This window comes from Prionailurus bengalensis, chromosome B3 (genome assembly GCF_016509475.1).
Source record: "Prionailurus bengalensis isolate Pbe53 chromosome B3, Fcat_Pben_1.1_paternal_pri, whole genome shotgun sequence".
NCBI lineage: Eukaryota > Metazoa > Chordata > Mammalia > Carnivora > Felidae > Prionailurus > Prionailurus bengalensis.
Window position 1 is genome coordinate 32204710 of NC_057355.1, and position 68268 is coordinate 32272977.

General features: G+C 50.3%; 2 protein-coding genes across 11 annotated transcripts; one reads left to right on the top strand and one right to left on the bottom strand.

The window, feature by feature from the left end:
* Positions 1 to 363: 363 nt before the first annotated feature.
* On the bottom strand, positions 364 to 39572 carry PML (PML nuclear body scaffold). 8 transcript variants are annotated; one of them, XM_043555035.1, is made up of 9 exons: positions 39294 to 39572; positions 36713 to 37179; positions 21712 to 22292; positions 20412 to 20482; positions 14122 to 14259; positions 13469 to 13727; positions 12356 to 12408; positions 3992 to 4142; positions 364 to 2935 (listed from the first exon to the last, which is right to left on the bottom strand). In XM_043555035.1, the coding sequence occupies exons 1-9, from the start codon at positions 39426 to 39428 to the stop codon at positions 2160 to 2162; spliced, it is 2631 nt and encodes an 876-aa protein (XP_043410970.1). In that variant the 5' UTR covers positions 39429 to 39572; the 3' UTR covers positions 364 to 2159. The 8 variants fall into 8 exon arrangements, with proteins under 8 accessions (XP_043410970.1, XP_043410977.1, XP_043410972.1 ...); XM_043555037.1 differs by having other exon boundaries at positions 2813 to 2930; positions 39294 to 39570; XM_043555041.1 differs by lacking the exon at positions 3992 to 4142 and adding an exon at positions 12812 to 12882 and having other exon boundaries at positions 2832 to 2935; positions 39294 to 39570.
* A 35-nt stretch (positions 39573 to 39607) lies between these two features.
* On the top strand, positions 39608 to 51718 carry STOML1 (stomatin like 1). Of its 3 annotated transcripts, none has more exons than XM_043555045.1 (7): positions 39608 to 39723; positions 43480 to 43586; positions 44757 to 44906; positions 45215 to 45442; positions 49440 to 49635; positions 50106 to 50318; positions 50792 to 51718. In XM_043555045.1, the coding sequence occupies exons 3-7, from the start codon at positions 44778 to 44780 to the stop codon at positions 50983 to 50985; spliced, it is 960 nt and encodes a 319-aa protein (XP_043410980.1). In that variant the 5' UTR covers positions 39608 to 39723; positions 43480 to 43586; positions 44757 to 44777; the 3' UTR covers positions 50986 to 51718. The 3 variants fall into 3 exon arrangements, with proteins under 3 accessions (XP_043410980.1, XP_043410979.1, XP_043410978.1); XM_043555044.1 differs by lacking the exon at positions 39608 to 39723 and adding an exon at positions 41758 to 41987 and having other exon boundaries at positions 45215 to 45418; XM_043555043.1 differs by lacking the exon at positions 39608 to 39723 and adding an exon at positions 41769 to 41987.
* Positions 51719 to 68268: the final 16550 nt, after the last annotated feature.

Below are 68268 nucleotides of genomic sequence, written 5' to 3' on the forward strand. Positions count from 1 at the left end.
TACCCGGCAGGGGGCAGAGGTGACGTTCTTACAGACGCTGGTCTCTGGCTCCTGACTCCCTCTAGAGGGTAATTCTTGAAACTGGCGCCTCTTTTCCTCCATGTGCCTCTCCTTTTGGGAGAGGATCCCTGACGGGCCCACCCTGGGTCTTCTCTTTCGGAATGGGGGCAGGGAGGGGCTCACAGATGTGAGCAACAAGCAGCTCTGGGCTCTGCTAAGCCCTGACAGGACTTCACAAAGTGCAACTCCCCCATGTTCGGGAACCTCCCCCCCCCCAACCCCCGCTCCCCGCCCTGCTTTAACACAGACAAGAAGCTGCTCAGTGGCTCCCGGGTGGGCTGAGCAGAGTTTGGTGCCTCAGACTTTGAGCATTCACATCTTTATTAAAGGCTGCATAAATGGAGAGAGGGCAGAAGAGCCCTTTGTTATAAAACCTGTGGTCAACTACATCTGCAGATGGCAAGCACGGGAGGGGTGTAAACCAGCGGGCACTGCCTCGTTCGGGGGGAGGCTGAGGGAAGAAAATACGAGTGGTGGCCCAAGGGCTGCCTTGCAATTGCCAGGATGGTCAGCACAGCCAGGCTGGGGCCCAGCCTCCTCTTCCCCTCACCCATCAGCCTGTTCCCACAGCTTTTGAGCCGGGACTCGCCTTACACTCGAATGCTATTTTAAACACGTCAAAGCTCACGGTTAGAGTTGACACTCCCACTGTGGTAGCTGGTTCCCATGTAATCCCTTCGTGGATCTATCTCCAGGGCACCCAGCGGACGGGGGCTGAGGTGTGGGCATACAGACTTCACTCCTGTGAAAGCCCAGGCAATAGGGGCAGGAGGCCCTGGGCTATGGCCCAGCGGCGGGAGCCAAGGGAGGGGGAAGGGAGAGGAGATGGGGAGAGACAGTGGTTCTGCTAGTCAGAGGGAAGGCCCTGACCTTGCTGTGTTCTGCTGCTGCCCTCTGGTGTGACCACAGATTGAGGACCTTAGCTTAGGTTAGGGCTGAGAGCTAGGGTTTAGGTTGAAAACCATCTTGTCCACTGGCTCGGTGGCTGCCGTCCATGCCTAAAGTCCCAGAATGGAGGAACTGGAATGGGAGCTCTGAGCCCATCTGGGCCAATTGGCCCATTTTACAGTGGAGACACCAGGGGTCATTTCCTAGGTCACAGTCAACGTGCCCAGTCGGGGCCAGGACTTTCTCTGCTGCTCTTTCGGGAAGCAGTCTATCAGAGCACTGGTTCTTAGCGGGCATCAGAACCAGTTGGAGAACGTGCTAAAACAGCTTGCTGGGCCCGCCTAAGAGATGTTGATCCCAGAGGTCTGGCGTAGCGACTCTCAGGGGATGCCAACGCTGAGGGCTCCTGGTGTGTGTGGCAGGCAGCCCTGGGCTAGAGGACATTCCTAATGGGGCTGAGGGGGGCGGTACAGAGAGAGCAAAAGTCACACTGAGAGGGGCTGATGGCCTGAGGACCAAAGAGAAAAGCCCGACTAAAGGAGAGGCGTCTGGGTGGCCAGAAGGCAAGAAGCAAGCTTGGAAGGGCCAGACTCCGGAAGGTGGGACAGACATGGGGCAGCAGATTCTGTCTCTGCAGACACAAGGCCCCGTGGGGATGAAAATGCATTTTTATCCCCAAAGGAGAAGTGACCAGGGAGCCGGCCTTCAGACAGGCAGGTGGTGGGAAAACCCAAACTCACGATGGCGGTTTGGTTGAGAGGCACTTTGGGTGCCTGTGGGGTGTCGCCGGCAGGCAGTGTCCACGGGGGCTGTTGGCAGGTCCCCCAGGGCAGTGGCCGGGGTCAGGGAGGAACTGCAGGGACACTCGTGGAGGTGGCGAGTTGGGTGGCCGGGGGCCTTCTTCACGTAAAACCTCCTTGGTTTTGGCTCCTGGAGGAGAGGGGCCAGGTGTCTGGTGAACCAACCCACTGGTGCTCCCAAAGCCGGAATGGGGATTTGGTGGCCCCTGGGGGATTAGGACTTGGACTTAGAACCTTCCCTGTGGGGCTTTTCGAGAAGGGGAATTTGGTCCGAGAGAACTGATTCTGGACCAAATGACAACTGCGTACTGGGGCCCGGGGCCTGGAAATGCGGTCATGGGTGGGGCCTGCTCAGGCAGGCCTCATCCCTCTCGGCCCCCCCTGAGATTCCAAGCCAGTCATCGCCTCCCCTCAGCTCTGCTGGGGCGCCTTTTCTGCCAAGCTGTGGCCAGCGATGCCTTCTGCCCGTGCCACGGCGGCCTCCTCCGACAGGCCTTTGAAGTAGCTGCTCAGAGCCTGCAGGTTGACAGCGCGCTGCATGGGGGGTGACGAGGTGGTCTGCAGGCTCAGGTAGCGGCTGTACTTCTTCAAGCCCCGCTCTGGGTCACGGCGGTGTGCGGTCAGCAGCTCGGTGAAGCTCACGTTGTGGAGGGCCAAGAGGCGGGCCTCGGCCCGGAGCAGGGCGGCCGCCTGCACCAGGGGCTGCAGGGACGCAAAGCACTGCAGGCTGCTGAAGGAGTAGACGTGCTGGGCCAGCTGGGGGCCCGGGGAGACCTCGAGGAGGCGGCACAGGTCTCGCATGGCCAGCACGGCGGCCAGGGCGCTGCGTTCGCTCATGTTTCTCGCCAGGTAGGTCTTGGCCAGACTCTTGAGTTTGAAGCTGCTGGCCCTGGGCACGCGCTCCCGGATGAGGGGCAGAGCGGCCAGGAAGCCAGAGATGACCTCCTGAAACTCCCACAGCCTGTTCATGTCCTCCAGGGCCCGGAAGAAGTTGGGGAGGCCGGGCCCCCACAGCTTGTAGCAGGCCAAGATGGGGCGGCGCATGGAGCCCAGGAAGCCAAGGAAGTGCTGCAGCCCTACCTCCAGGGAGACGGCCTTGGAGTAGATGCTGAAGAAGGCCTCGGGCTGGATGAGCACGCGGAACTCACTCTCCCGGTTCACGGCTGCCAGCTGGCTAATCTTCTGGGCTGGGCAGGAGAGAAGGGCAAGGTGAGGCCCCAGGGGCGGGGTGGGGGGGCCCAGGGAGGGAGCAGTGGAAGCTCTAGGACCCCACCTCGGGGCCTGCTGGCAGGACCCAAGCGTCAGCCTCCAAATGCAGCTCTATGCTGGCTCCAAAGGGGACAGGGGTCAGAAGGGGAGGGCGGGCTGCTTTCCAAACACCCCCTACTCACCTGGTGGGAGTCCAGCTCCCCCCTGCCCCCCTGCCCCTGTCCCCAGCCCCGGAGTTTGCCAAACAGTTTAGATCCAGGTCCCTCCTGTCCGGCTTCTGTTAGCCTTACCCGCCTACACTCGGGACCCTTTGTTGTTTCCAGCGCATCCTCTCCCCCCTGCCCCAGCCTCCAATCCCATCGTCACTGAGCCAAGATTCCCAGCCCAGGCAGACAGCACACCTGCCCAAACTACTCCACTCAGAACATGGCTCACAGCTGCCCTGTGAGGTCTGGGAAGGACTCCCCTGTCCTAGGGAAACCCACTACTTCTGTCTGGCTGGGCTGGCCCCATGCTGGGTCTGTGCCACAGGGTAGGCCGGAGCCTTCTGGTTCGGGGAAGGGCATTGCGAGGCCAGGGTCAGCACCGTGGAGAGTTGAGGGGCTTCTGGGAGAAGGGGTCATCTTTCTCCGTGACCTGGGCTTTGTCGGCCTCCCTGTGGAATGAGCTCTGTACTCAGAATTCTGCAGCTGAAGGCCTTGCTCGGATCGCTGGCCTCCCAGCAGTGACTTCCCACATCGTGTTCTGTTTACAAGTGTGTTGCCAAAGGTCTCTAGAGAAGCGCTGGTCAGGGGTGAGCTCACGGATGCACCTGCCTCATGCTTTCAGGCCCTGGAAGTCCTTATTCGGACAACCAAGTGGTACACCTGGAGTCCCAGGGGAGGCTGGGACTCAGGGACTGCCTGCTCTCTGGCTGCAGTCATTGGCCAGAGCTCTGGGCTCTCCCGGGCCCAGAACATAGCTCTGCCTGCACCTACTTCGGGGGCTCAGAGACTAAGCTAGAAAGGGGTGGGGGTGGCCACTGGAGAACCCACTTTCACTGTCAATCTTGAGGTCAAAGAAAACCAGGGGCCTGTCTTCTGCTTGGGGGTCGGCGAGGCTCTCATCCAGGACCCTCAAAGAGCTGGGACCCTCCAGTTGGAGGTCACTGGACTCGCTGCTGCTGTCGTCCAGCTCCCGGGAGGACTGCAACACAGAGAAACCAACAGGTCAGGGGCCCGGAGGGCGAGAGGGGGGCGTGTTGGCAAGGTGAGCATGTGCCCACGGGCCGGTGTGCGTGTGTGATGTGAACGTGGGAACAGGAGCAAGCTGGTATGGTGGGGGGGGGGGGCATCCGCACGCACATGCGGGAGAGAGGGGAAGGGGAAGGTGTATATCCGTCTAAGCGAGTGCGTGTGCACGAGGATGTGTGCGTATGAATGGATGTCAGTGTGCATGTGCACGTGTGAGGGCCGTGTGGGAACCACACGTTTGTGAAAGGCTGAGATCACGCAGACGAGTGAATGCAAATGCCAAATGTGTGTGTGCACATCGGGTGTGAATTTATGAACCTGTGTTGACAGGTGTGTGGGAATGTGAGCATGTGTGAGTGTGCACATGGGCGCATAGCGCCGGGTCTGGAAGCTCAGGGAAGGGGCCAGTGCTCTGGTGGGCAGGGCCGGAGGGGTCTGCTGCTCCCTTCTCTCTGAACAGACTCAGAAGAAACACTTCTTGGGACGGGAGGAAGGAGCCTCATCTCAAACCTGAGGTTTCTCTGGAAGGGGCCAGGAGCTTGGCTCTTCTTGTCCCCATAGCCAGCCAAGGCTCCAGTGTCTTAGGGGGACCGCTCGCCTCAGGAATGCCACATCTGGGTGGACACACGAAGCCTGGAGGCCCTCTGTCATTTAGCATCCAGGAGCCGGCTGCTTAGGGAAGCCTCAGGCCCGGGGCTCCTCTAGCCTGGGCACCCAAGGCCCTGTTCTCACCAGCACCAAGGCAAAAAATCTGAAAGGCCTCAGGGTGGGGGAAGGGCTCTGTCTCCGTGAGCCCCAAGGGGCTGTGGCTACAGAGGGCGGTAGAGGCTCATCATCTGCAAAGCTGCCAAAGCCAGCCGATGTCTCGGGAGGCCTGCTCAGAACTTCCTGTGAATGCCACCTGTGGATGTGAGCCAGAGACCAGGGGGAAAGGACATGGCCAACATCACACGGCCAGCTGGGGGTACTGCTGAGACAGAGTCCAGAGCAGCCCTCGGGTCTTTCCTACTTACAGACTGCCTCAGCCGGGGCTATCTGAAGCCTCCAAGGATGAACGCTGGCCTCTGGCTAATGTCCTTGGCTCGGCAGGTAATAAGCATGGGCCTTGGCCCTTTTATTCACCAGGTGAAACATTTTAACAAAACTTCAGCCAAGAGCAAAGTCCTTACTAGCCACAGGTAAAATGTGCTGGTTTTCCCCAGGAGTGGCCGATTTTCACTTCATTGGCTTTTCATAGCCCTACCCCAGGCTCACCAACTTCCTCCCGGTCACTGATAGAGAAAGACATTCACTATGAATCCGTCTAGAGCTGGTCTTGCTTAGAGAAGCCTGGAGTTCGGGGATTCTATACATAAGGTCCCAATAAAAGTCTTCGTCAAACGCCTCGCATATCTGGATCCTCGATTGGCCACGCGTCAAAGGTTTATTTTGCAAGGGTTGCTCTGCATCTTCTGTCTCACTGTGGCAGTTCCCTTTCCTCCCTGTGAGGAACCTTCTCCAGGAATCTTCCTCGAAGTTGCTAGACCAGATACTCCACCTTCTTTCCTTGAGGGAAAACCCAGCTGGTTTTTATCTTCAACCTTCCAGACATTGCCCTGGTACCTGGGGTGGTGGAAAGAGCTGGGCTCTCCTTGCTGTGTCCTCCCCCGGACTGAAGAGCTGTCCCTTTGGCTGAGGCCTCTCTGTCCCCACCGACACGGCACCCGGAGCTGTCTCATCTTCCTTCCTCTTTTGGCTCCCAGCATGTCTGCAAGAGCCCGTGCAGTGGCCCTGAGTTCTTCCGCCTGCCTCCTTCCTTCTGGAATGTCTTCTCAGGCCTTAGAGCCTTGGTCACCTCTTTGGATATCTTCTTTCAAGACTTGAGCTCCCGGGACAGCAACACAGCTGCATCTTTGGGCTAGCTCCATTTCCATACCAGGTTGTTTATTTTTTTAAAGTTTATTTACTTCTTTTGAGAGAGACAGAGAGTGTGAGCGGGGAAGGGGCAGAGAGAGGGAGAGAGAGAATCCCAAGAAGGCTCGACACTCATTTCAATGTGGAGCCCTATGTGGGGCTCGATCCTGCAACTGTGAGATCACGACCTGAGCCAAAATCAAGAGTCAGTTGTTCAACCAACTGAGCCACCCAGGAGCCCCAACCAGGGTCATTTATGATGGTCATCAGAATCTCATTTTTACGCCCTCCCACTGCCCTAGGGTCATTTTCTCTTATAGTGGCAGAATGTCTTTTGTCCTGAACTTACTGAAGAACTTGGTGGCTCCCTTAATAAAAGGACACCCCCTTTCTGCTGGGCTTGTCAATGGAGAGAAGGCTGGAACTTCCAGCTCTGACTCCTCTTCCTTTCTGATCCTTCCTCACCCTTGGGGCTACTGCACGGAGATGATCTTGCCAGCACGCCTTCCACTCAACTCCAGCCAGCTGTAAACCCCACTCCCTCTCCCTGCCTTACGTCCCAGCAACGTGGCCAGGAAGTGCCCGCATGCTTAAAAAGGGCTTTTCTCAAGGCCCAGGTTTAGCAAAAGGGCAATCAGCATGAGAGGCTCTGGGGCAGGAAGGCTTTCTGCCCCCTGCTCACTACCCGAAGCCCTATGTTCCAATGCCCATAGCGCTGCCCGCTGGGCGAGTGTGTGGGCGGAGAGTGTAGACGGAGAGGCACAGAGACCTGGGCCCAAGCCAGGCAAGAGCCTTTTACTGGAAAAGGCTTGAGATGTCCTGGGAAGGGAAAAGGAATGGTGGCAGAAGGCAATGGAGTGTGGAAGACTGGAGCCCGCGTGCTCGGCCTGGAAAGTGAAAAGTGGGGAAAGCTCCAAGGAAGTAGGGAGCGGACACAATGGGAGGTGAAAAAAAGAGGAAGAGGAATTGAAGATGTTCTGCTAAGAGCTGGAGGAGCAGAACTCACTTTAATATTCTTTAAAAGATGCAAGTAAATAATAGGATTCATTTCTCTCTTTTTTTTAAATGTTTATTTTTGAGAGAGAGAGAGAGAGAGAGAGAGAGAGAGAGAGACAGAGCATGAGCGGGGGTGGGGCAGAGAGGGAGACATGGAATCTGAAGCAGGCTCCAGGCTCTGAGCTGTCAACACAGAGCCCGAGGAGGGGCTTGAACTCACAAACTGTGAGATTGTGACCTGAGCCAAAGTCGTCCGCTTAACCAACCGACTGAGCCCCAGGATTCATTTCTTTATTATACTTGGTTAATGGACTTCTTTGACTGCAAAATTGTGCTCAGACCGAGCCACGGGGGACCTGGGAGTTTCTCAGGACCCACATGTAACTAGGATACACGTGCAATCTGGCTTGTGAGCTTTAGTTCACTTGGATTCAACACAGATCAACTTAGCAGGGCAAGGGCATTCCACCTCCACACTCCACGTGGCAGGCTGCATGGCCGTACCAAGCACACCCATACGGCTGGCTTGACATTTTAATCACCTTCCCCAAGTCTAGGTCTCTCTGGGAAGATCCAGCAGCCCCTCGCCCCCGCTGGATCATATCCCAGTATGTACAGGGCACCCCCATTCAAGGCTGATACACACAGATGACAGATATACAACTGAGTCCCCCCATCCGGTGGTTCTCTCTTTTTTGGCTGGGCATTAGCAGCCTCAAAAAATCCAGATGCCCAGGTTGCACCCCAGACCAGTTCAATTACAATCTCTGGGGCAGGGGGAGTGACACCCAGGAATCTGTCGTTGGTAACCACCCCCCCACCCCCGCAAGATTCCAGTGCGCAGCCAGGGTAGAGAACTACGGTCCTACTGATTAACTCCATGTTTGGGCATCGGCCGCTCAGGAGCTGAACTCTGATATTTGGCATCCAGTCGCCTGAAGTTGTCTCTGCAGTGCCCGACATCAATTCTTATCAAGAGTCCCCAAGTTCCCGAGGGACTTCCTAAGCACCCACTCTTAAACGACAGCTGGGGTCAGTTTGGCAACACACACAGATTGCCCTTTTTTGCAGACACAAAATCCCAGCTCTTGCAACTTCCGGAAGCCCCGCGGTACCTCATGCGTGTCCGTGAGCCGGACCATCCTGTTAGCTAGCCTATGGCCTCTGCTGCCCCCTGCGCCAGGCCCTCGGGGGACAGGGCTCCCATCTTCTGTTACACACACTCACCAGCATCCCAGCCCCTCCCCTGGATCGGTCGTTTCTCACGCGCCCCTCTTCCTACTGCTGGTCACCACTGCCACTGCAGTCAGGGACTGTCCCCTCCTGCTTCCTCTTGGTCTTGCTACTGCCGGATAGTGGGGCGAGTCCTCTGTCACAAGAGTAGCTGAGAGCATCTATCTTTTCCTGCCTTGGACCCTAACCCAGGGCCCAGGGCAGAGGCACTGCTGACCCACCCTCATTTCCTAGGATAGTCCTCACCCCAGGCCTCCACCGTCAGGCCTGGGTCTTGCCCCACCACCCAACAGTGGCACCCCCACCGCTTCCGGCAGCGGCAGGAGCTCTTACAGACCACTCTTCCCGCACCAGCCGTCTCTCCTGGAGCCTTGCCCACCTTGCCAGGTCTGCACCAGAGCCTCCAGGCGTGTCTAGCTGCAGTCTGGGACACTTGGAAAATGTGCTCTTTTCGTAGGCCAACTTCCACACACGGGAGGTGGGATGAAGGCCACGGACAGGAGAGGACATGGGTATGTGGGAGCCCGGAGCACCTTGCGGATGTCGCCCTGCTCCCCACCCAAGCCGCTGCGGGTACTCTGGGAGTGCCAGGGGTCTGGAGGGGAGCACAGAAGGTGGGTGAGAAACGCATGGAGGAGACCTAATTTGTTTTGTTTTTGCATAGATGTTTTTTAAAGCTTGGGACACATGATGGTTAATTTAAAAAATGTGTGTCTGGAGGCACTTGGGTGGCTCAGTTGGTTAAGCACCTGACTCTTGATCTTGGCTCAGGCCGTGATCTCATGGTTTGTGAGTTCCAGCCCCGCGTCGGGCTCTGCACTGATGGCCTGGAACCTGCTTGGGGTTCCGTCTGCCCTTCTCTGCCCCTCACCTGCTTGTGCTCTCTTTCTCTCTCCAAATAAGTACATAAACTTAAAAAAAAGAAAGTGTGTCTGAAGAACTGAAGAATACCAACACAAAAGCAGTGGTCCTCTGGCCCTCCCCACTCCGGACCTGGTCTCCACAGGTGAGCAGCTGTGCTTCTAATTGTTTTAACTCTTCACCACCTGAAACACACTCCCTCCTTCCTGGAATAATTCAGACACAACCTGGACCCCCTACTGACAGCTGAGGATCAGACTGACACCCCGCCCCCCAGCCCCAGCAGTGCTGGTTTCAGTTTCTGCGCCCAACTGTCGTGAAGTCTGGTGAGACTACTGGCATTCCGATCCTTTCTCGAGCTTTCCATCCCAGACTGCTACCTCCACCCAGGGTCAGTTTTGTTTGATGAGGTTTAGGGGATGGAAAGAAGTGCCCAGATTTCAGAGGAATTTAGAACATGGCTTAAAGGGAAGACTGAAATATTGACTGGCGGTGAAGAATAATCGAAAGAGGGGCATCCAGGGCGGCTCTGGGGGCCTTGGTTTCTGTAGCCGGGCAGACGGTGTGACTTAACGGAGAGGAGAGGAAGAGAGACGAGTGATCTACAGGACACCCGAGTGCAGACGTCGGAGGGCCACTGGCTATCCTGGTCTGGCAGCAGGAGTGAGCGCCGGGCACCAGCAGCCTGTGGGCGCTAACTGAGGCCATGGGCAAGGCTGAGACCATAAAGATGGGCTGCAGCCAGAAGAACAAGGTGGAAGGGAACAGAGACCTGAGAGGAGGGTGAGGAGGGGTGGCTGGGGCTACTACAGGAGGGCAGGGGTCCTCGAAGTACCGGTGAGCTCAAGGGGCAGGAAGCTGTGGCCAGAGTCCCTGCGGGCCAGCTTTCAGTATGGTGAGGTCCAGGGGGTGGCCGTGGGGCTGGCGGCTGCAGTGGGGTGGGGCAAAGACCCCAGAGAGGCCAGGGTGCTGGATGTTGAAGTCCCCAGAAAGAAGGCTGGACCTGGCTAAAGAGAGGCCACCTGGGAGGCGGGTGCTGGAGCCTCCCCTGTGTGGGGGGAGGCAAGAGGAGGTGTGAAATGATCTGGGGAAAGTGGGGTTCACCTCAAGAAAGGCGCAGAGAACCTGACTAGATGGTGGGACCGACACAGTCCAGGAGGCACAGAAGGCCTTGACCCGCCTCCCCACTCTGATGCTCACAGGGCGTTGGAAAGAGGGGACATAGTAACTCCACCAGAGAACCAAGTTTCAGTGCAGGGAGGACACAAAACCGCCTGCAGAGAAGAGCTAAGTCCAGCAGGGAATGTGATGGTCATGGAAGAAGGGGTTGCCAGGGCAATCTTTCAACAAATATTTATTGAGCAGCCGTATCTGCCAGGTCCTGGGATCGACACATTCCCTGCCCTCATGGGCTTAGGTCCTGGCAGAGGCCCAGCGGAAAGCCTCGGGGTGGTGGGATGGGGCAGTTGGAGGGGCAAAGGGAGAGAAAAGCTTCCTATTTTGGGGCAAAGAGGCCTGGGGATGTGAGGAGCGGGCAGCCTGTATCTCAATCATGCCCTTTCAGGTGAAGAGGGCTTACGTCTCCCTGACGGGTCTGTGCAGCTGCTCCTTCCTTGGTCCGCTCCTTGACCACGATGCACAGAATGCCTACTGTGTGCAGGGCCTTCAGCGAATGGGCCAGGCTGGGTGGTGGGGTGCAGGAGGGCCGGGGAGCAGGAGCCAAGTGAGCGAGTGGCCACGCGGTTCCAGGAGGACGGTGGCCACCAGCTACAGAAGAGGGAGGTGCTAGGGGTTCTCAGAGGCCTGTCTGAGGGGGGCCAGGCTGGTGGGGGGTAGGGGGAAGAACTCGAGGGCAGGGGGCTGGGAATGCAATTGGAGGCACCTCCAGAGGTCCTGGACGGGGTTCTCCACGGGGGCGGTGTCAGAATTCCCAGGGGGAGATCCTGCCTTAAGAGTCTGGGGTGCTCTGCCTCCCCCCACCCTTCCTGAGAGAGGTGTCAAGCTGGGAAGCCACAGAGAGAGGAACGGCAAAGAAGCTGTTGAGCCACTGGGCTATGTGGGGGGAGCCCCGGAAGGAGCGGCCGAGGGAGCGCACTGCTCCCCGTGCCCGGCCGCGTTGACTGATGGCCCTCTGGAGGTGGCAGGGACTCTCCTGGGGATCGGCAGGATGGCTGGGAGGCCCTGTGGCAGCAGGGGTGGTGGCCTGGACTGCGGGGGGAGGACATGTCCACATGGGGTTATAATACACTTTGAGGGGCAAGTGGAAGGCGCGGTGAAGACGGGGGGTACTCTGTGCTCTACGCGACAGGAAGCTAGTCCCGCGGCGGCTGCGGACGGCAGTGTCCTCCCGGTGACTGGTGGGCTGGCTGTGAGGATCGGCTTCAGGGACTGCAGGTTGTTCGGCGGGATGTTGGGGAGACCAAGCCGGGGGGCGGCATGCGCCATGGGGCAGGCGGGGGGGCCGGCAGGGGTGGTATGCTCCTGGTGCTCTTGGCAGGGGGTGGGCTGGCGAGGAGTGTTGTGCAGCGGTCTCCATGCGCTCCATGCACTTTCCAATACAGAACCTCAGACTGAGGGCCGGAAGGGACCTCAGAGGCACCCAGTCCAACCTTTCCCTCTGTTCAACCCCCCTTTCCCCACCTCCATTAACCAACCTCCAGGGACAGAAGGGTGCAATCCACAAAGGTACTCGTTCCATTGTGGGATGCCTTTAAAGTTCTTTCTTATCGAGTGAACGCTTGCCTGTTTGGGCCCTGTACGGTGCTGCCCGTGCCCTCACACCCCTGCACTGACCCTCACTGGCTGCGATTAACTGGGGAATGGGTTCTTGCCCCCGCTCCTCATTGAGGACTTAGAGGTCAGAGAAAATATAAGGAAGCTCCAGACAAAGGCATTGGCTAGTTCAGAAGAGAGACAGGGCTCTGGAAGGAAGCACTCTCAGCATTTCAGAAGAGTATATATGGTTACTGACGGCTCCTGCCCTGGTATAGAGGGAGGGCTGGGCTGGTTCAGGCCCGCAGCTGGCATTTGGAGACTGTCCTCAGGACAGCACAGAACTCACTGCCTCGCTGGAAAACTCCCCAGGCGCAGGGCAAGTCTAAGAGTCACCTGCTGCGGCTGGGTCTCCTGGGACCCGGAATGGGGGGAGGCAGGAGTCCAGGGCTGAACTTCTGGACCACTCACCGAGTTTTCGGCATCTGAGTCTTCCGAGCTGCTGATCACCACGACGCGTTCCTCTGAAACAGGGCAGAGGAGACAGAATTAGGCCCTGCCAAGATGCCCACTCAGTGGGGCCCAGGTGTTCTGTGAGAATCCCTGTGGGCCAGTGGATGGGGTGGGCGATGTGTGCCCTATAGAGGGGGATGTGAACATTCACCAAATGTGCTAGTATGGATCTGTTTATTCAAAGAGACTTTCCGTCACTGCCCACTGTGCCCTGTACGTGAATACTTAATTCAGTTATTGGTCCTAAATTCAGAATCTGTTCCCTACACAGGCAGCTTGGCAAAAAAGCACCTGGTTTGTTTTGCAATCCTAAAGAAGAAGCAGCACATTGGTTTTTTCCAATTCTGTCTCATGAGCTGAGATGTTTGAATTAAAAGCTACTTTATATTTGGTTAATCAAAACCTTTTGATTACCAATAGCATTGTGAGCAAGGAATGTCGGTCAGGGCTCAGTGTGCAAGCAGGATCAGGGCTCAGTCTGAGACCTAGAATGAAAACAAAGGGGGCCTCTGGGTGAAGCAGATCTAGGAAGAACTGTCTTGACCATTCCAGAATTCTATCAGTTGGCCTCAACTCATGCCCAAGAACTCCCAGTTTGGTGGTGTCCATAAAAGGTATCTAGGACAAATGACGTACTTTAGCCAGGTGGCCTTTGCAGACAAATTTGGGAAGTGATGGGTGTGGACTTGACCCAAGGTCTCTCTGGGAGCATGCCAGGCACTCACCAACAGACACTGCCTGGGGAGACCCACTTTGTGCAGAGGCACAGTGCTGGGCGCTGTATGGGTGCGTTCGGGGAAGGGGCTACAGACTGTGGGTTTTAGCCTCTTACGGTCCCCACACTGGAATCCCAGCAAATCACACGGTAAACTGTATCCAATCTTATCCCCCAGGAAAACCATGGGCTTTCCCTGCCCCATCTGGTGGCAGCTGAGAGCAGGACACACAGGGGATGCTGTTGGCTTTGGGCTCCCTGGGTGTGGTGAGGATTTGGGGGAAGGGTCCCACCCTACCCAGCCCCTGGAGGACAGCACGTAGGCCTCAGCCTCCGCTGCCCAACCACTTCCTTACCTGCCTCCCTAGGCTCGCCGGTCACGTGGTTGCTGTTGGGTGGGAAGACCTCGTTTCCGATGATGGGGCTTTCAGGGCTGCAGGGCCCATCCAGGTGGGGTGGCGAGACTGCCTTGGAGGTGCTGGGCCTGGGTTGCTCGGGGGAGCTCCGGGCCAGCCGTGTCTCCTTCTCCTCCTCAGACTCCATCTTGATAGCCTTCCTGGGGCACTCGGTCTGGCAGGACTTCCTCTTCTGGGGAGTGACTGGGCTGCAGACCTCCTATGTGGTGGGGAGTCACAAGGCCAGGTTAGCAGCCTTCAGGGGTGCTGGGGTGGTGGGCAGAGATGTGAACCTGGGTGGCAGGGACCTGTGGCCCGCCCCCTTTGCTCCTGCTGTCGCCTCTGCTCTCTGCCACGCAGATCGTGTCTCTCTCCACATAGGAAGACCCCTGGGCTGCCACGCACACTGGCCGTCTGCTGACCACTGACTCTGCTGGCCTCTGCCTGCCCTGGAGTGGCTCACGCTTACAGGGGAGCTTCCTGGCAGGGCAGCCAGGAGCAAGGGAGAGAACAGCGTAGGTGCTGACTAAGGCCTGGCTTCTCAGGTGGGAACCTGACTGCCTGGTGGGATCTGGGCCTCCAGGTGCAGAGTCAGGGGGCGTGGAGAACCTTACCTCTCTGCAGGAGGCGTCTTTGATGGAGTAGGCATGTATCGGCACCGGGTGTACCCCGGGCACTGACTGTACCAAAGCCATGACTGGGGTCTCAGCTGGCCCTGGGGCCTGTGCCCGGGCCCTCTGCATCTCCTCTGGCTGCGAAGTCCGGAAATAAGAGAGACAGAAATGAGCGGGTGGCAGGCCCAGGGCTGAGACCCCAGGCCTGGGGTCAGCCCAATCCCCAGGGCCTCAGCCAGCCACAGGTGCAGGCTGTCCAGAGCCCCCCCGGGGACCAGGAGTCCTCCTCACACCCTCCTTCTGACCCTGAGGTGCTGGCATCCAGGGGCACTTCAATTCCTGTGCATCCTAACAGAGCCAGAAGGTGACTGCTGAGATTACACGGGACCAACAGCGCCTAAAGGTTTCCTCGACAGCTAGCTCCGGGTTAACAAAGCGCTCGCTCCTGGTGGCAGCAACTCCTCTACAGCTGCAGAGCTGTAACAGTGAGGACACCCTTCCACTGAGCTGAAACCCTTCCAGGGAACCTCCCTGTGACCTTCACTCTGCCCCTGGGCCTTAACTCCCCCTGGGTCAGAACAATTACACACCTTGGCCAAATCCCTTAAAACCCCTCAGCCCTCAGTCCCCCTCTGTGAAATGGGAATAATATTAATATCTGTCTCACAGGATACCGTGGATGAAATGTGTTACCACAGGTAAAGTGCCTAGAAGAGCACCCAGCACTTAGGAAGTGCCACCGATGATATTGATGCTAAATACAGTTTTTGTTGCCACTCTGAGCCAGGCATAGTGCTAACTATACATAAACCCACCCCAAAACGGACTTGGGCTGGTTCTTCAAAAAGTTAAACACAGAATTCCCATATGATCCAACAAGTCTTCTCCTAGGCATGTACCCAAAGGACTGAAAACAGATGTTCAAACAGAAACCTGCACACAAATGTTCACACCAGCCCTATTCACGACAGCCAAAAGGTGCACACAACCCAAAGGTCTACCAGCCTCTGAGACATCAGCCCAATGTCTAAACAGCCCAAATGTCGGACAGTCATACAGTGGAATTTTATCCAGCCATAAAAAGGCATGAAGTCGGGGCACCTGGGTGGCTCTGTCGGTTAAGTGTCAGACTTTGCTCAGCTCAGGTCATGATCTCGCAGTTGTGAGTTTGAGCCCCGCGTCGGGCTCTGTGCTGACAGCTCGGAGCCTGGAGCCTGCTTTGGATTCTGTGTCTCCCCCTTTATCTGCCCCTCCCCGGCTCATGCTTTCTCACTATCTCAAAAATAAATAACGTTAAAAAAATTTTTTTTAAAGGCATGAAGTTCTGTATGTCAACATGGATGAACTTTGAACACATTACACTAAGTGAAAAGAAGCCAGCCACAAAAGAATACATGTTGTGCGGCTCCATTTATATGAAATATCCACAAGAGCTGACCGCATAGAGACAGAAAGCAGACTGGAAGCTGGAGTGGGGGTGGGGGCGGGGCAGACGTGGAGTGGCCGCGTCATGGGGACAAGGTTTCCTTTCGGGGCAATGGGAATATTTGGGAACCAGATGGGTGGGGTGGCTGTACAAGATTTGGAGGGTGCAATGTCACTGAACTGTATACTCGAAAAGAGTTAAAACGGAATTTTCCTAGATGAATTTTACCACAATAAAAACAATTATAGTTAAAATAACGAAATAGGGACCATCCTGTGATTATTGCCAATCTACAGAGAAGGGTAGGAGGCACAGAGGTGAAGTGACTGATTTCCCAAGGTCATATACCTAATGAGGGTCTGGACCAGGGTTTGAGTGTAGCGTCTTTGAACTGGTGGTTCTCTTTCCTGGTCACTGTCTCTCTTACATCCCCCCACACCGCTTTTCTCTCTACTGTGTGAAACGGAAGCATCCGCAGGGCAGTTCACTGAAAATAAGTGACGAGGGACCTGGGAAGTGTCCCTCCGAAAGGGGAGGCCCAGACTCTGCCACTCCTGCCTGCAATCCTGACCCCTTGCTGCCTCCAAGTCTGTGTGTGCCCAGGAGATGACCGTGAGCAGGCGCCTGCAGTGGTCCGTGTGGTGAGGGAAAGGAAACAACACCCAGCTGGAGGGGGCGCTTCCTCGAGCACAGCCACGCTGGACAAGTCAGAAGCTGGACTTTAAGATCAGGAAGCCAGGGACAGGCTTTCCTCACAGGGGAACCCCAGGAATTAGCTGGCCAAACCTGGGCTGGGGCAGGTGGGGGAAAGCCCCACGTGGCCCCATCGTGCTGGGACCGGAGCTCGACGTGGGGCGCTTCTTGGTATCGAGCACTTTGATGTGGGCTCCCAGATCAATTGCTATAACGGACTGACTTCCTTTTCCCCTCCCTCTCTGGGTTTCTTTCTCTTAACATCTTTACAGAAAGGGAGGAGAATTGTCTCTCTGGATCAGAGTGTATCTGGGGGAAGTGGAGAGAATGGAGAATCTCCTTAAACTTTTTTAAGTTTATTTATTTATTTGAGAGAGAGAGAGAGAGAGAGAGAGAGAGAGAGAGAGAGAGAGAAGCACAAGTGGAGGAGAGGCAGAGAGAGAGAGGGAGACTCCCAAGCAGGCTCCACAATGTCAACTCAGAGCCTGATGTGGGGCTTGAACCCAGGGACTGTGAGATCATGACCTGAGCAGAAGTCAGATGCTTATCTGACTGAGCCACCCAGGTGCCCCTACACCAGTGTTTTTCAGATTATAGTCTGTGACCCATTGGTGAATCATGAAAGCAATCCAGTGGGTCACGACCAGCATTTTTTAAATTATGCAGAATAGTATAGAACAGAAAACCCATGTAACAAGGGTAATTTATTTTGCAAAACTTCCATTTTAGCTACAGTTATGCACGTGTACATATATATACCATAGATATAAAATATATTTCTTTATAATGGGTAGTGGTCAGAAATTTAATTAGGATGTCACACCCATTAGGATGGCTATTAGTGAAAAAAGTGTGGATGAGAAGGTCACACCCATTAGGATGGCTATTAGTGAAAAAAGTGTGGATGAGAAGGTAAAGAAATTGGAAACCCATGAGGTGCCTGGGTGGCTCAGTGACCGACTTCAGCTTAGGTCATGATCTCATGGTTTGTGGGTTCGAACCCTGCATTGGGCTCTACGCTGAACACTTGCTCAGAGCCTGGAGACTGCTTCGGATTCTGGGTCTCCTTCTCTCTCTGCCCCTCCCCAGCTTGTGCTCTGTCTCTCTCTCTCTCTCAAATAAATGTAAAAAAAAAATTTTTTTAAAGAAACTGGAAACGCTGTGCACTGTTGGTGGGAACAAAGAAGGGCATGGCCAACTAAGGAAATTGCATAGTGACTCCTGAAAAATTAAAAATAGAATTACCAGATGATCCAGCAATTCCACCTCTATGTAAATTTTATGTTATGTATATTTTATCACCATTAAAAAATTTGTTTAAAAAGTTAAAAAGGTCCTTTCATGTCTGGATCTACAAATCACTGGTATGTGAAAGACCCTCTTTCCAGAAGGGCAACAAACTCCCTGAAAGTGGGCCTGGGATTCTCTGCCTCTGTCCCACCCACGATGCCCTCCTTCCTGTGTTAATGAAGCAGGGGACAGACAAGAAGGCTCACAAAAAAAAAAAAAAAAAATCATGATGCCCAATTTGTTGTTTGGTAGCTTTAAAATGTTTTATTTTTTCCATTCAAGTATTATAACGTCATGACGAAGAGTCTAGAGGAAATGGAAGAAAGATGGCCCCCAAGCTGGGGAGTTCTAGCTAAGGCTGTTGCTGTGTTTTCTCGTCACCTCTGTGCAGATACATGACTGAAATGAAAGTAAACCAACAGTTTCAAGAGGGATCCAGTGTTGGGGCGGAAAGCCCAGCTCCTGCCTCCTAAGGCAGGGACGTGGGCCCGAGAGTCGCCTTTCTCCTGGCATAGCTGAGCGACCGTACTTTCTCCAGGGACTGCCCGGCCACGCCTGCCTCCCTGGAGCTGCTACACCAGTCCTTTGCACTCACAGAGTGAGACGACATCCTTCCCCCGGCTCCCCTGGCCTGCCTGCCCCCTCCTCCAGCCTACTACCAAAGTGAAAGCAAGAGGCTTTGCAGAAAGAGCATTCTTCTGATGTTCCAAGTTCAAACTACTTAGTAGCGAATGGTGAGAGGTCACATAAAGACAAAGACCCGGAAGAATGCCTAGACCTCATACGAGATAGTACAGGGTCTCTTGCTGTTCATGAACCAGCAACTGGCACGTGGAAGACAGCCGAGCTCTGTGGACCTGGGGCACCTTCCCCAACTATTCGTAGGATTTCTTTGGGGGACATTATTCATCCTAGCATTGTGATACCAAAACAACCTAAATATGCATTGACAGGGAACTGGCTAAATAAAACATGCTACACCCATTCACTAGACTGCTATGCAGACACAAAAAGACATCAGGAAGCTACCTACCTACTGAAAATGTAAGAATTCCAGAATACTTTGTGGGGTGAAAAAGCCTGGGGCGTAATACTATGAACATAGGGTGGTATGCTACCTTTGTGCAAAAACAGAATGGAAAATGGAATTACCTGTAATCATATTTGCTTGTAATTACATAAAGAAATTCGGGAAGGATATGTAAGAAATAGAGACAGGTATATGGGCATAAGAAGTGGAAAGATAGGGACCAGAAGGGAGGGAGACATGATATGTTACTTTCTTTCTTTTTTAAGATCCAGATACTGTATGTGCAGGATTTGGGCAGTAAGGTGCCATATGTAGGGTGTTACGTGAAAATATTGGATATGCACAAACACAGTCTTAGTTTGCACAAGAAATCTCTGTGATGCTGAGTAATGGAGAGCTCAAATGAGAAACGGGGTGCAGAGAGATGTTGGGGTGTCCCCCCACCTCAAAGCATTGGTTCTCAACTTAGCTACAAATTATCATCACCTGGGGATCTGAAAAAAAAAATTTAGGTACAATTTATATACAGTGAAATGTACAAATGGTAAGCGTACAAATCAATGGATTTTAAGAATCGAAGTGTAGTTGACATATTTATCATTCTATGTTTTTACTTCTGACCGTGTGATTGTATTACTTCAAAAATATAATAAAAATGTCCTTTTTTACTTTTCAAGCTACATATGTGGGGATGCAGGACCCAAAGCAGTTAGGAGTCTGCCTCTAATCCTATCCCTAGCTTGCTGTGTCATGTGGCCTGGGGTTGTCACCCTCTCTCTGGGCCTCAACCTATGCAAAATAGAGGGTTAGACTCCATGCGCTCTCCTAGCTCTAAAACTCTCAGTTCCTAAATCCTGCATTCTCCAGGAAGTCTCTCCAGATTGCCTCTGCCTACAACAATCTCTCTCCCCCAACGGCCATGCATGACAAAGCTAGGCTCGCCACCTGACCGCTACCACCAGAAGACCTGATTTCTGTGGAAGTCTGATCAGTCCTGGGCCCACACCTTTGGCAGGCAGACACAGGCAGACCCAGATGACCAGGACGTGGAGGAGACCAGACGCCTAGTCCAAGGAAGGATCTCAGGAAGCTTATCCCAGAGGAGCCATGCATGTAAGCACTTGAGAGGGCAAGCCAAAGGGGTACCACTGCATTTTCTCCCAGGGAAGCAATCTAAGGGCAGTCCAGAGATGGGGGTGGCTGTCTCAAGCATGAGTGAGCTTCCTGTCCTTGGGAGGTGTGTGTGTGTATAGACAGCCATAGGTCAAGGCTGTAGAGGGAATGCTGACGTTAGAGGGGGTATGGACACCTCCCAACCCTGAGAAACTATGATTCTTGCATATATGCTGGTCCTGAAATCACACCAATGAAACCCAACCTGCTGGGACTGAGGTCTGCCTCCTGGCCCCATTCTCCTCTCCAAGAACCATGTTGGGGGCGGGGGAGAAGTGGGGCAGGCCTCCGTGTTGATTCCAGGAAAATGCTCACATATCTAGGATGGGAGACAGGGTAAGGGAGATGTCATCTACCACCATCTGTCAGGGCCACCCACCAGTGGCCGCTTTCTTCACCTCCTGTCCATCCCTGGTTCTCACCCCTCTCAAATCTATCAAGTGCGACTTTGGCATTTAAGATCTCAGAGCCAGCCAGTTCACCTGCCCTTCCTTTACTCCTTCCCACCGAAAGCTCCAGTCCGGCCACTTGCTGTCCCTCTCGGGCACTCTCCCCTCTCTAATGCCTGCAGACACAGGGGACAACAAGACTCAGGTTCCTTCCTGACACAGGGGAACTCTGAACCCGTTTGACCTGTGGGACCATACCAGCTCCCCTTGAGACCTCAACCCATCTTACCAGGTCAATGTCAGAAGAGTCCCTGGGAGTGCTGACAGCCTCTGGGCTGGCCCTCTTGTGTAGAGCTGCATCTGGAGAACACAGAAAAGGTCACAGGCAAGTCAGGGACATCCCCGGTGGGAGGCATCTTCGCCTGGGACAGTGACAGAGGAAATGTCTCTGCTGCTTTTCCTAGAGACTCATTCTTCAGGGCCTCTCACAACACTGGGGCAGCTCCATGGAGGGGCTGTCATTTGGAAGGAGAGCTCCCTGATTGCAGTGAGCATGAACCCAGCCAGAAGGGAGAGGGTGGCATTAGAGAGTGCAAACCCCAGGTGCATCTCTGTCCATCTCTTGGCTGCCACCGAGGCACAGTTTGGTGGTATGAGCCCACAGCCATCAGCTCCAAGGGCAGGCGTGAGTGACTGAGCCCCCATCACTGGCACTTGCCCGGATGCCTTCAGATTCTGTTGCCACCCACCTCTTTCCCAGTAAGGGCATCCTCACACCAGCTATTCAGAGCTCAGATGTGAGCCTAGAGATTTCCTCAAAGAGCTGTTAAAGGTTCCTCACCTTGGAGGCCCTTTGGGGCACCCCCCTCCCCTTGGCGTCCCTTGAAAGCCCCGATGACGTCACCAGCTCATACAGAGCTGCTCCAACTCCTGGATCTGGACTGCAGAGCCAAGCACTGCCTCATTCTCCAGCTACGTGATGTGCTCCCATCTTGCCCCAGTTGGACTGGACAACTGCTGAGGTCACAAATTGGTCTGCTCTCCACTTCCCAAGGGCCCACAAAGGTAGGCAGCTGGTCCAGACAGCAGGCCATGCTGGAGGCGAAGCATCTCCTCCACTGAGGTGCAGTATGGTTTCTGGTAAACACCCAACCACTCCAGGGGGTTTTCTCAGTCCCCTTCTGCTCTAACCTCACGTTCCAGTTGACTTCTCTATTGCTAGACAGGAGGCTTAAGAGAATTTCCTGAAGTGGTTATCCCTTTGGGGCTAAAATGATACTGTGTCTGGTTCTCAGCTTAGTAGTTTCTTAATTCTCCAAGGGTCACAAGATCACAGCTAATCCACAGGGCCCTGTAAATTAGTAAAACGTGACCCCTCTGGAGGGCTGCAGACGCACATCAGGGCCTCCTCTCCTCCTTGTCCTGTGCTCTGGAATGTACGATGTGAGCAAATCTGACTTTAAACAAAAACAAAACTAAAAACAAACCCACGGCTTCCTTTTCTGCCCTGTCTCCCCCAGGGAGCGACAGCAAGGCACAGGCCCTTAAATGGTAAACAGGTCGGCCACAAGGGTGGCTCGGGTGCTTACCCGTCGCCTGAGTGATGCAGGAGACGAGTCCCTGCAAGCGCACTTTGAATTCGTCGAAGCCATCGGTGCGCACGGCGGCTTGCAGGTTCTGGGGCTCCTCCTGGCGCAGGCGGCTGAGCGCCTCTCGCAGGAAGCCGTGCATGTCCAGCACCTCCTGGTCAGAGGCGTAGCGCTTCATCCTCTGCACCAGCGCGCCTCCCACGCGGATGCGCTGCAGCACCGCTTCCAGGTGGCCCAGCTGGCCCGCGATCTCATCATAGCTTCGCTGGTACCGCGCGCTCACTCCCTCCAGCAGCTCTTGCTCCTGGGCCAGCACGTGCGCTACCACCTGGCGCACGCGCGCGTGGATCAGCTCCTCGGTGTCCGCGCGCATGCGGCCCAACTGGCTGACAGCCGCGTGCATCTGCGCGTGCGCCGCGCCAAAGGCGCGGTCCTGCTCCTGCAGCGCCTGTGCCATGGCGTCCAGCTCGTCCTGCCGCTGCTGGATCTCCGCGCTGATGTCGCACTTGAGCTCGCTGTGGCCGGTATCCAGGAGCGCGCACGAGCAGCACAGCGGCTTGGAGCAGCCTCGGCAGTAGATGCTGCAGACACACAAGGCCGGCCTCAGTTAGGGCTCTCCTGCTTCTAACCCCTTTATATTTTTGTTATTAAACTCTTTTCAAAAATTACAAAACTTTGAATCATGGTAGGTCCCTAGGTTCGTGCTTTTCTCCATTCAGTTTGTGGTCTCCAAACTACCCATAGAGCATTAGAACGTAAAAAAGTTACTTAAGTAACAACAGCTAGCCTCCAGTCGTGAAACAAGGCACAGATACACAGATTGTCTCTCCACACCGTTTCTGAATTTCCTTTCCCCGGCCTCCGAGGCAACCAGGTGAGCACTGGGGTGCATCCTTCCACAACTGTCTGCTCAAACCACTTCACACAAATATCCAGACTGCTTGAAGGATTTTAAGGACTTGATACATTTCATCCCCTTTCTTTTTAAAGTTTACCGGGTAGGTGGTGCATGGTGCGTGGATGGCTCAGTAGGTTAAGCCTTGGACTTTTGACTCCGGCTCCGGTCATGATCTTGGGGTTGGTGAGTTCAAGCCAGCAATCAGGCTTTGCCCTGACAGCGCGGAGCCTGCTTGAGGATTCTCTGTCCCCTCTCTCTCTACCCCTCCCCAACTCGTGCACACACGCTTGCTCTCTCAAAAATATATAAACTTTAAAAAAAGGTATTAAAGTTTATTTATTTTGAGATAGACAGTTTGGGGGCGGGGGGCAGAGAGGGAGGAAGAGAGAATCCCAAGTAGGCTCCACACTATCAGTGCAGGGCCCAAGGAGGGGCCTGAACTCATGAACTGAGATCATGACTTGAGTCGAAATCCAGAGTCAGAGGCTTTAACCTACAGAGCCACCCAGGTGCTTTCACATTTCATCCCATATAATCCTCACTAGAGTTTCTGAGGGGAGAATTATTGCTGTTCTCATTTCACAGATGAAGAAAGGGAGACAATCAGTGGTTAAATAATTGGCTCAAGTATCTACAACAATTTTGGTGGGTTGATGTTCTTAAAAAGAAAAAAAAGATCATGCTATAAAAGATCATGAGTAATGTCTTTGTAGCTTCCTCCTCTAATTTAACTTTTGTTCAGGACATTCCTCTAGGTCTAATAAGTATAGATCTAATGTATTCTCTTTATAGCCCCCTTAAATTCCACATTGTACCACAACTGATCCAGTCATTCTCCTGTTAATGGACATTCTAGTGATTTCCTATTTGTACTTTGTCAATATGGATAAAGCTCTATGTGGTCTAACACATGGATGCTTTTGTTTCTATGAAATAGGTTACAAAAAATAGGAATGCTAAATCAAAGGGTGTGCATTATTTTCATTTACTTAATATATTTTAGCTAGCACTTGCACGGCATTTATTATGTATCAGACAATATTATGAGTATTTGAGAAATATCACTCTTTTAATCCTCCTAACAATCCTACAGAGTAGGAATTATTATATCCCCATTTTAAGGATGAGGAAACTGAACAAGAGGTACAATAACTCGTCCAGGATCACAGTTGGTAAGTGATAGAGTCCAGAGGGCAAACTGTAGGAGGCAGAATAATGTACTAATTCCAGAACTGGAGTATGTTAACTTCTATGACAAAAAGGACTTTGTATATGTGATTAAGTTAAGGATCTTGGGATGGGAAGATTATCCAGGTGGACCTAGTGTAATTATGAGGGTCCTTATAAGGAAAAGGGGAGGCAGGCAGGTGTGAGGAGGAAGACGTGATAATGGAAGCAGAGGTCTCGTGCTATCCTGCTGGCTTTAAAGATGGAAGGGGGTCATGAACCGAGGAATACAGGCAGCTTCTAGGAACTGGAAAAGGCAAGAAAATAGATTCTCCCCAAGAGCCTCCAGAAGGAACACGGCCCCGCCGACATCTTAATTTTCTCTCAGGGAGACCCATTTCAGACTTCTGACCCCCAGAGGTACATAGTAACAAATGTGTAGTGTTTTAAGCTCCTAAATTTGTGGTAATTTGTTACAGCAGCAATCGGAAACTAATATAAAAACCCAGCCAGCCAGGCGCAAGTCCATGCTCTGAAACGCTATAATGCTGCCTCTTCAAATACTACCAGGAAAATATTGTTAGTTACTTCCCCAGAAATATTGCTATCATCTGTTATCAACAGCAATGATAATAAGTCAGCCCACCTGAGGCCAGGAGAGAGGCTCTTAGCTGGAGCCACTTTGGCCTCAGTTAAAGATCCACTTGTCCTGGAACTGCCAGCAGAGACTGTGCTGGCCAACCTGACTCCAAAATTGTGGCACGAGGCACTGGTCCTCGGCTTTGTCGGCTCTCAACCTCCCCAGACCACCGAAGAGGGCAAGGCTCCAGAGCTCGAACCTCTTGATCAAATACAGGAGATTTATGCTAGGCTAACTGAGGTTTCCTGGAGAGCCCAGAGCGTGAGGGAAGCATGGGAGTTGCCACTGGGTCAAGAGCACTCAGCAACTCCAACATGGGGAAATCTGATCTAAGTAACAGAGACCCATCACCAAGAGGCAGGGCCAGTGACTGAGGTAAGGGTCAACTGAAGCAGAGGGCAACTGTGGATCTGACCTCAGCTCTGTGCCCTTAGCAAGTCACTTAACCTCTTTTTGCCTCTATCTTCTATCTGTAAAACAGGGATAACCCCCACCTCATATGGGAATTCTATAGAGGATCAAATGAGAGAAGTCCTACATATATGTTCTCAACAAAGACTGTGATCATTATAATTGACTGAGATATTAGCGCTCACCAATGATACCATTAACAAGAAATGCTGAGCAATTATGAAAAGAACTAATAACTCTACAGAGGGCAGTTTGGCAATATCCATCAAAATCACAAATGTATTTATCCTCTGACCCAACAATCCCCCTTCTGCGTATCTATTCTGTAGCTCTACCTCAACATGTACAAAATAACATCTGTACAATGCAACACAGTCCATAATGGCAAAGAATTGAAACACGCTAGGCAAACAGTTGCATAAATTATGATACAACCATACAATGGAATGCTATCCCAGCAATTCAAATGAAAAGAATTATGGAAAAAATTCCCAAGCTCTCATTCACAAACAACAATTTTCAAATGCTCAAAAAAAAAAAAAAAAAGTAGACATACTTCTAACAAAAAATATATACATGGGAAAAAAAGAATTCCACTGAGAAAGAATCTAAAAAACAGAAGAGTGTCTCAAGGCCCCAACTGGAAACACTAAATAAATATCACGATATCGATTCTCTTCAAGTTCAGATAAAGGTTTAAAGCAATTTTAATCAAATTACAGATGAGAGTTTGAAACTTCACCAATGGATTGTCAATTTCACAGGACAGAATAAACAGATCAAATAGTTAAGAAATTTTGGGGAAAGGGCACCTGGGTGGCTCAGTCGGTTAAAAGCTACCAACTCTTGGTTTCTGCTCAGGTCATGATCTCAAGGTTCATGAGTTCGAGCCCCATGTTGGGTTCTGTGCTGGCAGTGCGGAGCCTGCTTGGAATTCTCTCTCTCCCTCTCTCTCTGTCCCTTCCCTCCCCGACCCCGCTCGCGCTCGCTCTCTCTCTCTCTCTCTCTCTCTCCTAAATAAACTTAAAGGGAAAAAAAGGAATTTTGGGGAAATCAGTGTCAGAAAGGGGAATTTTCTCTGCCAGATAACATAGGATAGAACTACCATTATTTTATGAAGTGTGTGTGGCACTAGTCCAAGAGTAAAAAGGAAGGAAAATCAGCAGAACAGACCAGATATTACTTATCTAGGTCCTGGCATCTGTATAAGAATGTGATATTTTATAGAATAAAGAAAGCATCCCACGCTAATGGACATTAAACAATTCCACTCAACAATCAGAATCGAGAAAACCGGCTACTGCGGTGGGGAGAAGCAAATTAGGGCTTGTTTCACACGTGATGCCGCAATCCATTTCCGGTGGGTCACAGACTTAACTATGAACCATAACACCATAGAGGTGTGATAGTTGACTACTGATGATGGTAAAGACCTTATAACCACTGAAGAAATCATACACTCAACAGATGCGACTACCTAAAAATTCAAAACTATGTACTTTTCGGAAAGACATTCACAACTTCCTATCATGAGAAAAGCAAGTTACAGAACTATCTGCTTCTGTTCAGTTTGGCTTATGTGATTATAGGGACGGCAGGAAGGAGAGTAAACAGTCTATATTGATGGGAGTTACTTCTTTCTCTTTCTCCCTCCCTCCCCCTTTTCATCTATTTAGATTTTCCCAAAATTTCCATAATCAATTCTAAGTGAAGGAGTTTGGACTTTAAAGAGGAGGCAATGGAGAACCCTCAGAAAACATTCCATCTAGGAATAATAAAGCTTTTCCTCTTCTTCCCTGACATGTATTGTTTTGCTTGTCCCTTTATGACTGTTCAGTGAATTGACTATGTCGTTAATATTTTAGTTAGAAGCCTCAACATGTTTCCTGGGTTCTCAGTCTCCCTATCTGAAAGCTGCCTATGTCTTAAATTGCCATGCCAGAGGCCATGTGACAGCAGGAAGGATATGGGTCCTGGAGGTGGGCAGCCTTGGGCCTGAATCTGAACCCTTCTGATTCCTAGCTACAAGGCCTGGAGTAAAATACTTTCTCTCGAGTCTTAACTTCCCTGTCTATAAAATGGGGATAAATAAGAATGCCTCTCATAGTCTGTTGCAAGGACAAAGATGGGCTGGTGTATGGGAAGTCACCTGCACAGTGCCAGCGACACATTGGACATTCTGGAGCCATGCAAGAAGGGGAGGCATTAACTACACATGTTTGCACGGCAGGGACATTAGCCCTACTGTTGGTAAGTCAACCTCTCAACCTCAGACAGTACGGAAACATCATATTGAGTGTGGTCTCTGGGCTGTCCCCTTCCCACTAGGGTCAGGCCAGCCCAGTGTAGCCACACCTCCTGCTGAGACCAGAGCGGTATGCCACTTCTGCTGTTCTAAGAAACAGGGCTGGGAAATCCAGGAAGCAAAAATCCTATGAAAATGGGACCCGTGGAGGAGAGCTGGCCCCAGAGCAGGACTCCAGGGCAGGGCCCGGCTGGTCTGAATGGGAACTGAAAAACTCTCTACTCTACCATGCTCACTTCCAAGAGAGTGACAGGGAGCTTTCACTTTGAGGGAATAGCAAAAGGAACAGCCTCCTTTGGAAACTCAAATTATTGGCTAGAGGGCAATTAAAGGGATACATGTGTCATTTACATACAAATATGAATGCTTTCAATCAGACTGGTTTCCTGCTCTGCTGGGAAACAGAGTTGAGGAAAGATTTCTGAAGCCAGGAGAAGAGATGGGTAATTGCAGAGCCTGGGATACTTAGAGCGAAAGCATTATTCCTATTGACTTCCCCTCCTCCAACTCTTCATTGGTTGAGAAGGTGGTGACAGAGATCGGAGAACCTAAGGCTCCGAGAGGAAGACACCAGAAAGGCAGCAGCGAGAAAAGGTAAGAGGAGGAAGCTTTGTCTGTTTCTCACACCCATCTTATGCCAACCCCACAGCCAAGAATGAGGAAGAGAAAGTTTGTGCTTTTCCTTCCCCACTCTTTTCTTTTTTCTTCAGACTGTCATGTAAGTTCTAGTTAGTTAACATACCATGCAATATTGGTTTCAGGAGTAGAATTCAGTGGTTCAACACTCACATACAACACCCAGTGCCCATCAAGACAACTGCCCTCGTTTAATGCCCATCAAGCATCTACCTTCCCCACTCTTTTCTAGTCAGGTCCCTGCTCCCAAGACAGAGGGCTGGCATGTCCATTATGGCCCACTGAAAGGCCACTCAAGCCAGAGACCAAGGGGGAACGCCAGATACGCACCCCCCTCCAACCACTTCAACAAATCACTAACTCTTGCTGACTCTACCTTCATTTACCCTCCCCCCACAAATAGTAAATACCAACTATGCACAAGCATGGCACTAGGATGTAAAGACGACCGAGGTAGAATCCTGGCTCCTAAATCTGTCACATGAGTTCCCATTGCTACACACCTTTGTTCTTGCCTCGATCACAACTTATCTCCTTTGGCATATCCCCTAACAGGCTTCCCTGCCTCTGGTCTTTCCAATCAACTCTTCCCAGTGCCACCAACACGGTATTTCTAAAATGTGATGATCGTCATACGCTGGGACCATTGCAATGAGCCCCCTCAGAAGTATAGTCAAAACAGTATCAAGTGCAAGACATTTTTAAAGCATCACATAAGCTATATGTTAATAAAGGATATTTGATTTTTGGAACAGAGTTTTAGATAACTTGGAATTCACTGCATTTTATCATAATGGACTACAATTATACAATATTGAATGTTAGTGAACAGTGATGAAGTAGGGATTTACACGCCAGGAAATGTTGCAAGGCAGCAAGACAAGGTTTATCACATAGATGAGTACAGTGACTACAGACTATTTAAATCTGATCTAATTTCAGTACATGAGATGGCAAAAGAGATGGAAGTAGCTAAAACAATCGGTTAATTAAAGCCATGAATAAGAAAAACATGATTTGATTAAGTTAACAATAAACACTGTTTATCAGTCAAGTGACACATGGCATAAAAAGGCAGCTCTTCTACTTGGCTATACCAATCTTGAAATGCTTTTCTAACTCTAACAGCTTTGGCAGAATAAATCCAAATTGTAAGAGATACCAAAGCGGAATTTGTTACAAAATTCAAAGACTGAAGTTAATCATTAAATGTTAATGACTCTGGTAAAATAGAAAACAGGCAGTAAATCCTTACGTGCAACAATTTTGATAGTCTCAAATACTTTTACTACAATGTGTATAAAATGATTTATCATCATCTTCATTACTCATTCAAGAGTCATTAAACAAATCAGTTCCCCCCAAATCATAGTAATACTGTTAAGATTATGAATCAGAAAAACCCAAGAAATAATACTAATACATTATAATACTAATGGCAATAGAGCAAAAAAGAGTACAATGAGGAGGAAAAAAGAGAAGGAGTAAGAAAATTTCCCTGTAATAAGGAGAATTTCTAGATTGAAGAAGTCTGCCAGGTTTCAGAATTGGATACAAAATGCTCAACACCAAGACAGTTTGGTTAAATTAATAAACTTCAAGAATGAAAATACCTTTAGGTATCAAGACAGAAAAAGCAAATAAATTTGGCCTCAGACCTCTCCTCATGAACATTTGATGCTGGAAGACTATGCAGCAAAGTCTACAAAATTCTAAAGGCAACAGTGTAACCCAGGTATATTATACCCAGCCAAGATATCATTCAAACAGAAGAGCAACTGATAGACATTTTCAATACTAAGACATCCTAGGAATTTAGACTGCTTACTGACAACATCCATCCAATTAAGAGCTGAATTGAAACAAAGAATTTATAGGAACGAATGCTAAAGTACAAAGGCCAGGGCCATGCATGAGAGCCATTTTAACATAGAAGCAAGAGAGATAGATGGGAGTGGGCCATCCTGATCTTTTTCAGCAGAGACTCTAGCTACTATTGTCTAAAATGGAAATGTTTCATTAAAACCAAACTATAATAACTACAACCTCTTAATGTCTTAGTATTTTTTTTTTGCTTAGTCTTAGATATTTTAGGAAACATTTTACAATGAAGAAACATTTCTTTGAAGTTTAGTAAAGTCTAATTTTACTTCAGTAAAATTTTTCTTCAGTATCTTTTTCTTCTGCTAAAGTTAAGGAAAATTAAATTTATCATTTCTTAAATAGCACGCTTTCTTTTAATAATCCACTTCTGAGGGGAAAAAAACACTCGAGTTCTAAACAAGCAACTTGCAGAATCCTTTTTTGCAACTCAGCCCAGTTGTTAGTTGAGGACTGCCTGCCTGTAGTGGCCAGCAGTGCCAGGAAACACACACACACGGTTTGCAGTCAGGAAACCCTCTACCCCATTTGGGTCTTGGCTCAGACAAGTTCTCCCAGTTGGGTTAGCTCCCATTAATGCATTGGACTCTTGCCTCATTGATACAATGGGAACAGTTCTCTCTTCCTCAATAATCTTTCAAGAAGGCATGAGAATTAAGATAACAGCCCAGGAAAAACATCTCAAAAGACAGATAAGTATTAATAAAAGGGATACTCCAACCAGAAGAGCCCATTCTCTGCCCAGGTTGGAAAAGGGAAAACGCCTCCTGCTGGAAAGGGACTGCCCAGGTTCCCAGGAGTTGGGAAGCTTCATCTGAGGCTGGCTTCAAACCTGTCGCCTGCATGGATGGGTGTCTGATCCAATCAGAAGCATACTCAGACTAGGCTTAGAATCCGGGAAGGGATTCTTGCTCTCTCCCACTGGATTTGAGAATGAGGGTGTGTACAAGGGCCTCTGGAGCTGCAATCATCTGGCAAGCGACAGGAAGAAACCCTTCTGTGAGTGGGGCTGACTTGGAGCAAAGAAGGGTCACAAGAAATACAGAGAAAGCAGGTCCTGTTGACATAATATGAATATCTAATCAAGTAGGGTCAGAGGCTGGCCACAACCCTGTTCACTTCTTACATAAGCCATTCATTCATTTTTGCTTAAGAGACTGACTAAAAATTTGTTACTAATTTACACGTTTGTTTTCGTTGTATCTCATACAGACAAACCTCTTCAAGGTACACTTCACATGGCCCTCTTATCTACGCATTCAACCAAATCTACCTTGGGGCTCCATGCCCCCCACCCCCATGAAAGGAAAAGCAGTTGCTCTTGGCTTGGCTCAGAAAACAAGTCCCCTGGGTGAGTTCATAGAAAAACTTGGAAATGGATTCTTTGTGCCCTAACTCCTGGCAGCATCCTTCTGCTTGCTCATGTGGTGCTTCTGGGTCAGCTTTCAACCCCGGTAAGATCATCAATCCCCAAGAAGACGCAATTTACTGATAACTTCACAGAGGGTACCAGGAAGGCCCCAGACAGGGCTGGGCCAAGGAGGACAGCCGGACACCGAGGGTGCAAACGAATTTCAGGAGGCACTTGCTTGGTTCATGAGGGCAAGGGGGCTCCTCATAGTTTGCACCTGTGGCATCTGGCCTTCTTCCCCCACCCAGCCCTGAGGGGGAGCCCATGAGGTCCATGAGGATGTCTTTTCCATTTCCTTCTCAGCTAGCAGCCCTTGCCTTCCTTGTCCCCAGCTTTGCCACTGCGACCTGTCCGTCTCTGCCCTGAACCTTCCCCTGGGCTGTCCCGCCTGCTTCTCCCTGTCCTCTTGTGAAATCATTCCAACTTCTGGCCTTGGGAACTCTTTTCCCAGGTTATGGTCTCATCACACCTTTCAAACTGGATTAACAGATCTTTTGTTTTTTCCACTCAACTAATCCAAATGCTTTCTGGCTATAAGCTTTGATGCCTCTGGATTAATTCCCCCACCCCATCCGGCCAAGCTTTGGGATCTGACACCCAGCTATGGGAGTCAGTTCCAACTGCTGTCCTCGACTCAATATTACTATTGGGCAAAAGGCACTCCCCAGCAATCCCAAAAATGGAAAGGTTGGCGGTCACCTTTAACTCCAGGTGAGGCAGGCCCTGGTAGTGTGAGATTTGGGCCCCTTCCCCATTCCTCCATCTCCGCATTCTTGCAGACCTCACCCCCATCTGTACCACAGCCTCAGTCTCCTAATGGGGCTCCCTTTCCCCTGGTCCAGGTCCTTTGCTTCAGTTTCTGCTAGGTACGTATGCCCAACAGCACAGTGGTCAATCTCCTCAAATGCTTTATGGAATGGGGTGAAATATAAATAAGTATGCAGCCGAAGAAACAAATACTGGGTCTCCTGGCTCCCAAACTTACCCACTTCACAGAACCACAGTGCAGGGAGAGAATCTGACCCTCCCACCCTCTGCCTTAACACCCATCAGTGGGCTTCCAGCAGAGCCCCCCCATAGGGTCCCTCTCAAAGTGTGTTCTATAGACTGTTCACTGGTAAAACGAGAGTGAAATGCACGAAAAAAGAACAAGCTGAGAATAATCTATGTCCTAAAATTTTAGGATAAAGTTCTAAATCCTCTAAGCCTCCCATGTCTGACCCCAGTTCCCTCTTCCAGCCCCTGCCTTCAGGCATACCCTTTACTTGCAATTCCTGAAATGCAGCCGACTGACTAGTGCCTCTGCCTTTGTACAGGCTTCCTGGTCCACCCTGTCCTGCCCCCAATGCCGTTTCTCCTTTCTCAAGTGTCAGGCTAAATGTGACACCTTCTTGGAAGCTGCATACGCCAGTCAATGCCTTTTCGAAGATGACTCGCTTTTGGGCCTGCGCTCCTCCTGCTTTCTGTCCTTAACAAATGACTGAGCACACATCCCGATGTCAGCCCAGTGCGCATGGGGATACTGGCAAGGGAACGTGTAAGATAGCAAGGTAGAAGACAGTGTGAAAAGGGCAATTATCCAAGCTCAGGGTGAGCAGATTTCCTCCTGGCACTTTCTAGCCTTGATGGTTAGTTGCAGATCTGGTTCTTCCACCAGACGGCGACCTCGCAGAGGGCCAGGGCTGTATCTGTTCACATTTATACCCTAGCACCTAGCAGACTGCGTGCCACATAGAAGAAGCAGGAAATGTACTCCACGCAGGGCGCCTGGGTGGCTCAGTCGGTTGGGCGTCCCGACTTCGGCTCGAGTCATGATCTCACACTTTGTGGGTTCGAGCCCCGAGTCGGGCTCTGGGTCGACAGCTGGGAGCCTGGAGCCTGCTTCCGATTCTGTGTCTCCATCTCTCTGCCCCTCCCCTGCTTGGGCTCTATCTCTCTCTGTCTCTCAAAAATAAATAAACGTTAAAAAAAAAAAAAAAAAAAAAGGAGTCCACACCAGTGGTGGAAGTGGTGATCAGGATCAATGCCAGTGGCCCAGGACAGACATTCCCAAGCTGAGTTCTGAGTTTAAAGCCACCTGTGGTGCTGCTCCCCAACCAGAGTCCTAAATCAGCTTGGTGTCAAAGGATGGAGTGGCTTGTGACCGCATTGTGACCTGAAGAAAGCTCTGGGTTATTTATGGCACTGAAGTTTTGTGCAGAAAAAACAAGTTGAGTGTTCCCATTAACTGCTAGCAAATCGTGAAAACAGTGTGAATCGTGAGTGTCTGTGTATGATTTTTAAGCAATATGATCAGGTTTGTGAAACCATCCACCTTGCTCAAGGGATGGGAATCCTATGCTCTTGGCTGGACCAGCCCTGCCCATTGTACCTGGACCCACCCCAACCCCTACATCAGAGGTGGGACCACTTGTAAGCCACTAACATCTTATTTAGAAATAAGAAAGAGATGGGGCGCCTGGGTGGCGCAGTCGGTTAAGCGTCCGACTTCAGCCAGGTCACGATCTCGCGGTCTGGGAGTTCGAGCCCCGCGTTGGGCTCTGGCCTGATGGCTCAGAGCCTGGAGCCTGTTTCCGATTCTGTGTCTCCCTCTCTCTCTGCCCCTCCCCCGTTCATGCTCTGTCTCTCTCTGTCCCAAAAATAAATAAATGTTAAAAAAAAAAAAAAAAAAAAAAGAAATAAGAAAGAGGGGCATAGTTACAGGTATAAAAGAAATGTTTTAATTATGAAAGAACTTAGGATGAACTGGCAGATTTTCAGAAAATCTGACTCAAGATCCAAAACAGACCAATACCAAGGAAAAAACCTGACTCTTCAAAAAAAGTACCAGTCTCCGATAGTTTCTCAAGAAACTTCTACAAACCCCAAATTGCATATGTTCTTGAACTGTTCTAAAGCAGAACAGAGAAATTATAGGAACTGGATTTTAACGTTGACTGTGTGCTTAATATGTGCCAGGCACTGTGCTAAGCAATTTACGTGTGTGTGTATGTGTGTGTACACCATGTTCAAACAAGCTTACAAATTCTCTGAAGGAGATTAGTAGAAAATGGATCAAAAAACGTAAAAGAAATCACACATATTCATAAAATTTGATCACATTTATAAATATAGATAATAGCCTAAATAAGACAGTATTAAATGGAATCTAGCTATGAATTAAAATAATAGTATCAGGACCCAATAGGGTTGTTTCTCCTGGGAATTGAAAAAACGGCTCAACATAAAGAAACATACTTCTGTATAATTCATCACACTGAAAGGTAAAAGGACACCTTCACAGAATCAAAGACCACCCATTCCCGAGTTAAAAATAAAACAAAATGGCAGCCACAAAAAACTTCGTAGTAAGAGAGAAGTGGGAGGCAACTTTCTGAATGTGATTTTGTCAAGTTGCCCAAGGAAGCCAATAATAAACAGTGTACTAGAATGCATAAACTTTCTCATGAAAGCTAGGAATAAGATAAAGTTGCCTTTCCTGACCACTTCTTCACAGTATTCAATATTGTTCTGGCAGTCCTAGCTAATGAAACAAAGCTACAATGAGGAAATATGCATAAATACTGGAGAGAAAAAGGTTTTTATTATTTGCAGATGATATGATTGTTTACCTAGAAAATCCAAAAGAATCAATTAGAAAACCTTACAAAAAGGAAAGAGCTCAATCAGATGGCTAGTCGAATACCAATATACATGAATCAGGAGGCCTAGAGCATGTTAATGATGACCAGCTAGAAATTATAATGGAAAATATCTCATTCACAGGGTTATTAAATATTATAAATTAAACTATAATTTAAAAGTTCAAGAAGTATGTCCATAGCACTATAAAACTCAAAAGATATAAACAGAGATGAAGCCAACTCCCCCCAGATTTAATAAAATCCCAACGAATATGTAGGTTCTGAAATTACATAAACTGTAAGAACAAAAGAAAAGCAAAAATGAGGGAGAATGGGAATTTAATTTGCCTTATCAAACATGAAGCTAGCTACAGCATTCCCCACAGCAGTAAGGATTAGCGAAGGAATAGTCAGATCATTGGCCCAGAACAGATATTTACAAACATACTCATGACTACTTGGTTATTTGGTAGAGCATTAGAGGGCATTTCAGATCAAGGCAAGAGTGGATTATTCAATAAAAGTTGTTGAGAGAAACAGCTTTCCATTTGGAGAGAAAAGCAAAGTGAGAATCCTACTTTATACCATGCAGAAAAATAAATTCCATACAAATTAGAGATTTAATTATAAACACAAAGCCATGAGATTATTAAAATAGAATATAAGAAAGTATTTTTAACATTGGAAGGGGGAAAAAGTCTTTCCTAGTATGATTAAAGCCAGACACGGTAAAGGAAGAGACTGATGAATTGGATTCCATAAAACTAAAAACTTAAACACAATACCTCCTAGGAAATGAAATGACAAAAGTCAACCTGAGAAAAGAGCTTGCACAGCTACTGGTTCTTGCAATTAAAGAGACTTATTTCTGGAAGGAAAAACACCAAATTCGTAAAGGACCTAAATAGGCAATTCACAATTGAAGAAAAAACAATGGCCAATAAACATACAAAAAAGTCACTAAACCTGAATCTTAATAACAAAGAAATCCAAATTCAAGTTGATATTATCTGTCTGCTGAGGAACCTGCAGGAAATGCATTCTGGTAGTGCCGGTGGTAAAAGTCCAAGCAGGAAGCAAGCCACCGTGAGTTTTAGGAGGAATGCAGTTCTGAGTGTGTCCCCTATGGGCAAAGAATACCTCCACTTTGCGGATCCCAAGGGATCTACAGAATCTTACAGAAGCAATCTATTGGGAGTGGGGAGAGTTCACGTTCATATGCCACCTTGTTGGCTAAAAGAGGGAAAATAAGAATGTATAAGACTATATACCCCTATCTATCTGTGCATATACTCCCAAAGAAACCCTGGAAACATTCAAAACTGGTAACAATGGTTAACTGTGGATGGGGGAGGGAGGGAGAGAGAAATGGTAGGAATTAAGCAGACAGGGACAGAGTGGAAAGGAGACTTGCCCCCTCGCTTTATAAATTTTGTGACTTTTTGACATACAAATGTATTATCAAAAATACTGAATTAAAATCCTGTGCTGTTTAATAAAAATAATTTTAACTGGATTCGATAGGGTTTTTTCGAAATAGACATCCTGAGATAGTACGGTGTTATAGTTTTGCCTTTTTGGACAGAAACGAACCACCTGCATCTCATCTAGAATCCAACTCTATACCCTGACTCCATGGCTGTGATATGGAAAATTCCACTGTAAGACTTTCTAAAGGCAGTTTGGTAACAGGTATCAAAGTATAAAATTTTCACACCCCTTCACCCAGCAATGGCATTTCCAAAATTTATCCTGAAGAAATTATTGGATGAATTTGTAAAGCCGACTCTGCAGCTTTATTGATTACAGGGGGGAACTGGAAACGATGACTACCCATTTGTAGGAGATAACAAATTGCGGCCATGGCCACAGCACAAATGCTGCCGGTCTGAGGACCACACTTTGAGTTGCAGGACCCTAGAAGCTCCTCATCTCACGTTCCCAGCTATGTGCCTCTCTGGATCTCTGCTCCCTGCACCTTCTACCGGTATCTTGGATGTGCCACCCCACCCTGGGCCGGCCGGCTCACCTAGTCAGCATAGGGGTGCGGTGGTTGGGGTTGGAGCAGAAGATGTTGTTGGACTTCCGCGTGCCATCTAGGAACTCACGCACCGACTGGCTGCGGAGCTCTGCCAGGGGCCGGGCCTCGTGCTTGAGGAACCACTGGTGCGCCTCGAAGCACTTGGCACAGAGGAGCTGCTCACACTCGAAACACCAGAAGTCGGCAGTTTCTTTGCAACGGGTGCAGAGTGCCTGCGCGTCCACGATCTGCCGGTACACCGACAGGCGCCGCTGCAGACTCTCGAAGAAGACGTTATCCAGGGCCAGCGAGTCAGAGCCTGCGGGCCCGGGCGCCTGGCAGATGGGGCACTGGGTGCCCGGCGCCCCCAGGCATCCCGAGCACAGCGTGTGCAGACAAGGCAGCAGTTTGGGGCACTTGGCTTCTACCTGGCAGCCCTGGCAGCGCAGGAACTCGAACTCCTCCTCCACGGCTTTCTGGGGGACCAGAGAGGTGGGGGTGAGGCCTGAAATCCAGGAGTCCCCACCCACCGCACCCACTCCTGTGGCTGCAGAGTCCCATTCCAGGCAGGATGATACAAAACCGAGGCTTACCAGTACCCCCCTCTCCCACTCACTCACACCTTCCAGCTCTCCCTCCACAGTTTACTGAGCATCCCCTAGGCCCTGAGATACCCGGATGGATGGGATAAATCCCTGCCTTCAAGGAACTCAGTTTAGAAAGGAGATACATTAAAGCGTATCTCATATGACATCGTATAAAGTGCTTAATATGGTTTGGCGGCTCCTCAAAAAGGCAAACGTAGAACTACCATACAAACTCAGAAATATCATTCCTAGATGTATTTCCCCAAAGAACTGAAAACAAGTACCTGAACAGATACTTACGTGCACACCCATGTTCCCAGCATCATTAGGCACATTATGCACAATAGCCAAAAGGCAGAAATACCCCAAGTGTCCATTGATAGATGAATGGATAAACAAAAGTGTCTACATGTGCAATGGAATATTATTCAGCTTTAAAAAGGAAGGAAGGGGGTGCCTGGCTGGCTCAGTTGGTAGAGCATGTGACTCTTGATCCTAGGGTTGTGAGTTTGAGCCCCATGCTCGGTGTAGAAGTTGCTTAAATATAAAATCTTAAAAATTAAATAAAATAAAAAGGAAGAAAATTCTCACACATGCGATGAGAACCTTGAAGACATTACGCTCAGCAAAGTAAGCCAAACACAAAGGGACAAATATTGCATGGTTCCACTTTCTAAATTAGGCAAAGTCATAGCAACAGAAAGTAGATTGGTGGTTACCAGGAACTGGGAAAAGGGGGCAATAAGGAGCTATTGCTTAAAGAGTACAGTTTCTGTTGGGGGTGACGAAAGAATTCTGGAAATAGAGGGTGGTGATAGTAACACAACATTGTGAATATACTTAATACCACTGAAAGGTACACTTAAAAATGGTTAAATTTTTGGAGCAGCTGGCTGGCTCGGTTGCTGGAGCATGTAACTCTTGATCTCAGGGTTGTAAATTCAAGCCCCACGTCAGGTGTAGAGATTACTCACAAAAATAAAATCCTTAAGGGGCGCCTGGGTGGCTCAGTCGTTAAGCATCCGACTTCGGCTCAGGTCATGATCTCGCCGTTTGTGAGTTCAAGCCCTGCATCGGGCTCTGTGCTGACAGCTCAGAGCCTGGAGCCTGCTTTGGATTCCGTGTCTCCCTCTCTCTCTCTGCCCTTCCCCTGCTCTCTCTCTCTCTCAAAAATAAACATTTAAAAAATTTAAAAAAAAATAAATCCTTAAAAACATGGTAAGTTTTATGTTATGGATAGTTTACAGCAAAAAAAAAAAAAAAAATGCTTAAAACAGTACCTGGCACGTGAGGAGTGTTCATAATTAAGTAGTATTACTCCTAGTTTTAATAATGCAAATAATAAAAGTTACCGCAAGAAGGTGCTTTCATGAAAGGGAGCCAAAGGGCCTGGAAGAACATAGAGCAAGTGATGTAAGTAGCTCCTTTGGGGGAGGAGGGGAGCTGGGGCATTTGTCCGGGAGAAGACTGAGGCAAGCTTCCAGGAGGAGGACCTTGTGGACGGGGGCTGTGCTCGAGGGGTGTTCCAAGAAAAGGATCCTGGAGGTATCCTAGCGGAGAAACCACCACAGGAGCTGTGAGGCCTTAGCCAAGACACTTCTCTCATCCGGGCCAGTTTCCCACTTTCTGATCTGGGAACTTGGGTTTTGGTTTTCCCACACCTGGGACATGTTCCTGGCTCCAGAGGCCTGCGCAGTAGGGCTGCTCCTGCCATTCTCCCTAACCTGTGGACCTTCATCTGAGGCAGGAGCTTAGGAGGCAAAGCGCCAGCGTGGTCATTTTGCCCCCTGCTCCTGGAGAATCACAGCCTGGAGAGGCTCCCCTAACTCATCCAGGTCTCACTTACCCCTACCCCAGCCAAGAGGGTCAGGACCCAGTGCCTGCTTTTCTCTCTGTGTCACTCTTTGAGGTGCTTGGCCAAGTTGCCCTCTCCCTTCCCACCTCTCCCCGCAACTGATCAAATCAACAAAGCCTAAACCCCATCTCCCCAAACCCAGTAGTACCTCCGTGGGGCTGTGGCTGGGGCTGGGCTGGTGGTCTTCGGAGACGGACTCCGGGGGAGGCATGGTGGGTGTGGGGGGCAGTGCGGGGTCTTGCTGGGGACCCGGAGATTGGGCGAGTGCAGGCTCCCGCTGCATGGATCACAGCACAGTTTCGATTCTGGGTTTTGAGCTTGAGGGGCGGGAGGAGAAGCGGAACGAGAAGCAGGCGCCAGAGGGCCAAGTCTCCCGAACCCGTCCGAGTCTATCCGTAAGGGGCGGCGCCCGCTGAGAGCCCGCCTCCCGAGAGGAAGTGAGACAGAGCGGAGGGGCGGTTCTAGGGGCGGAGGGGCGGCTCTAGGGGCGGAGAGGCCGACTTGGGGGATTTGAAGGCACGCCCAGAGCCGGAGGACGGATGGAGGAGGAGAGGAGAAGACGGTTGGCTGACCTGGGGGTAAGGGAGCTGGAAAGGAGGCAGCGCCCTCCCTCGGCTTTGAGGGAGGGCCAAGGGGTGGGGACAGAGATGAGCCACAGGTGGCCCTGCTTCGGGAGAACCCCAGGTCTAGTGGAAGAGCAGTTACCCAAACAGAGGTTTTCATACACTAGTGGGACTGGCTGGAAAGGAGATCCTCGGCTGGCACTTGAAGGAACGGGGAAGGAGGGTGGGTGGTCGCCAGGACTTAGGGGCTGGGGGAACACTTGAACAGCACGTGCAAAGGCATGGAGGTTTGACACAGGAGAGCCTGTTTGAGTCATGTTAAGATTTAAGAGGGGACCCATGGGCAGCATCAGAGCCAAGGAGATGGACCAGTTCTGTGAGCAACAAGAGAGTGAGTTTAGAACCCAGGAACATGACCCAACCCGGATGCTGGGACGGGCACTCTGACAACCGGGACAGGTGGCCTGATCTAGGACAACGGCTGTGGGATGCAAAAGAGGGATCTGAGTTAGAGACACTGGGAGGACACTGAGTGGAGATGAGGGGGGACAGGATGATGCCTTGGGTGGCAGTTGGAAAGGCTGGTGAGTCTGAGGCAGTGGTGGCAGGCTGGCAAGGGGGAGAGCTGGTGAGCAGATATGAAGACAGCAAGGAGAGAGCAAATCAGCTCTTGGCCGAAGGAGAAGCATGCCAGCTCCCAGCTGGTGAGGGGAGAAAGCACAACTCCTCACTGGGTCAAGGGCCCTGGCTTTCAAACATCAAACCATCCTAACCACTGTGCCACCTGCTGTGTACAATTCTGTGCTCAGTTCCAGCTTGGAGCAGACTAGGGATGGTGATAGGATCTTGCTCTTGTAAAGCTTATCGTCTGGGGTGTGTGGGGGAAAGGGAATGGCGGGGAGACCCAACTTCCTAGGGACTATGTGAGAGGCCTCAGGGGCCTACCCTAACCTTCAGCCTGATCAGTACCCACCAGGGCTTTAGAATCAGGCCATCAAACTAGGACAAGCCAAAGATGGTGAAGCAGCATCTGCAGAAGGGACATGGCCTGGTCATGGCTATGGCTGGGGTGTGAAGGGCCTGAGGAGGCAGGACTGGCATGTGGCTGAGACAAAGAAAGTTGTATTAATTTTTTTGCTTACTGTTTTTTTTTAATGTTTATTTATTTTTGAGAGAGAGAGACAGAGACAGAGTGTGAGTGGGGGAGGGGCCCAGGGAGACACATGCATAGAATCTGAAGCAGGCTCCGGGCTCTGAGCTGTCAGTGCAGAGCCCAGTGTGGGGCCGGAACCCATGAACCTCAAGATCACGACCTGAGCTGAAGCCGGATGCTTACTCAACTGAGCCCCCTCTTTGCTCACTTTGAAAGACACCCCGCCCCAACACCAAGTTGAAAATCAGTGCTTCTCAGAGTAAATTCACCATTTGCATTTGGATTTTCTTGAGCCATGGAGTGGCAAGTTACCTCTGGATCAAGGGGTGTGCCATTTCTGGACCTCTGTGATGCTCTCTCTGGAGGGCCTGCCCCAGGATGGTTTATGCTCTCCCCTTCTTCCTCACTCTGCTGTACTCCCTGAGGTCTGCACATGAAATTTCTCTTTTTGTGCCAAAGTTCAGGCCCTCCTGCCACACCTGGACCACAACAAGCTGGTTACGGCTTCATTCAACAAGTCTGAGATCCATTCTGTGCCGAGCACTGCTTGCTGGGCTGTGGGGACACAAGGAGGAATAATTTGCTCACCAGACCCTTAAGAAACCCTGATTCTAGATAAGACACCCCCACACCCACACGCACCGCCACCTCAGTATGTGAGTTTGCAGCGGGAGTGCTGAGAAGGCTGGTAGCATTTCCTTGATTCTGGAGTTTTAAACTTTGGCTTCTGAAAACCCACTCACAGAGTTCACCTTGCCTTCCTGCTCCTTTTCCAAGGCCCCGCGAGAGCAGAGGCAGGGCTCCAGCGGGTTCGGTCCTCCCGGCGCAGGGGGCGCTGTGCGACGGCGGGAACGCGGCCGAGCTAGCCGCCTCCTCCTGCGTCGCGGCCCGTGAAACCGGAAGCGGCGGCCTGCCGGGGGCGGGCTTGGGGAGCGGCCGGCTGCGCTTGCCGGGCACCGCGCGGGGGCGCGGGGCGTGCCCCAGTCAGGAGCCATGCTCGGCAGGTCCGGGTATCGGGCGCTGCCCTTGGGGGACTTTGACCGTTTCCAGCAGTCGAGCTTCGGCTTCCTGGGCTCGCAGAAGGGCTGCTTGTCCCCGGAGCGGGGCGGCGTGGGGCCGGGGGCCGGTGAGTGGCCGCCCAGCACAGCGGACCCGGGGCGGGGACCGGCCGGCACCCTCTGGAGTCAGCCGGTCTGGTGCCCTCGCACCCTAAGAGGAGGCACAGAGTGGCCACGATGTGGAGAAGGGCCTGGACCGGGAGTTGGGATGCTAGCGCTCCTCCGCCCCCCACGTAGGGCTGCTGGGCTGTTGCCCCGGAGCCGTCTTATTTTCTAACAGGCCTCACCCCCTGATTTCTCCTCTCGGCTCTTATCAGCCCTTTAAGCCTGGGAAGGGATTTCATATCCCCATTTTGACCAGAAAGAACCCGGGGTCTAGGCATAGGAGGTCACCAGCTCACTAATGGCACTTGGTGGCAGAGAAATGGCAGAATCTTCATCCCAGTGACTACTTCTGGATGCCCTGAGCTTAAGCATCTACCTGTTTCCTGATGGATAGCGACAGGAGAAAAAGGCAGGCCTTCAGCTGCCTGTTGTGTCAGCTTTGGTCCTCTTTTGCTCCAGAGCCTTGAGTGTTTCCCTTAGCCCCCCCGGGGTCAGATCCCACATGCCGCAGTCTGAAAACCGAACCCTCCTGTAATGATAGCTGACCCTATCCCAGAGTTTCTTTCCTGCAGTAGCCACAGGGATCAGAGCCAGGCAGTATCCTGGGGCCTGGAGAGCCCAGAGGACATGGTGTTCCTGGGAGGTCTGAGCAGAGGCTCCTGTCTGCCTCTTGTCCAGCCTTGGCATGGGAAGGAGAGCAGAGGATAATCATCCTAGATTCTGGGGCTTTCTCAGCTCCACTTTTCATTCTGGGCTCTTGGTTCTCCAGGGGCCAGGGCCTCTGTCTCAGATGAGCCTATCTTCCTAGTTCCCACACCGCATCCGAAGCTGCTTCCAGTGAAGCATTCAGTAGTCCTTAGGGCATTAAAGGGGGTGCATGGTGAGCCTGAGAAGAGAGAAGAACATCTTCCCTGTCATCCATGGCTCCTGTTGAGCCATTAATGCTTTATCCCTTTAGGCTAAGGTATTATCTGCAAAAGGAGGCCCTGAAAGCACGCTTCTGGGGCTGATGGTAGAGGAGGAATGTTTTATACCACCAGCATTCAGTTCAACCCAGCACAGTGTGTACAGATGCCCAGGTGCCCCTGGCTCTGTGCTACACATGGATGGCAGGCTATATCAGACAAGGGAATTGGTCCAGATACCCAGAGAGGAGAGCGTCACATGGATAGCTTCTCACATCTAATGGCTGTTGCCTAGCAGAGACTAGGCCTTGTGGGAGCGGGACTCAGACAGATTAGTTTTGATGTGTGGGAGGAGGGAACATCCTTCACTAGCATCTGGTTAAAGACACTGGAGTATTAGGCAATGGAGAGCCCTGAGAAGGAAAGAGCTGGTGAAGGGGGGGTGGTTGGAGGTGGGCAAAAGTTGCCCTTGACCAAGTTCATTCAGCCTGCCGCTATCCTGCCAGAACCAGTTGGCGTTCCTTGACCGCCTCTGCTCTCTTGTCCCCAGATGCGCCCCAGAGCTGGCCTTCCTACCTCTGCCATGGCCTCATCAGTTTCCTGGGGTTCTTGCTGCTGCTGATTACCTTCCCTGTTTCCGGCTGGTTTGCCTTGAAGGTAAGGCTGGCCGGGTTACCCTCAGGGTGGTTGGGCTGCACTGAAACCTTTGGCGTTGTTAGATGAATTCCCCATCCTCTGTCCACTTCCTCTAAATATTACATTATCACACCCCGATGAAATGGGCTAGTCAAGGATGGTTCATTTGCATCTTTCAGATGAGGAAAGTGAGGCTCAGACTTGCCCAAAGTCATACTGGGCGCCAGTAAATGGTCAACAAGCCTTCCCAATTTCCCAAGTCCTGGAGTCTGGACACTGGCTTTATGGTACACACAGATATCTTTGCCATACGTTCCTTTCTTTGGGTCAGGCTAAAATCTGAAATGAAAAACACTCAACTTGGCCCAGCAGGTAATGAATAGTAGGAATTCAGGCCTGGTTCTCAACAGGGCTGGTGTAGAGGGGAAAAAGATGAACTATAGTTAAGGATCACATCTGAGAGCTGCAGTGAAGGTGGAAGCCCAGGAAGGCCTTGCTCTTTGTGTGACCCTAGGCAATAATAGTCAACTTTTCTGGAAAGCCTTTGGGTTTGGTGCGGTCTGGAAGGAAGCCTTAGAAGGTCCTAAATCCTGGTCCTAAAACTGCCACTGAAACAACTACTGTGTGACCTTGGGCATGTCACTTTGCCTCTCTGGGCCTTCATTTCTCAGTTTGGACATATTTACTTCTGAAATTGGGAAAGCCCTTTGCTTGGGGTTGGCGTCATTCAGAACTACATCCAAATCCTGCCTGTTTCACTCGGGGGCTCTGAGATTTTTTTTTTTTTTTTTTAATTTTTTTTTTTTTTCAACATTTATTTATTTTTGGGACAGAGAGAGACAGAGCATGAACGGGGGAGGGGCAGAGAGAGAGGGAGACACAGAATCGGAAACAGGCTCCAGGCTCTGAGCCATCAGCCCAGAGCCTGACGCGGGGCTCGAACTCACGGACTGCGAGATCGTGACCTGGCTGAAGTCGGACGCTTAACCGACTGCGCCACCCAGGCGCCCCTGAGATTTTTGAGTAAGGCATTTAACCTCTCAGAGCCTTGGTTTTCTCTTCTAAAAAGATCTAAGGATGACTGACACCAGCCAAAGCAAGGGAAGAGAGAGGCGAGGGAGGGACCCTGCCGGACGTTGTTGCCTGCCTACACTCAGCATTTTCACCCCTTTCCCTCGTTCTCGTGAACAGATTGTGCCCACCTATGAGCGGATGATAGTGTTTCGACTGGGCAGGATCCGCACCCCTCAAGGGCCTGGCATGGTTCTGCTCCTGCCCTTCATTGACTCCTTTCAGCGGGTGGACTTGAGGACACGAGCTTTCAATGTCCCTCCCTGCAAGGTGAGGGGCTTCTCAGCTCCCCTGGACAGAGGGAGTGGGGGCTTGTGCAGAATGTATTGTGGGAGCGGCACCTTGGTGTATGAGTAGCCATCAGGGGTGGGGTCGGGGGAGTGACCAGAAAGTCGAGGATGGAGGTTGGAAGGATCTCCTTGCTTCGTGTACCTAACACCATGCACTTGGGGACATGATTTTCCCCTTCAGGAGCTAGGTCCCATGCGGGTGGGTCAAGCTGGGTGGTCTCAGTGGGCCTGACCTGCCTGCAGCCCCAGCCCTTTGAGTGTCCCCTGTCTCACGTCCTCCCCCAATAGTTGGCCTCTAAGGATGGGGCTGTGCTGTCTGTGGGGGCCGACGTCCAGTTCCGCATCTGGGACCCGGTACTATCTGTGATGACTGTGAAGGACCTGAACGCAGCCACGCGCATGACAGCCCAGAATGCCATGACCAAGGCCCTGCTCAAGAGGCCTCTGCGGGAGATCCAGATGGAGAAGCTCAAGATCAGCGACCAGCTCCTGGTAGGCAGCTCTCACAGGGTAGAGGTCAGTGGTGGGCACATGGGCCTGGCTCTGCCTGCCAGGGCACTTTGAGCAAAGCACCGGATCGCTCTGGGCCTCAGTTTACCATATGTCCTAACTTTTGAAGAGCCAGTGGTCTGGGTGGGACTGTGAGTTGAGGAACAGAAGACGGGTGCAGACCAGAGTGGTCTTGGGCGAGCCCATCTTAAAGAGGCAAAGGGGCCCTGGAGGGGAGTGGCCTGCCAGAGATTCCTGGGTCCTGCCTCACTGCTGGGGTTTTACCGTGCCGTGCCCTGCAGGCACTGCCATGACCACACCGCGCCTCACAGGCAGGCGGGAAGGTGAAAGGAGCAGGCCTCCTGCCAGTCACCTTCTGGGGACTTCTGTGCTCGTGTGCAGCATGTGCATTTTGGGGGCCTTGTGTTCCTTGTTCAGGACAGAACAAAGGGACGTCGGGACCTGGGGACCTTTTTCCTGCCTCTTCTCCATGTGTGAGTAATTATCTATACCAGAATTCCCCTCATGTCCCTTCTATGGCAAGATGGGGTGGAAGTGAATACACATGTGGCAGCACGTCCCCTGCTCCCCATGCTTACCTTGTGCTTTGTCCTGTGTCCCAGTGGACCGTGGATGAGGTTTCCCCTTGTTCCCCTTGGCTCTGTTTTACCCCGGGGACTTGGGGTGAGAGGACAGGAGGGGTGGGATAATGCCAGTCCCTTCAGGAAGTGAATCAACCACGTGAGTGAAACTCCTCGGGAAATCCTACTGTGATGGTGACTGCAGCTGTCACATGCAGGGCATTTTCTAGTTTACAAGCCCCTTTGCCTGCCCAAGCGTAGCTCTGCTTTACATTTTGCTGCGAGAGGGCCTATTATTACTGTTTTATTTTGGAGGGAGGAAACTACAGGCTCAGAAACTTTTTTTTTTTTTTTTTTGATGTTTATTTTTGAGAGAGGGAGCATGAGCATGGGAGGGACAGAGAGAGGGAGACACAGAAACCGAAGCAGGCTGCAGGCTCTGAGCTGTCAGCACAGAGCCCAATGTGCGGCTTGAACTCACAGACCCCGAGATCACGACCTGAGCCAAAGTCAGACGCTTAAGTGACTGGGCCACCCAGGCGCCCAGGGCTCAGAAACTATTTGAGATGCCTTCTAAGAGTCACAGTCAAGGGCAGAGCTGGCCTAGAGCCAGATCACCTGCCCTCTCACCCCCCCCCCCCACCTCCATCTTCTACAATTGTAACAATTTTTATTTATGAAACCACATGCCATTTTAATGTGCTTTTCAGAGGAGAAAACTGATCTCAGTCATTGCTGTCAGGAGCAGGGTAGGGGAAGAAGCCAGAAAGCCAGGCATGTTGTGCAACAAAGCCAAAGAGAGGCAGTTTGGGGGAGTCAGTCCCACACCAGGATGTTAGTCATTTAGGGCCTGTTGCCCAGACTGAGTTGGCGCCTGGTAGAGTAGGGTCAGGGCCTGTGGTTAAAACGAAATCCCGAGAAACCCAGCATGCCTCCCCAAAGCCCTGGGTCAGGCATAAATGTCTCATTCCCACTCGCCTTTTTGCCTACTTCTCCCCTGGAGGGGTGCACGCTCCCCACTGTCCCTTGCCAGGCCCTCCCTTAGCTGCTTGCTCACTCTTCCTGCAGGCCGATTGCTTCCCCTTCACCCCCCACCCACCCCTTGTCCCTCTGCCACAGCCTCGCCTCTTGCTCCTGGGGCCGGGGGCGGGGAGGGGCAGATGCTCCAGGACAAGAGCCCTTTCAGCACCTCCAGCGTCACCCCTTCTACCTCCTCTTCATAGGTGCTATTTTCCCTGCTTCACTGCCAGCTTCCTCAGAGACTCCGCCCTGCCAGGGCAGTGCTCTGGGCCCAGGGCTCAGCTCCTGCCTCCGCCAGTCCTCCCTCCTCCCCTTTCTGTGTGGGCAAAGGCTCATCCACCACCCCAGCCCTTACTGGCTCCCACCTGCCTCTCCCCTGCCCTTCAGCAGCCAGTCCTCAGTTTAGGCTTCCTCCAGGCCCCCTAAAAGAGACAGCCCCTTCTGCTAGCTCTGGGGCATTTCTCAGTCCTATGCTCGCTTCACCTGGCAGTAGCCTTTCACTCTGTGGACCCTCCTCCTCTCACTCTCAGACCCTCTGCTTCCCTTGGCTTCCACTATTCCACAGTCTGCTTGTCCTTGCTTCCAGCTCACTGCGTTACTCCTTGTTCTCCTGCCCTTCAGTTTCCAAGTTTCTGGCGTTGGCCTCCTCTTGTCTGGGACGGCCTGGGAGAGCTCGTCCACCCGGGCTTTGTGCTGCCTCTGGACACTATTTACAATCCTCTGCTCTAGCCCTACTCCTGTGCCCGGGACCCTATTTATCCCCAGTTTATCCCCCGTTGGACACTTGGCTCTTCCATAGTTATCATCCCTCCCCTAGCCACCTCCAAATCTGTGTCTCCCTCTGTGCTTGCTGTCTAGGTGAACACCTACACTCACGATCCACACGGGAGCCCACACCAGAAATCTGACTCCTCACTGCCTTCCCTCATTGCACACCCAGGCAGCCACCAAGCTTACTGGTTGTTTCTCTAGTGTCTTGCTGTAGCTTTATATAGTTTCCAGAGTTGTGCTCTGTCCTCTGTGTACCTTGGCTGCACAGCCACATCTCTGCCTGACAGCAGATCCGAATCACTTCTGCCTGCAATTTGAAACAGTGTCTTACCTGGACTCCATGCCTCCACCTTCAGCCCCCTTCAATCCAGTGTCCACACAGCAGCCAGGAGGATCTTCCCAACAAGCAAGTCTATGACCTCCCTGCTAAACTCCTCTCGGTCTCCTTGCGTGTCAGAATAAATCCAACTGAACCGGAGCAATCCACCCTGAGCCCTCAGCTATCTCCAGTCTCCCAGCCCACACCTGATGGTCCAGCCTAATGCACCTATGGTTACTCACACTTCCTCAAGTATTCCAGGTTCTCCAGTCTGGGCTTTTGTACATCCTGTTCCCATTGCCTGGAAGAGTCCTTTTGGGGTTCCCGGACCCATTCCAATGTGGGGGAAGGGGGTTACCCCCACACAACACCAAGCAATTTTTAGACACCAGTAGAATGTCCAAGAATTCAGCTCAATTCTGACACTATCTACTGGGAGACAGCATCATCAGACCCCATGGGTTGAGGGCTCAGTCCCATAAGACTGCCCCCCACTCCCCACTAAAGATGCCAGTCATAAGCCCCAGGCCATTACGGTGCTTGTGACCAACCAGATACGGACTGGAGGTTCCAGTGACCTTCCAGGGTTCTTCTGCTAGAGCGGCTCCCAGAACTCTGGGAAACACTTAATGTTTGCCAGTTTATTAAAAGATACGATAAGATATATGAATCAACAGCCAAAGAGATACACGGAGTGAGGTCTGGGGAAGGGGCATGGAGCTTCCACGGCCTCCCCAGACACACCATTCTTACCACCCTCCTGGTGTTCACCAGCCTGGGAGCTCTGGAACCCAGTCCTCTTGGGGATTTTATGGATCTGAGGACTGAAAGTTCCAATTTCTCCAGTCACATAGTTGGTCCTCCTGGCAGCCAGCCCCCACCTTTGGGTGGGGTCCAAAATCACCTTTGCTATCAGAACCAAAGACACCTTTATCACTTTTCTCACAGGCAATTCCCAGGGTTGTAGGAGCTGTGAGCCAGGAACAGGCCAAATGTATAGAAATATTTTGATGGTTTAAATGATCAAATGTATATTTCTTACAAATCATAACATTGCAGCCCTCCTTTCCCTTAGGCCCTTTCACCGGTTTGACTCCCCTCCAACCAGCACCCATGCTCCCTCCCTGGACCTCCAGGGCTTCAGGCCCTCTCCAGGTTGCTCACCACCAGCTGCGCACTGCTGGGTTGTAACGGCTCTCAGCCTGTGTCCCCTGGAGGAGCTTGGCCCATAGGGAGTTGTCCCGGGAGGCTGTGGGGCCTCCGGGCCAAAAAAAAAGGTGCTCCCAGAAAGGCTTGTTGATTTAATTCCATTTCTCCCCACACTTTTTTCCAGCTGGAAATCAACGATGTGACCAGGGCCTGGGGGCTGGAGGTGGACCGAGTGGAACTGGCAGTGGAGGCTGTGCTCCAGCCGCCCCAGGACAGCCCAGCGGGGTCCAGCCTAGACAGCACCCTCCAGCAGCTGGCCCTCCACTTCCTGGGAGGAGGCCTGTCCTCGGGGGCAGGAGGTGCCCCACCCCCAGGGCCAGGTGAGGAGCCCCGGGGGAGGAACTGGGCGGCGCTCAGCCAGCCTCTCAGCTTGGTGTCCTGCCCAGGCGCGGCTTTGCTGCTTGTTCCCTTACGGAGTTCGGCACCTGTGTGCAGTGCACCCCTGCCCAGCAGCTCAGCCAGCCCCGCTGGTGAAGCGGACCGAGCTAAGCAGCAAGAAGAGCCCAGGGACCTGAGTGCGTAGAGGCCTTCGGGAGCCTCTGTGGCAGGAAGTGACCGTACCTGGGAAAGAATTTGACTTTCAGGGCTGGAGTAGCTGAGAAACAGGCTCTGGGGATTAAGGCTGAAAACGTAAGCGCTACTTCTTAGAGGAGGAAGCTGAACTCAGGCCTGAAGGGCATATAAGAGGAAACTGCCACGAGAGGTACAGAGGTGACACTGGTCCTGACCTGGGCAGCACACTGACTTTCTTCTCTCTGCCTCCTTCCCCAACCCTGTTGGCCATGCCCAGCGGACTCCTTGGAGATGGTGAGCGAAGTCGAGCTGCCTGCCCCTCACGGCGGCGCCGGGCCCAGCCCGAAGCAGCCTGTGGCCGAGGGGCTGCTGACGGCCCTGCAGCCCTTCCTGTCGGAGGCCCTGGTCAGCCAGGTCGGGGCCTGCTACCAGTTCAATGTCCTCCTGCCCAGCGGGACCCAGAGCATCTACTTCCTCGACCTCACTACAGGTGCCACCGCCTTCCCCGTCCTCTCCTTCACACCCACCTCCCACCCCGGTGGTCCTTTTTTAAATTGCCCCCTGCTCCTGCCAACAGTTTAGTCGGGGGCTCAGACACCATGCGCAGACAGCGATTATCTGGGCCTTTGTCTCCCTGCCCTGTCCTGGCCAGTGGGACAACCTAGACAGCCGAGCTTCCTACACCAAGAGCCCCACACATAGTGCAGGCCCACTGCACACGAGGCTCTCTGCTGAGCATTGCGGTGTGTGAGCTCAGCTACTTCTCACCACAAGCCTCTGATTTCGGGATGATCAGCATCCCTATTTCACCAGTTTAGAAGCTAAAGCCCTGAGTGGTCACACACACTTAGAACCCGCACACTTTACTACTTTCCACTCCCCGCAGCGGGACATGCTAACCCCGTCTTCCTCCTGCTGCATAGCTGTCCCTCTACTAATACTCAGTTTTCTTTCCCTGCACAGGGCAAGGGAGGGTAGGACACGGGGTGCCTGACGGCATCCCTGATGTGGTGGTGGAGATGGCTGAAGCAGACCTGCGGGCCCTTCTGTGCAGGGAGCTGCGGCCCCTGGGGGCCTACATGAGTGGGCGGCTAAAGGTGAAGGGCGACCTGGCCGTGGCCATGAAGCTGGAAGCTGTCCTCAGAGCCCTGAAGTAGCAGCCTTGGCTGACTGTCCATAGCCCAGCCCCAAGTCTGGCATCAAGCCGGGGGGGCATCTGGGAGGAGGAGGCACCGGTGCTGTACCTTGGATTGTTGAAGCCTTGAGAAGTTTCAGCCCCAGCCAGGAGCCAATGAATGGAGGCTGGCAGACACCAGACTCTGGGAGAGACTAAGTCAGGCTGCCCTGCCTTGCTCACCTACAGTGGTTTTCTGAACAAGCCTTTGCCCGTCCTGGTCCCCTGCTGAGTGCCCGGCCCCGAGCTGAGTACACAGTGTGATGACAAGAGAGCCAGGCCTGCTTCGCTCTGCTGGCTACCTGAGTGGAGAGGCAGGGCCCATAGAAACAGTTTGACCATAACTGGTTTGGTCCCAGTGTGAAGGAGCAAAGCATGTGGCTCAGGTCCAGCTCCAGAGTGGGGATCAGAGACGTGGAGTCGGGGAGAAGGAAGGCAGCCATCAAGAGGTCACTGCATGGCGGGGATTTGGGGGTTGGGCTGGGCCTGCCTTCCTGGTTGCAGCCTAGGCCCAGGCTGCTGGGTGGTGGGGATGGAAAAGCTTGGGGCCTGCTCCGCCGCCGGCCCTGCTCCTGAAGACGTCTTGACTAATCCGCCAGCTCCGTCTTGCATGCTTGACGGGCTGGGGCCCAGGGCAGCATGTTGGAGAGCCCTGCTGTTCTGTGCTTTTTACCAGAGGTTTGCAAACCACCAATAAATGTGCTGTTTACAATGTATTGGAGAGAAGTGGGGGCACGGGGGTGGGCTAGGGGGCTCCCAGAGGCCATTTCCCTGCTGCCCCCTGGGCAAGGACGAGGGTTTGGAGGCTGACACACCCTCAAGGTACACTTGAACCACCCACAGTTCCCCTTCCTGCCAAGGGTTTCAAAGACCCTGGGGCAGGTGCTGGGCACTCTGTTCCTATTTAGGGTAGAAGTTTGCCAGGAAAGAGAGGGAATGGGTGTGTCAGAGCTGGTGCCGCAAACAACCTCCTGAGGGGCAGGGTGGGGGTTCTGATCACATTCAGGAGCCCCTGTCAGCTCCCCTTCTTGTTACACCGGGTCACTGTTCTCCACCAGCACAAAGGAAGGAAACAGAAGGAACTGGGCCTGGAGGCCTGGCCTGGGCTTTCGCCCCGGGAGCCCAGCCTGGCTTTCTGCTCCAGTGGTCCAGCCCAAACCCCAGGGACCCCAGAGAAGGGGCCTTTTACTTCTTCAGCCCTAAGAAATGAATCTCACTTCCTGGAAAGGCTTATGAAAAAAAAACAAAACAAAACCCACAGAAATCCGGACCTCCCCTTTTGAGAGCAGCCTCAGGCTTGTCCTCTGGCACCAGGCCTTTCCCCTCGGGGCCCTACCCAGCTCCCCTGGCACCAGGCTCCATCCAGTTTTCCCCTCGGTTCTTGCCAGTGCCTGCCTTTCCCTCCTCCTGTAAGTGCTCCCAGCATAGACTGCGTGGCCTTCGGGTTCAGGTTTTAGCTACGGGGCCCCAACCTGGAGAGCCAGAGCCCCCGCTGGCTGCCCCTGCTCTGCCGCTGCCCCTCACCTGGAGGCCACCCCGCTAGCCAGCCTCTCTGTTAGAAGCCTTCCCTCGAATCCTTCCTCTCCCGGCCAGCCACCCTTCTGGCACCCCTGAGGCCTGGTGGGGCATGGGCCTCTGCTCTCGACTGGGCCCCCTCTCCGCTTTGGGGCTGTCATTGTGGCCCTTCCCCACTGTGTCACTGTCCCTTGCATAAGTGCCTGCTCTCCTTGCCGGACCTTGAGCTTCATGAGTGAGCTATTTACCTATTCCTTCCACCACTGCTGCACACAGTGCACCAAGAGTTTATGGGAAAGGCCAGGCATCTTCCTCAGGAAAGCTTAGAAGAGAAGCTGAAACTCAGGTGTTCTTTGTGGATGTGTGAGGATCAACAAAACATTTACAGGAAATAGAAACTTTTCGATGTCCATATAGGTGGGAGGTAAGGCCCGCCATTAATCCCCCCTGTTGAGGGGAACTCATTCCTTGGCCAGGGTAGCACTCCAGGAAAGTGAGCCCATGGATTCAAGGACCCTGGGCTTCAGAGGGCTGACATGACCTTGCAGTCCCCAGTCCCCAGGGGAAAACAAGGGGCACTTATGTGAGGGAGGAGGATGTGAGGAGGGAGGGAGAAGGGTCGTCAGAGGAAGCTTCCCTGAGGAGGTGATGCCCTTGCAGCCACAGGGCAGGGGTGAGAGAAGACAAGAGACGGGGGCAAAGCATTCCACAGAGGAGAAGGCCCCCTCGAGGACTCAGATGGTGGAGGCAGCTGAGCGCCTCTGATTTGGGGAACTGGAACCTAAAGTATGGGGGTGGGTGGGTGCAGAGATTTGGGGGCAGGGGGAATAAACATAGTAACACTGTACCAAATATGTCCCCGCACTGAACTAGACACTGGCCATATATCATTTTTCCCCTCAAGATAACCCTGTGAATAATAATTAAAATAACTTATGTGACATATTATTTTGATGTTATTTAAAAAATAAGTTAATTTTGTTTTTGTTTTTGTTTTAATATATGAAATTTATTGTCAAATTGGTTTCCATACAACACCCAGTGCTCATCCCAACAGGTGCCCTCCTCAATACCCATCACCCACCCTCCCCTCCCTACTACCCCCCATCAACCCTCAGTTCGTTCTCAGTTTTTAACAGTCTCTTATGCTTTGGCTCTCTCCCACTCTAACCTCTTTTTTTTTTTTCCTTCCCCTCCCCCATGGGTTTCTGTTAAGTTTCTCAGGATCCACCTAAGAGTGAAACCATATGGTATCTGTCTTTCTCTGTATGGCTTATTTCACTTAGCATCACACTCTCCAGTTCCATCCACGTTGCTACAAAGGGCCATATTTCATTCTTTCTCATTGCCACGTAGTATTCCATTGTGTATATAAACCACAATTTCTTTATCCATTCATCAGTTGATGGACATTTAGGCTCTTTCCATAATTTGGCTATTGTTGAGAGTGCTGCTATAAACATTGGGGTACAAGTGCCCCTATGCATCAGTACTCCTGTATCCCTTGGATAAATTCCTAGCAGTGCTATTGCTGGGTCATAGGGTAGGTCTATTTTTAATTTTCTGAGGAACCTTCACACTGCTTTCCAGAGCGGCTGCACCAATTTGCATTCCCAACAACAGTGCAAGAGGGTTCCCGTTTCTCCACATCCTCTCCAGCATCTATAGTCTCCTGATTTGTTCATTTTGGCCACTCTGACTGGCGTGAGGTGATACCTGAGTGTGGTTTTGATTTGTATTTCCCTGATAAGGAGCGACATTGAACATCTTTTCATGTGCCTGTTGGCCATCCGGATGTCTTCTTTAGAGAAGTGTCTATTCATGTTTTCTGCCCATTTCTTCACTGGGTTATTTGTTTTTTGGGTGTGGAGTTTGGTGAGCTCTTTATAGATTTTGGATACTAGCCCTTTGTCCGATATGTCATTTGCAAATATCTTTTCCCGTTCCGTTGGTTGCCTTTTAGTTTTGTTGGTTGTTTCCTTTGCTGTGCAGAAGCTTTTTATCTTCATAAGGTCCCAGTAATTCACTTTTGCTTTTAATTCCCTTGCCTTTGGGGATGTGTCGAGTAAGAGATTGCTACGGCTGAGGCCAGAGAGGTCTTTTCCTGCTTTCTCCTCTAGGATTTTGATGGTTTCCTGTCTCACATTCAGGTCCTTTATCCATTTTGAGTTTATTTTTGTGAATGGTGTGAGAAAGTGGTCTAGTGTCAACCTTCTGCATGTTGCTGTCCAGTTCTCCCAGCACCATTTGTTAAAGAGGCTGTCTTTTTTCCATTGAATGTTCTTTCCTGCTTTGTCAAAGATGAGTTGGCCATACGTTTGTGGGTCTAGTTCTGGGGTTTCTATTCTATTCCATTGGTCTATGTGTCTGTTTTTGTGCCAAAAAAATAAGTTAATTTTGAATAGCTAGTACCGTCACGTTCAAAAAACGTTTTAACTTTTAACTTTTTTTTTTTTTTTTTTTTTTTAAGCGAGAGATCGTGAGCAGGGCAGAGGGGCAGAGGGAGAGAGAACATCTTAAGATCCTAAGCAGGCTCCACGCTCAGCGCAGAGCCTGACGCGGGGCTCAAACCAACGACTCAGGGATCATGACCTGAGCTGAAATTGAGAGACGCTCAACCGTCTGAGCCACCCAGGCACCCCCCAAATTTTTTTAAGGATTAAAAAGGTACACTATTAAAATTGTCCTTCATACTCCTGACTCCATCCATGTATGTCCTTCCTCCAAACAGGTATCCCTTGATGCTAATTTCTTGGTTATTTTTCCAGAAGTTTTTTTTTTTTTAATGCATATACAAGAAAATCCAAATATATAGCCTCTAGATTTATTTATTTATTTATTTATTTATTTATTTATTTATTTATTTCAGAGAGAGAATGCAAGTGGGGGACGAGAGAGAGAGAGAGAGAGAGAGAGAGAGAGAGAGACTCTCAAGCAGGCTCCACGCTGAGCGTGGAGCCCAGTGCAAGGCTCTATCCCACAACCCTGTGATCACGACCTGAGCTGAAATCAAGAGTCAGACACTCAACCGGCTGAGCCACTCAGGCACCCCTCTGGCTTTTTAAAATACAAATGGCAACGTCAAATATAATGTTGCTTTATTCACTTAACATTACACCTTAAGGATCTTTTCATAATAGCACACACAGACTTTTCCCACTGGGTTTTGTAGTTACATATGATTCCATAATACGGGATGTATCATAATTTATTTAATCTGTCTACATTGATGGACATTTAGATTATTTTGTGTGTTTTTCTATTCCAAACAACGTTGTGATAATAATCTTTAACATACACTATTTTGCGTGTGGTTAAGTTTACCTGTAGGATAAAATTCCAGAAGGGAAATTCCTAGGTCAAAGCATTTGTAGTTTAATAAAAATTACCCAAATGCCCTTGCTAGGGGTTGTTCCAATTTACTTTCATCATTAGTAAGAGTGTGCTTTTCCTCATAGTCATGCCAACACAGTGTGTTATTAAATTTTTGGATTTTTTAACAATCTGGTTAGGTGAAATATTGCATCTCAGTGTGGAGTTTTTATTATTGTTCAATTGTTTACTGCTCTTTAACTTGGATTTTCAGTCCCAGAGAAAACACAGGATTTTTGTTGTCTTCCTCCAGCAATTACTTAATAAAAAAAAAAGTATAATATAATGGAATGCACCCATTTTAAATGTAGCGCTTGATGTGTTTCGACAAATGTGAACGCCGTGTAACCATCAGCCAACACAATCAAGATCTAGAACATTTCCATCAACTCACAAATTCCCCCATGCCCTTTTCCCCTATCCCTTTTCCGGGCCGCCACTGATCTGCTTTTCTATTGCAATGGATTAAATTCCACTTTTCTAGGGGAGCCTGGGTGGCTCAGCCCATTGAGCATCTGACTTTGGCTCAGGTCATGATCTCGTGGTTCCTGAGTTCAAGCCCCGCATCGGGCTCTGTGCTGACAGCTCAGAGCCTAGAGCCTGGAGCCTGCTTCGGATTCTCTCTCCCTCTCTCTCTGCCCCTCCCCTGCTTGCACTCTGCCTCTCTCTCTCTCTCTCTCTCTCTCTCTCTCTCTCAAAAATAATAAACATTAAAAGAAAATAATAGTAAATTCCACTTTTCTAGAACTTAATACAAAATGGAATCACGCAGCACATTCCCCTCTTGTGTCTAGCTTCTTTCTCTCCCTGTAGTGTTGCTGAGAGTCATTTGTATTATGTCTATCTGTGGGTGGCACCTTTTTCCTGTGTGCTCCTTCCACTGTGTGGATAACTGCACAATTTACTTACTTGTAGTTTTCCATTTTTGATGATCAAACAAAGCTCCTTTGAACATCTATATACAAGCCTCTGTATGGACATATGTTTCACTTGGGTAAACACTTAGGAGTAGAATTTCTGGGTCAAGAAACTGCCAAACCGACTCCAGAGTGATCATGCCAACACTTGGTATTGTCCATCTTTTTAATGTTAGCCATTCTAGTGGGTGTGACTGATGATGCCGAGCCTCTTTTTATATGCTTACTGGGCACATGTCTTCTTTTGTTGGTATCTTTATTGGAATTGCATTAAATGTGTGAAGAAACGCATGAAAAATCACAATCTTTGTGATATTGAGTCTACTGCCCCATGACCGCAGCATGTTTTTAGGTCTTCTTCTGTGTTCTTCAGGAATTTTACAATGTTCTTCATGTTGGTCTTGAGCATTTCTTAAGTCTATCCCAAAGTACTTTATCTTTTATGGTACTACTATAAACAAGGTCTTTCCTTCCATTTTAATATCTGATCAGCATGCAATTTACTCTGGAGGAATTTGGTGCCTCATTGACTTAACTGTATTTCTGTTTAGATCACTTCATCTTCAGCACCCAGTCACCTACAAGTGTTAACTTTATCTCCTCCTTTCAAGGCTTTGAGATGCTTTCTGTTGTCTAATTGCATTGGCTGGCATGGAGGTGAGTACTTTGACGACGGGAGTGAGAGATTATGAAGCTGAGAGGAAAGATCCAGTAAGAAGAGAGAAAGAGGGAGGGGCGGGGAGGTCCTAGAGGAAGAGAAGGAACGGGGCCTGAGCCCGATGAGGGGATTAGCAGTGGACAAACGGAGTGACCCCTTACCCTGAAGAAAGAAGGAGAAAGTGAGGATGGGGTAAATATCTGGGCGAAGGTGAAAAAGAATCTCTAGTTGGCCCCACGTGCAGCCTGGGGCTAACACGTGGGTAGGAGTGGCTGGTGGTTAAGATCTCCGTCGCTGAAACATCAAGGCCCTGGTGGGTCCCCCCAAAACCTTGCAATGAGAATGATGAAGAGGTGGGGCTTGGGGAGACTTGTGTATGGGAGGGATGAAAGCTGGGAGGAGAACACTTCTGGCTCATTCCGGTAAGTAGTTCTTGGAAGGGAGGGGAGGGGGGGAGGGAGAAAGCAGAGGATAAAAGGGGGTCATCTACAGATCACAGTCCTCCTTCACCGGGAGCTACTCCCCTAGACTGAGACTCTGACTTGTCTTCACTGACTTTCCAGAGCCCGGGACAATGTCTGCCGCACTGGTTTTTAAAACTCACTTGTTGGGGCACCTGGGAAGCTCAGTCCGTTAAGTGTCCGACTCTTGATTTCGGCTCAGGTCATGATCTCACAACGACATGAGTTTGAGCCCTGCATCAGGCTCTGCGCTGATAGCACAGAGCCTGCTTGGGATTCTGTAACCCTCTCTTTCTGTCCCTATCTTACTTGCTCTCTATCGCTCTCAAAATAAATAAAAATAAACTTTTTTCTTTTAACGTTTATTTATTTTTGAGACAGAGAGAGACAGAGCATGAATGGGGGAGGGGCAGAGAGAGAGAAGGCAGACACAGAATGAGAAGCAGGCTCCAGGCTCCGAGCCATCAGCCCAGAGCCCGACGCGGGGCTCAAACTCACGGAGCGCGAGATCGTGACCTGAGCTGAAGTCGGACACTTAACCAACTGAGCCACCCAGCCGCCCCAAAGATAAACGTTTAATAAACTGACTTGTTGAATGAGGTAGAGTAGTATTAGATATGTTGAGGCAGATATTAGGTATGGATGGCAGAAAGAGAGAGAGAGACAGGGAGAGAGAGAAAGGGACTGAGAGGTACAGACAGGCACAGACAGGGAGAGGGAGACAAGAACAAGGAGAGACAACAAAGTTGGGAGACCAGGACAGAGAGGGAGCAGGAGTCAAACTGCTGTGCCCTGCCACAGTGGTGAAAACAAAGCCATGCAGATCACCCTGGAGGGGCCAGAGTCACCCCAGAGAAGAAGCCTGGGGACTGGGGACGACACCCAGGGGCCTCTCTTGTCTCTTCTCTCTGAAGGGAGCCCACAGAAGCCCAAGCGTGAGCTTGTGGCACCACCTGGTGGCGATTTGGGAGATTGCTGGTTTCTTTAATCCAGAAGCTGCTTTCAAGGGGAAAGGGATTTTAGGGGGCAGTGACGCAACCTGAGTGGAAAGCAAATGAACAGGGGACCAGAGCCTGGGAAATGTACACCTCGCCTGACCACACACACACACACACACATCATGTGTACCAAAGGCCAGGGTCGGTTTGTTGGAGAGAGTGGGTAGGGAGTGGGGGGAGTGGTGTTGGAGTAGGAAGCTGGGAGGACTTGGCCAGGAGAAATTGGGGAGGTTGACTAGTGTGACCAGGAAACTGCAAATCATAGAGTTAAATCTGTAAGGTGGGGCTAATTGTATCAAAGAACAATTTTAAGAACTTAAACATTTTAAGAACTTCCTAGGATGAAGTACTCTCACTTTTCAAAGTTCCTCCCCAAATCAATTATTAAAACGCACAGAATTGCCACATTAAATATAACACATTTACTCTAAAATAATACGAAGTGAGGGGCGCCTGGGTGGCTCAGTCAGCTAAGCGTCTGACTTCGGCTCAGGTCATGATCTCGAGGTTTGTGGGTTTGAGCCCCGCATCGGGCTCTGTGCTGACCGCTCAGAGCCTGGAGCCTGTTCCGGATTCTGTGTCTCCTCCTCTCTCTGCCCGCCCCCCACCATGCTCATGCTCTGTCTCTCTTCCTCTCTCAGTAATAAATGTTAAAAAAAAATTAAAATAATACGAAGTGATTTTTGTAACTCTGCCTTGGAAATGATTTGGCTAAGAGTAATTCATTTACACTATAATTATCTGCGAATTCTCTGCACTCTTTGGGCATTCACTTGCATTCTTGAAGTGCTTGAAGAGTTTTAAAAAATCTAATCTACAAATTATTTCGAAACGTAATGAAATACTTATGAACACTACATTTAATAATTAAAGAAGTTGACAGAATTAATGACATAAATTAACAACTGATGACATTTTGTAGACGTTTCGTTAAACATTTATTAATTTGGGCTATTGTATGTTTTGCATTTGGGAGCTGGGGCTTTTCTAGGGCTTTCAACTTTTATGCAGGTCTCCAAGCACGTGAGAAGGGCCATACATGCCTTGGGAGAGGGCCTGGGATATTCTAGAACGGCAAGGCAGTCAGGTGTGGCTGGCGTGGAGACTGGGGGAAAGTAGGAAGGGATGAGGCTAGAGGGGAAAATGGGGCCAGGTCACGTGGGGCCTTGTAGGCCATCGTGAGGACTCTGTGCAATGGGGACTCACCGGAGAATTCTAGCAGAGGAATGTGAGAGACCGAATCTACAAACTGACAATGGCCAGGCTACATATAAAAACAGAACTCTGGCCTGCAACCTGCAGAAACCACCCCCCCTTTTCTATGATAACCAGGCCAGGAAGCCAGCCTGCCGTGAGTCGGGTTTTCGAGACGCCAGGCCGCTATCTCTGGTGACAATCCGGGAAGCCACACAATAGCTTCTGTAACAACAGGCCCCGAATGGTCAGAACTTGATGCATAACTGACAGGTCCCCTACTTTTTGTCCTTCCTTCCAACTTAGAGTCAACCAGAAAAAGCCAAGCATGCACTCCTAACTAATCACACAGCATGTCTGACTTCTGGTCAGCCCACCTGTAGCTTGCCTGTGCCAACGGCCTTCACTGGGGGCACACCTGAGCCTTCCCCATTTTCCACCATCAAGCCTTCCCCCTCCCCTGCCTGCCTTTGAATCTCTGCCAGAACCTAAGTGACGGTGGCTGGCTCCCTTCCAAAGCCGGCTTCCCATAAATAGCCTTTGCTTTTCTCCTTTGGTTGGTCTTCATTTATTTCCATAAACGACGGAAATTGCCTTCCATTTTAAAAGCTGCTCTTTTTGAGAACAGGCTGTATGTAAAAGCGGGAAGACCCATGAAGAGGCAGTTGCAATAATCCAGCCAAGAGATGATAGTGGTTTGGACCGGCCTGGTAACAGGGCAAGTGACTGGAAGGGGGTGGATTCTGGCTATATGTGTTTTTAATTAATAATTAATTAATTAATTATTTTTAAGAGAGAGACAGCATGTGAGTAGGGAAGGAGCAGAGAGAGAGAGAGAGAGACAGACAGACAGACAGAATGCAAAGCAGGCTCCAGGCTCCAAGCTGTCAGCACAGAGCCTGATGCGGGGCTCGAACTCACGAATTGTGAGATCATGACCTGAGCCGAACTGGGACGCTCAACCCACTGAGCCACCCAGGTGCCCCTATATGTATTTTTTTTTTTTATTTTGAAGTAATTATAGATTCACAGGAGGTTGCAAAGGAATGCACAAAGAAGTCCTATGTACCTGCCCCCCCCACCCCCCTCTCCATCTCCCATAACCCCAGCACAGTAGCAAAAACAACAAATTGACATTGGCATAGTGTAATTTACTCAGATTTCACTGGTTCTATGTGGACTCGCTTGTGTGCGTTTGCATGTAGCTCTATTTAATTTTTGTCACAATGTGAGCCTGGAGTAACCACCACAACAATCAAGATGTCCAACTGTACCATTGCCATGAGGTCCCTTGTGTCACCCATTTTTAGCCACATCCCTCCCTTCCCATTCCTGACCTCCAGCAGCCACCAATATGCAGCCCTGTAATTATGTTACCCACAATTGTTACATACGTGGGATCATGCAGGATGTATTCTTTTGAGACCAGCTTTTTCATGCCATGTAATTCCCTGGAGATTCATCCATATTGCTGCATGTAACACTAGCTCATTCCCCTTTGTCGCCAACTAGTGTTCCGCGGCAGGGATGTACCAGGGTATGTTTAACAATTCACCTGGGTAGTTTCCAGGCTTGGACATTTGGGTAGTTTCCAGGTTTGCACTATTGCAAATGAAGCTGCTTGGGAACATTTGTGGACAAGTTCCTCCGTGAAAATAAGTCTTCGTGCCTCTAGGATAAATGCAATTGCAAGGCCGTCGGTAAGTGCATTTTTAGTTTTGAAAGGAACTGGTTATATTTTGAAGACAGAGCCACAGGATCAACCTGATGGGTTAGATGTGGGTGGGAGAGAAAAGACAGGAGTCAGGGAAGGTTTGAAAGAAACTTAGCGCAGTGCTGGGACGCGGTAAGGGCTCGTGTCAACTAAATGGCAGTTACGCCAGAGACAGCAAACACAACGCACACTGTGGGGAAATGAGAAGTGAGATACTGGAGGCCATGGGCACCGGGGAGTCACTCAGAGGACACTCAGGGCATGGAAACCCCTTTGACTATCTGCATGTATTAAAAGCGAAAGAGAGGAGTTCGGCTTTCTCTCGGGATGCAGAAAGCCACAAGAGAACGTCACTTCTAACAAGACAGAGCCAGATAATCTGCAAACTGAAAGTTTAAAAGCCCACCAGAGGGCTGAGGTCGTTGTGAGCGACCAAGAGAACTGAACTCCAAAGAGTGAAAATTGCTTCTTAGGAACGACAGGACAGTTGGCCTCGGGAGCTCAGGTTGGGGGCGGGGGAGCGCCCCGCCTTTCCCAGGAAGTTGATGGAAGGCCGAGTGGGAGGAGCAGGAGAGGGGAGAGACACCGCCCCCTCCCCCCCCCCCCCCCCCGCACGTGCAGGAGGTGATTGGCTGGAGGGCAGTCCCTGCGACGTCTCCTGTTTCTCAAGGAGGTTGTCTCTAATAAACCACTTCCGGTGGGGCTGGTTGGGGGCGCAGCCGACTCTGATCCAGGGCTGCTGGAGGAGAGGCAGAAACTAAGATCTTCTGTTTCTGGGGAGGATAAAAGCCCACGCCGCCTCTTGCCTTTTGGGAGGTGCAGGAACCTCTCTTCTAAGTCCCACCGAGAGACACTAGGTGAGGGTCAGGAACACTGCCAGGACCAACCCTGAGTCCCAGGTGCACAGGTTCTGTGAGGCTGGCCGGGAGAGCGGAGAAACTAACAGCAATCTACCACTGGGGGGGGGGGGGGGGGGGGGGGAGCAAGAGCACGCGGAGGGACGACTCAGGACTCAGCCGTTGGAGGCAGGCAGGGACCTCTGAAGGCTGAAGGTGGAACACCAACAGCGGGGAGGGGGGATCCCTCGCGAACCCTAGGCTGTGCCTCCAAGAAACCCGCCCTAAATATACAGACCTAGATATTAGGTTAAAAGCAAAAGAATGAAAAACAGACATGCCATGCAAACACCAATCCAAAGAAAGATCAAGTGTCTATACTAAGACAAAGCAGACCCCAGAACGGAGAATAATTCCAGGAATAAAACACATAATGATAAGGAAAACCAACCTCAGGGTGGAGAACAGACCCCCAGGATACATATAATTACAACTGAAAGAACTGAAAGCAGAAATGGACAGATCCACTTCTCTCTGAATACTTCAAAGAACGAGTGAGTAGACAGAAAATCAGTCTGGATGTGAATAACTCAAATAACACTGTTAACCAACTAAACCCAACTGACATTTATAGGACACTCCACCCAACAACAGTGGAATACACATTCTTTTCGAAGCACGTGGAACTGGACCAGCATTGATCATATTCTGAGCCATAAAACAAATCTCAACAAATTAAAAATAATGAAAATCATACAAGTATGTTCTCTCATCATAATAAAACTATAAATCAATAACTGAAAGATACCAGGAAAATACCCAGATATTTGGAAGTTAAACGATATATTTTTAAATAATTCATAATTCAAAGAAGAAACCATGAAAGTAATTGGAAATATTTTCATTAAATTAAAAATAAAAACACACAACCTGGCAAAATTTGTGGGACAGAGTTTAAAGCACTGCTTAGAAGGAAATGATAGCATTACGTGTTTATATTAGAAAATGTAGAAGAATATGTTGGGGTGACCTAGTTTAGATAGAGATTTCTTAGATAGAACAAACAGTACAATCCATTTATAAAAAAAAAGATTGTACTGGCTTTCACTAAAATTAAAAACTTCTGCTTTTCAAAAGGTACTAGGAAGAAAATGAAAATACAAACTCCAGATTGGGAGAAAATATTCGCAAAACACATAACCGATAAAGAACTCGTATCCAGAATAGATAAAGAAGTCTTCCAACTCAATAATAAGACAAGCCATTTAAAAATGGGCAAAGGATTTGAAGAGAGACTTCATCAAAGATGAGATATGATGGAAAATATGTACATGAACAGATGCTTACCATTATTAGCCATTAGGGTATGGAAAATTAAAAACATAATGAAATACCAAATACAACTACATACCTATTAGAATGGCTTAAAAAAAAAAGACAATACAAAGTTCTGGCAATAGCCACTTTGTAGAGCAATAGTGACTTCGGAAAGCAGTTTGGCACTTTCTTGTACGGTCAAACACGCATGTATCATATGACTCAGTAACCTCATTCCTAGATGTTTACCCAAGAAAACTGAAGATGCGTGTCCACTCAAAGATCCGTATGTGAATGATAACAGCAGTTTTCTTCATAATGGCCCCAAACTAGAAATGACCCAAATATTCATCTTCTGGTAAGTGAAAAAACAAACTGTGGTCCAGGGGATGGAATACCACTCAGCAGTAAAAAGGACCAAGCTGTTGATACATGCGACAACATGGGTGAATTTCAAAAGCATTATGTTGGGGCACCTGGGTGGCTCAGTCGGTTGAGCATCAGACTTCAGCTCAGGTCATGATCTCACGGTTGGTGAGTTCGAGCCCCGTGCGGGGCTCTGTGCTGACAGCTCGGAGCCTGGAGCCTGCTTTGGATTCTGTGTGTGTGTGTGTGTGTCTCTCTCTGTCCCTCCCTCACTCGCACTCTGTCTCTGTCTCTCAAAAATAAATAAACATAAAAAAAAGCATTATGTTATGTGAAAGAAGACATACAAAAGGCCATACACTATATAATTTCATTTATGTAAGATTCTAGAAAAGGCAAAACCATAGGGGCAGAAAATGGATTAGTGGTTGCCAGGGGCTGGAGGTGGGGGTAGAAAATTGGCCACACGGAAGCATGAGAGAACTTTCAAGGTGATGGAAATATTTTACATCTTGATTGTGTGTGTGTGTGTGTGTGTGTGTGTGTGTGTTTTACAACTGCACATACTTGTCAAAACTTATCAAACAGTACACCTAAAGTGGGTGAATTTCACTGTATGTAAATTATTCCTTACTATATCTGCATTAATTTAAAAGGGAAAGAGACAATTGCTGTGAATCAGAAACAAGGTGGCCTTTGATGTCACATAGCCTGTAAACAGAGTCCTGCACCTTCTGGTGGCCTCCAGGTACAGTGACAGTTTGTTTTCTGGCTAAGAAGCTCCCAGACAGCTGGGACCCCAGACAGAGGCCAAGGCCCGCACCTCTTGTCCAGCGTGGGTGCACTGCCAGCTGGATCAAATCCCTTGGGCCCAGGATTTGGTTGCCCAAGTCACCGCAGGCACTGTCCCCAAGTTTTTGGGGGGTATGTATCTTGATACCTCAAAGAGGGGATTCCATCAAGACTTGATTATTTAATCAGATGTTACCAATCCCAGCAGGGAGAAGGCAGAGGACGCAACCTATTTAAAAGCAAACAAGCAAAGACCTAAGAGCTTCTCGAAAAGAAAAAGAAATGACAAATTATCAACCTCACAGGGTATTCCAGCTGACCACAAGTTTCTAGCAAGTAGCAGTAATTCAAGTGTAGCCTTTTTGTATTTCTGCGGGCTTTGCATCCTGTCTCTGCATCCTGCGAGGGGCAGTTAAGAGTGTAAGGGAATCTTGGGTCCCTTTTGTTTGGACCCAGATATTAGGGTCCAGTTTAGCCCCAGCACAGAGCAGGGGTGCGGGAAAGCATGCCAAACACCCTGTGTTGGATAACTGTGGGCAACACTGACTGCATTAGAGAACACGATAATACGGGGTTCTGCTCCAGGACTTTTGTATCCAGTGCCAAGAATAAAACTGGTCTGTGGTTATTCATCATGAGGGCGGGCAGGGTGACACGGTTATCTTTGTCAGATTTCTGTGTCAGGATTATGTTAGCTTCATAAAATCAATTCAGAGGCATAAAATCTCTCTGTCGTTTCCCCCATATGCTCTGGAAAAGTCTAGCCTAGAAATGACCTCCTCCCCTCGTTTGAAATAACTCATTCTAAAACCCTCTACCGGTGGTGTCTTTTTTAGAGACGACAGCTTGTAAAATTTCTTCTGCGGTGACTGGCCTTTCACTCACCGAGCCAATTTTGGCAACTTGCAAATATATTCCTAGAATATTATTATTCGATGTTGAAACACTAATTAATAAGCATGGAGTTGTATGTACTGTTCTCTTAAATTTCAAAAAGAATCGCCATGGCTGTGTTAACATTCCCTTTCTAATCTCGTATTTTGTGTTGTTATTTTTCTTGACTGGACTAGTTGATGGCTTGCCTATTTTATTTTCTTAAATTTATCTTGTTTTTATTTTTAGAGAGAGAGAGAGAAAAAAATGCACATAAGCCAGGGAGAGGGACAGAGGGAGAGAGAGAGAATCTCAAACAGGCTCCACGCTCAGTGCAGAACACAACGCAGGGCTCGATTCCACGACCCCGGAATTATGACCTGAGATGAAAATCAAGAGTCAGACGCTCAACCGACTGAGCCACCCAGGCGCCCCAATGACTTGTCTATTTTAATTAGCCCCTACCTTATAAGCATTCTATTTATTTATTTATTTATTTATTTATTTTAATGTTTATTTTTGAGAGAGAGAGAGAGAGAGAGAGAGCATGAGCAGGGAAGGGGCAGAGAGAGAGGGAGACTCAGAATCTGAAGCAGGTTCCAGGCTCTGAGCCGTCAGCACAGAGCCCAACGCCAGGCTGCTTTGGCTTTGAGCCGAAGTCGGACGCTTATAACCAACGGAGCCACCCAGGCACCCTCCTTTAAAAGAAATTTGTTTTTAATGCTTTTTATTTATTTTTGAGAGAGAGAGACAGAGAGCGTGAGTGGGGGGAGGGGCAGAGAGAGGGGGACAGAGGATCCGAAGCGGGCTCCGCACTGAGTGGTGAGCCTGATGCAGGGCTTGAACTCACAGACCATGAGATCATGACCTGAGCCCAAGTGGGACGCTCAACCGACTGAGCCACCCAGGTGCCACTTCCCATAAAGAGCGATCTAAGTGTGATTTATACGACTTCTAAGAGGAATTTTGCTTTCCTTCTCCCAGCCACTTTTTGAACTGTTGTTTCCAGGAGTCATGATTCCAGAGAGTTGCAGAGGAAGGAGATGAAGGTTTGAACAGTGGTCTGGCTGTGCTTCAAAGCACAGGCATATGGCTTTGGGTCTGGTCCCAGATGTCTTTGAGGATCTGGTGGAAGCCACGCCCCCATCTCCAGAAATGTGCCTGCATTTGAATCCTGGCTCTCTTATTTACTAGCTGGGGGATAGTGGGGCAAGTCACATGGCCTCTCCGTGCCTCAGCTTCCCCATCTGCAGAATGGGAATAATAACAGTGCTGCCTTTATAGGGTCATTGTGAGGAGTAAAGACTAACATTTGTATAGCATTTAGAGCAGAGCCTGGCACATGGCTGTGTTCCAGACGTTAGCCATCATTATCATTTAAATTTTTTTATTAATTTATTTGTTTAATGTTTATCTTAGAGTGCAAAAGGGGGAAGGGCAGAGAGATTGGGGGACACAGAATCCAAAGCAGGCTCCAGGCTCGGAGCTGTCAGCACAGAGCCCCGATGCGGGGCTCGAACTCACAGACGGAGAGACCATGACCTGAGTCAAGGTGGGACGCTTAACCGACTGAGCCACTCAGGCACCCCCCCATTATTATCATTACTGATGTCCTCCTGCCCTGTCTTTTTCTCCTCCCCTGCCCCACCCCCAAAAGGTGCTTGTGCTTCCCCAAGCCCTTGGCTTTGTGATCGAAGTGGCTTCGTGAACCCAGGCACACACCATGGGGGTGAGGGAAGGTTGCCCCAAAGAGGAAGAGGAGAAGAGGGAGGGATTAGGGAGGACATGGTGGAAGCCGGCAGAGGAAGGGGGAGGGAGACCTCCCCTCCCCCACCCCGTCCCCCACGACCGAAAGATGGGCTGTCCCTCTGTTAGTAGCAAGGACAGTGTCCTGCCTGGGCAGTGCCCTGGGGGGTGAGGTGGACCTCAAGGGACATGGCTGCGTGGGGTCCTTGCGCCCAGCCTTGCATCAAGCAGGGATGCCCTCCCTGGGGAGTTGTCAGTGGGCCAGCGGGTGCTGCCTGCCGCCGACTGAAGACCTCAGGGCCCCTCCCTGTTGTTCTGGGCCTTTTGAAACCCCTAAAGTAAACCGACTCAGGACATCGGATTTCCCACCTAGTAGCCAGCGGCTCAAAACTAAATTTCATTTTGAAGAATTAAAAAAATAGAAGTGATTTCACACAGCCAGGGAATGTGGAAACCCAAATCCATACCTACTTCCCTTGCCTTGAGTATTTTGAGTGTCACTGCTAA

What these genes read in the sequence shown, in the direction of transcription:
- STOML1 (XM_043555043.1), top strand. Translation starts at nt 41,855, where the DNA reads ATGCTCGGCAGGTCCGGGTATCGGGCGCTGCCCTTGGGGGACTTTGAC. An exon ending in CGGCGTGGGGCCGGGGGCCG is followed by an intron (nt 41,988 to 43,479) that starts GTGAGTGGCCGC and finishes TCTTGTCCCCAG; the next exon opens with ATGCGCCCCAGAGCTGGCCT. An exon ending in TCAATGTCCCTCCCTGCAAG is followed by an intron (nt 44,907 to 45,214) that starts GTGAGGGGCTTC and finishes CTCCCCCAATAG; the next exon opens with TTGGCCTCTAAGGATGGGGC.
- PML (XM_043555035.1), bottom strand. Translation starts at nt 39,428, where the DNA reads ATGCAGCGGGAGCCTGCACTCGCCCAATCTCCGGGTCCCCAGCAAGAC. An exon ending in ACTCTTCTGACATTGACCTG is followed by an intron (nt 14,260 to 20,411) that starts GTAAGATGGGTT and finishes CGGACTTCGCAG; the next exon opens with CCAGAGGAGATGCAGAGGGC. An exon ending in CGGCGAGCCTAGGGAGGCAG is followed by an intron (nt 12,409 to 13,468) that starts GTAAGGAAGTGG and finishes GCCCTGTTTCAG; the next exon opens with AGGAACGCGTCGTGGTGATC.